Raw genomic sequence first — 72,089 nt, forward strand, 5'->3', positions numbered from 1 at the left:
TACTGGGAATTTTATATATCTGATAATAGATCCTGCTGTCCCCAGATCTGCTTCCACCAGAACACCAATTATCACATTAGTGGTGCAGCGGGACATAATTATTACTGATCTGTTGTGGATGTAGAGGGTTTATAAGACTGTGATAGCTGATGAGGATCCTAGTAAAAAGAGGAGGGAGTAACTGGCACTGTATTGTGAGTAAATGTGCAGCTCCTCAAGGTTTGGAATGCACACACTCTTATCCTGCATTTTCTGCTAATCCTTGGATGTAATGATTGCATCATTTTTCTTTTTTCAGACTTTTTTTTTCTTTATCTTTACCTGGTGAACTGGTGGTGACCTGCAGTGGCAATGCTCACATCTCCACTGTATCTATGGAGGAAGCTGTGGTTGTGGTCAGCCACGCTGGAATTTAACACGCCTTTCATTTTCATCTGCATTATATGAGGGCTGATGGGGTTTGTAGATTAGAGAGGAATGATAAGATTGCTTTTGCTTCCTGATCAGCTCAGTAAGTGACAAGGACATGGCATTGCAGTCAACGCCAACAGGGATTTCTGTACTTGCTGAAAGTGTTCTTGGCCAGAAAAAATAAATTTGAATCACATTTGGCAGCCCAGTTTGCTTGAAAACAAAATGAAAGTAGTTGCCCTTGCATGGGGTTTCAACTTCACAAAGCAAACAACTGAATAATGTTGAGCCAACTGTCTCCCTGGTCAGCAGACACCCCGTCTCACAGAACCCAGACTCTGCACTTCTCTTACTGCTTCCATGGTTCTGTGACTCAGAGTTCCATGCTGCACATGTCCACACTCTGACCTCCTAATAGGAGGCCACCTGATTCCTGTACTAGGGAATACCTGACTCCTAGCTGAGACCTCATGGCTGGAGCCCTGTCTCCAAAATGGGAGCCCTGAGCTATCCTCAGACCTTGCATATAATGACCCTACACACCCGTGTACTTACACAAACTTCAGGCATCCAGCAAAATCTGGACACAGGATTGAAGGTTTTCTTATATATATATATATATATATATTGTAATATTTGGGGGTGTTTAGCTTGAGTGCAGAGCCTACCAGTGAGCTTAGTCCACGCAGTTGTGCCGTTTAAGGGCTTGTTGGCCAACTTTTATTAAAGGAAAATATAAAGTAACACAAGTCCAATATCATAAGAGTTGCCCATGCAGGGGTTTCAGCTTTTCCACAGCGATAATGTGAATGAAAAATACAAAGCCACCTGGCTCTCTAGCAGCACCGCTGCTCAGGCTTTAAGCCTCAACCCTCTTGGCCATCTAACAGAGTTCCTGTACAAACACTGTACCTCAGTTAGCACACTTTCTCCAGGTCCTTGCTGTTCCAGCCTAAAGGCTAACCATGTACTCATACCGTGCAGACATGCACCCTTCTCCCTTGCACGCCAGGACTCCTCGGGAGGGTGGAGCCCAGAACCCTGGTCCTGTCTGTCTTAACAGGCCCAGATCCACCTGCACAATCAGTGTGCTGGTTGTTCCTAAGACCTGGTCCCAGGATTGGAGATTTCCTCCCACCCAGATGGCTTGGAAATCTCCAGACTCCAGGTCCCCAACTGGACTTTATCCACCATAGGGGAAACTGCAAACCCAGTCTTTTCCCAGTAAAACAGTCCTCCTGGAGCCTCTCAACCTGCCTGGTTGATAATCCTGTGAGAAATACCTGCTCACCACTAGTTGCACTGCCACAATATACATATATAAAATTTATTTTATTTTCAGCATACATTTTTTAAATATTTATTCATATATATCAAATGTACACTCAACCCATATCCCCTTTAATCCCCCCCCCCCCCTGCTTACATCCCTCTTCTTCCTTTACTTCTTCCCGACTCTCCACCTATCGGCCTACTCCCTTTACCTATTCTGCTTATCTTCGCATATCTATGGAATAAGCACTCCCGCGGGTCATCAGTTGTGTCCGTACCTGTAATCTCCTTTATCCTAATAATTCTTTATATATTGTTGTGCCCTCTGCCAATATTCCCTAATTTTTGGACATTCCCACCATATGTGGGTTATTGTGCCTCTCAAATACAACCCCTCCAACACAATAGGGATTTCTCTGGTTGGCATTTCTGTGCTTTTACAGGTGTTATATACCATCTTGCTAAACATTCATAGTTCATTTCATTTGTGTTTATATCTGTTGCAAAACCATGCCTTTGGCCACATCACCCTGAATGTGCCAGATTACCACTGTAAACAACCACAGCAGGTCACATGACAATTGTACACCATGGAAGGCTTCCTTTTAAGCCATACATTGTGTACAATTGTGTTGCTGTGATTGGTCAAAGAAAATCTGTGGTTAGTTCTCCAAGATGTTTGGAACAACCCAACCTTCCGAGTTCAGTCGAAACCTGTGTGCGTGTGTACCTAGAAGAATTAATGCTGCTTTGAAAGCAAAGGGTGATCACACCAAATATTGATTTGATTTGAATTTCTCTTCTGTTCATTGACTTTTTTCTGTCCTTAGGACAGAGAGCTAAACCTTCCTGCTCCATAAACTTCAGATACCATGTTTCTTTGATCTTAAATTTATTAGAACAAGCCAGGTGAAACTACAAATTGATAAATGAAACATCAATCAGTACAAAATTGCCTATTATAAAGAAACAACGCTCTATAATGCAGAATGGGGTAACAAGAACTCACTTTTTAAGCTCGCTCAGGGGTGAGGGCAATGGATTGAAGAAACATGACTTGCTGCCTTGCTGTAGATTCTTAAAATGGTTGCTGACTCACTTCCTCTAGAGAATTCTCCCAGAATGCACTTGTTTCTAACAACTCTATTAACACATTCTGACAGATTACAATATGTAACTGCTACAGAACAGCTAAAGCTATACCAGAAAAGGAACAGTAGGTGGCACCTACACGCTGCATCTAACTAGCCTGGTGTAAATCAAGAAAACCCAACATGGTATTTTAAGCAACATAAACACAAGTATACTGAATAGAAGTCCAGTGGGCAGAACAGATTTTCCATTGTCTTCATTGATAAAAAATAACCTATCAACACTATTTCTGAAAGAATTTTTCCTTAACAGCATTTTTTCACTCCTGCCTAAAACTATAGAGTATATATACAGTATTTATATCATTTTTTAGTGGAAGGCCACCATTCTACTTTAAAATAGAGTGTTATGGCACAATTCTATATATTATGTCGATATTTTCCCTTTTTCCCTCCAGGTGTTCACGCTACTATTCAGTGCAATATGACTAGTTTGCATGCAGTAGTCGGTGCCATCATTTTATTCCAGCTTATACCCGTTATATATGCCCTGGATGGAAGGTGCAGACTGGATATTACAGAGCTGGAAGGTTTATCACAGCCCGGGGATATCATGATTGGAGCTGTGTTACCTCTTCACTTAGATAAGGTCTACCACCATATCTCCTTCACCGAGAAACCCAACAGAGCCACGTGTACAATGTAATTTCCTGTTCTTGTGCGTGAAATATGAAGTACAATAAACATGAGAAGTAGTTCTGTATACAATAATATCATATCAATATCATATCATATTTAATTAAAAATAGTTGGGGCTCTTTCACACTTCTCCATTGCAAAAATGCGTCAAAAACCTATATGCATGATTGCCACATTTTAGCTGTGATGGCATAAATTTAATGTAACGCATATTGCATTTTTGATGCATTTTGATGCATTTCTATTCATTTCAATAGAGAGGTGTTTTTTGGTGTAGTTTTTTTTTACTGCACCAAACATGCACCAAAATTGCAGCAAGCGGGACTTTTAAAAATGCAACTGAAGCGCAATAGACTGGTGTGAAGAGGTCCATAGAATTTAAAGGGATGCATTTTTCATGCATAGTTTTTCTGCTTTTTTAACCACTTCAGCCCCGGAAGATTTACCCCCTTTAAGGACCAGGCCATTTTTTACGACACAGCACTGCGTTGATTTAACTGAGAATTGAGCAGACGATGCTGTAGCTTGAGCTTTCTTTCTTTTCTTTTTCTGTCCCAGTGACACTAGGGAAAGAAATGGAGGAGCAGTCTGATTTTGCTGCACACTGTAAGCTTCTTATAATGTACACTAAAAGATAGAAAAAGTCCAAATTGAGCTACTTAATTTCTTGACTGGAGGACATCCAGTAGCATCTAGTTCTTTCCTCCACGGCCTGACTGTCCCTTGCCCACCTTTTAAATTGATCACATTTCAGTTCCTTAACCACTTAAGCCCCGGAGGATTTTCCTGCTTAAAGACCAGGGCCTATTTCGCGATTCGGCACTGCGTGAATTTAACGGACAATTGCGCTGTCGTGCGACGCTGTACCCAAATAAAATTGAGGTCCTTTTTTTCCCACAAACAGAGCTTTATTTTGGTGGTATTTGATCACCTGTGCTATTTTTATTTTTTGCGCTATAAACAAAAAGAGAGCGTCAATTTTGAAAAAATAACAATATTTTTCACATTTTTTTATATGAAATTCCCCCCCCCAAAAAAAAGTAAAAATCAAAATGTTTTAACATTTTAGGCCAATTTGTTTTCTGCTACATATTTTTGGTAAAAAAAATTGCAAAAAGCGTATTTTGATTGGTTTGCACAAACGTTATTGGGTTTACTAACTAAGGGAAAGATTTATGTCATTTTTATTGTTTTTTTTTCTTAACTAGTAATGGCGGTGATCTGCGATTTTTTTTTTTTGCGGGACTGCGACAGATCGGACCCCAGACTAACATTTTTGACACTTTTGGGGGTACCAGTGACATTACTACAGTAATCAGTGCTATACATATGCACTGTTACTGTAAAAATTACACTGGCAGGGGAGGGGTTAACTTTATTAGAGATCAAGGGGTTTCCTAGGGAGGTGATTCTAACTGTAGAGGAGTGTGGCTTGTGATGTAACCACAGAGACATATGATCCTACATAGCAGGATCGTATGATCTCTGCAGTTACACCAGGGAGAATGACAGGCGGCTCTGTTTACATCAGCCGCCTGCCTTTCTCCCTCTCCAGCGGGAGATTGCGAGTGGCCGGCGGACATCGGAGCCGCTGGTCACTCGCTCAGGGAAGTCAGGGAACGAGCGGGGGTGGGAGCGCGCCTCCGGCGGGGTGCGCTCGCCCCCTGCAGGCTCCTGTGCGAGCGACGTAGTACTACGTCGCTTTGCCCAGGAGGGGCTGAATGCCGCAGTAAATATACTGTGGGCGGTCGACAAGTGGTTAAATCATGGAGGCTTAGCATCACATGTGGGTCTTACCTAAGTCACTCTGCATGCTAATGTGGCCTGCCAAGAAACACCCATTCCACCAGACTGACTTCTTCCATGAACATGAGAACATGACATAATAAAAGCTTTTGGAATTTGATTAGACCCAATAACATACAGTGGAGGCCCGTTTACTGTTCAGGGATCATGGGATTTTTTAAAAATTTGCTGTTGTAGCTACTAGTTTGTCCTACAACAATATTCTATCCTAAGCTGTAAGCAGCAACTTTCTTTAATGTGCCTTGGTGGGTACAGGAAGTTCTCCTGCCATGACTTTTTTTTTTTATCAAACATTTGAGCTAGAATTTATAATGAGAAAAGCTTCTCAGTATGAAGGGAATGTATAAAAAAAGAGGTTGGTATTCCCCAGTTTTTGTCAAAATTGTGTTCAGGCCACCGAAAATCAAAACGAAAAGTGAACAGTTGTTGTCCCTAGGAAAATACCACCATTAGCATAGTTATGGTTATACTTTTTAAATTCTTCTTAATCCTGTAGGTTTCATTTTGAAAGTTATCAGCATCTCCATGCTTTGATATTTGCAGTGGGGGAAATTAACAAGGATATCACCATTCTTCCCAATATCTCCATTGGTTTTCAAGCGTATGATTCTTGCACATTACTCCATCAGGACTTACAAGGAACTTTACAGATATTGACAGGATCTGGTGGGGTCATCCCAAATTACCGTTGTTTAAGTGATGTTCCGTTGAGTTCAGTCATTGGACATTCAATTTCCACACACTCAATTTCAATTGCTCATATTCTATGCCTCTACAGATACACCCAGGTAAGAAGTATCAAAATGTATATTTTCATGATGCTGGTCTCAGTTTTATATGCTCTAAGTTAAAACTCGAACTTTCATCATGGGAACTGTCCCAACAGATCAGCCACTTCTCCACCAGTGCCATTCTGAGTGACCGCACAGAATTCCCCTCATTCTTCAGAACTGTACCCAGTGATATCTATCAGTCACAAGGACTGGCTCAGCTTACTATACATTTTAATTGGACTTGGGTGGGACTGTTGGCTGTGGACAATGACTATGGTCAACAGGGAATACAGCTGGTTAAAAAAGAGCTTCTTAGGGCTGGAGCTTGTGTGGCCTTCTCTGAGACCATTCTTAGAAATCAGGCTGACCGCAATGCCCCATATATTGTAAATGTCATAAAAAAGTCAACAGCCAATGCCATTATAATCATCTCCAATGATATTGACCTTGTGCAAGTCCTGAATGAGATACTGAGGCAAAATTTTACAAGTAAAATATTTATAGCTAGTGAGGCTTGGTCCACGTCTACCCTTAGTCCTATGGCAAGATTTTCAAAGCTTCTGTTAGGAACTGTTGGCTTTGCCTTCTACAGTGGAACAATTCCTAAATTTCAAGCCTTTCTAAACAAGATACACCCTTCAATACCTTTAGAAGGCAAGTGGATGAAAATATTTTGGGAACAAACATTTGGCTGCAAATTTTCCTTTGGAATTAGCATCAACGGGTCTTCAGAGGTTGCTATTAAAGTATGTACTGGAGAAGAAAACCTAGAAAATGTTCAGAACAGCTTCAATGATGCTTCTAAATTGAGAGTCACATATAATGTATACACAGCTGTGCATGCAGTGGGCAAAGCTTTGGAAGATCTGAACAACTGTAGACAAGGAACCGGCCCTCAAGAGAGATGTGCTGACATCTGGAATTTCAAACCTTGGCAGGTAACGTGACAGAGAAGAACACTATGGGGGGGGGGGTCGGGAATTTGCTAACGCTGGTGCAAACAGAATCTGATGCAACTGTGCATATAGTAATGCCTCGTACACACATACCGATCGTCGGCCGAACGATCGGCCGTCTTTTGTCCAGGGCTGTCGTGTCTGTTGAAAACTGCAAAAGACTGCACACAAATTTTGTCGGCCAACAACAGCCGACTGCAGAAGTGATGTCATGTGATGGTTAACTTTCCGTGTCTTTTTTCTTTTCTGAGCATGCCCAGTCTTGCTAATCGGCTGTCTGTCGGCCAAAATCTTTACTGACTGGCGAACAATCGGCCGTTCTGGTGTTGGCCAACAAAAATTTTAATGCCTGCACGACAGATTCTGTTTGGCCGAAAATGCGCTGTCGGCTGTCGGAAGCATCATACTAACAAGCCTACAATCGGCCGATCGGTCGTTGGCCGAATATTTACGGCCGACAATCGGTACGTGTGTACGGGGCTTAACCAATAAGCTTCTAGGTTTTAGCCCCCGTTCACATCAGCACGATTTGACAGGTTAAATTGCATGTCAGATTGCAGCCTTTGCCGGCAATGGTAGAATCCCAATCGGTGCAAGGCTTGCCGTGCCGCAAAGTCGGCAGCGCACTGATTGGAATGGTGCCAACGCCGGCAATACGCTGCGACTTGTAATCTGATTTGACCTGTCAAATCGCATGACAAATTGCTCCAATGTATCGCTCCAATGTGAGTGAGGGCTTATTGTCAAAGCTTAATTGAACAAGCTGAGGTTAGAAGCTGGTTACTGTGCACGGCTGCACCAAATTCTAAATACATCCGTTTTAGTAAATCTCTCCCCATATGTTAGTATACTATAATCAATGAGAAATCAATGCAAAATATATTACTTTAAATAATTGGTAAAAATAAACCTTTAAAAACAATTTCTTTACCTTGAATGTTTTTAAAGCTAGAATTCAGCTAAGTGTGTTTTTAATGTTGGATAGAATGTGTAAGAGTTAAGCCTTTTGTCAAGTTTGTATTGCTGTCTGCGCCTCCACTGGAGACAATCACATCCTCTAATTGTCCTGATTAACATTGTCACATAGACAGAAAGTAATGGAAAATCCAAAATTTTTGAGTTTCCTCCAGAGCTAGAGCTGAAAAAAAATTGCCTGATGGGGATACCTGTTTCTGTAACAACTCTCTAAAATTTAAATTTTGTTCACTTCAGGCACTTCCATTTTCTAGCCTACTACTAACAGTGCTACCAGTAAGCTCTTATATAATGCAATATATGATGTCACAAGATGGTGTGAGCTCAGCACAGAACCTGATATGGATTATTCCTTTTTCTCCCAGCTTTTTCACTATATAAGGAAGGTCCGGCTAAAGCTAAGTAATGGGAGGGAACTTTACTTTGATGAGAATGGAGACTCACCTGCAATCTATGACATTGTGAATTGGCAGATGACTCCAGAGGGCATTCTAAAACAGGTCAAGGTTGGTAGTTATGATACCCAAGCACCTTCTGGTGAAGTCTTCGTCATCAATTCAAGTACCTTGTGGTGGCCTGGCAGAGACCAGCAGGTGAGACCATTATTCAAGTGGTAGTAAATAAAGATAAATTAGACTTACATGTTAAACTGCACATTATTCCAAACATCCTTCAGTGAGGATAACACTCAGATGACTGAGCTCTGCCTGTGACTAATTTTGACTCCACACCTCAACTTTGTTCCTGCGCTATGTTTTGGCTTTAACATATGGTTTAAGAATCATCTGGTACTGATCTCAGCTTGACCCTTAAGCCTCGTACACACGTACCGATTGTCGGCCGTAAATATTCGGCCAACGTCCGATCGGCCGATTGTCGGCTTGTTAGTATGATGCTTCCGACAACCGACTGCGACTTTTCGGCTGAACAAAATCTGGTCTGCATGCTATAAAATTTTTGTTGGCCAACACCAGAACGGCCGATTGTTCATCAGTCAGTACAGATTTCGGCCGACAAAAGCCAGATGAGCAAGACTGGGCATGCTCAGAGAAGAAAAAACACACGGAAAGTTAACCATCACATGACATCACTTCTGAAGTTGGTTGTTGTTGGCCGACAAAATTCGTGTGCAGTCTTGAGCACTTTTCAACCAACACGACAGCACTGGACAAAAGACGGCCGACAATCGATACGTGTGTACGGGGCTTTAATTAGGAATTTGTTTGTCTCTTCTACAGAATTTGTCTGTATCATCTACTCCTAGCTTGTTTGACCATTCACTTAGCTTTTGACTTAAGCTGCACACACTAGTTTCTCATCTGATCCCTTTTAAGATATGATAATCATGGTTGAGGAGCACACACATAAAGAAAAGGGAATGCCGAAAGCGAAGGAAGTGAAGGGAAGTAGAGGCTATCACTTGTGACTATATCAATTTCTTAACTAAAGCCTATTAACATTTTGATTCTAAGGGCAATTAGTATGCAATTAGTATGCAATGGGGACACCCAAGCAGGCTTGTTCATGAGTCGCGGCTCTGTGTATTTATTCATTCTCTCCTCATTGGCTCACTGACTGTGCTGTGCTGTCTAAACCAATGGGGAGGGAGAGTCCCCCAGATAGCCTAGGCTCTCATGCACATTGCTGCAGGAAGATTGGGCTCAGGTAAGTACTGGAGGGGGGGAGGGGGCTTGGGGTCTTCTGAACAAGAGGAGGTTTATTACCTTAATGCATATAATGTATAAAGGTAAAAAATCTTGCGCCTTTGCAACCACTTTAATTTCACGGAACTGAACTTTTTACTGTTTCTAATTCATATGGCACCTGCTCATAGTGGTGTGGCTATACATGCACTAGCTGCTAATTTTCAGAATTAACAAAAATGAAAATAAAGTCTCTAGTCCGTCTTTTGGGTGAGCCCAACTCCAGCCATATTTTTTAAATTATGGATAGAGTAGTGAGGGGTTAGAACCTCTGTCTAGTTTTTATTGCTGGAGGGAGTCACCCCTCTATTAGTCCCAGTGTCCCATGTTGCTGAGATAGAAGGGAATGGGAAATCCAAAAGGTAAAATCAGTTTCAGAGTAAGCAATTTCAGTACAGAAAAATGGATTGTACAACTGTGCAAGGCTGAAGCTCAGAGTACATCTTTAAGACTTTCAGAAGTAGAGGAACCTCATTAAAGAAAGTAAATCTTGAAAGGACATTCTTTTACTTAGCTACGTGCTGGGCAGATTGAAAATATACAGCTAGTGATGAGTATATCATTATCTGCTCTACCCAATAAGCCTCAATGCAGAAGTAGTGTGTATGCCTTATAACTATTACCATTATTATTATTACTATGAATAGTATTACTAATATTATTTCTACCTTTAGGTGCCTTCTTCTGTGTGTAGTGTGAGCTGCCTTCCAGGTTACAGGAAGGTGATAACAGAAAGAGAACCTGCATGTTGTTTTCATTGTGTACCATGTCCACATGGTGAGGTCTCAAATCATACAGGCAAGTAATATTTTGTTTTTCTTCATCCCTTTTAATAATACAGCACCATGAAGCTGTGTATTAAGGCAACATTGTTTTTGTGGAGGTCGTTTTAAGCTCTTCTTTTCTAAAAATCCATAGATAGCAGCTGTGAAAACTCTGTAAAAATATTCATTACCTTCGAGGTTTGACTTGCAATGACTATGTATAGGATGTCTGTCCATATACCATGAAACCATCCCTCCTTTTCCATCTGGTAGGAATTTTTTGAGGAGGAACGAGGTTAGAGCTAGAAAGGGAATGAAATAGGTTGCTTAAAGTCAGCTAAGAAATGGCAATATAAAAAATTGGAAATATAATGAACTCAGTTTTAAAAAGAATGAGTTTAAGTAACATTTATAGTAATATTTTTCATTAGGTATTTAACAGTTTGCCATTGTTGATTCTTTGTAATAGAAATTTTAGAAAATTCAAGCTAAATATGATTACCAAGTATTTTGGACAGAATTCCCAAAAACATTGCAATAAGCAAAGCTCATGCCTTCCATTGATACGAAAAGAGATTCCTATGGCCTAGTTCCTATGTTTGATTGTCAAATAAAAAGGTTAAATTATTCAGAAATATCTGTTTAAGTTGTACTGTAACCATACTGTTGAATGAATTATGTATATCATGAGACCTTGGCTGTAAAAATTTGCCAGATATGGATGGAATGTGATATACCCCATAGTTTGCTTTGTTTAACAGATGTATTGAACCTAAACCAAATAACAGAAAATTTTCTATCAGATACTTACCGTAATTTTCCTTTCCTGATGGACTCCATGGCAGCCTACGTATGGGTTAACCCCACCTCAACTCCTCACCTATAGAACTATAGGACCCCACTCCCATAAATCTTTGCTCTGAGCCAGAGGCCGCATTCCGTAACTAGCCTACTCATGACACTGGGAAGGAACTCCTACTGCCATGGAGTCCAGGAAAGAAAAATTATGGTAAGTATTTGATAGGAAATTTTCCATTTTCCTGACAGACTCCATGGCAGCCTATGTATGGGAAATAACTAGCATACACACCTGGGTGGGAAATTGCAGAACAAAAGAAAAGGGTTTACTTGACATTGTCAACTGACAGGATATGTAATGAACAGAAGATAAAGATGCCATTTCTACACAATAATGAGCCATAAAAGTATTGATGGGGGACCACAAGCCTACCCTACGGTTACATTGGGAACCACATGGTGCAAAGCCACTCAGGCTGTAAACACACTTCTAGTCGAGTGAGCGGTCACCATCCCCAAAGAAGCCAAGCCCTCAACTCTGTGACCCTGTTCGATAACCCGGACAATCCATGTCACAACCGTTCTAGATGAGGCACCTTTCCCTTTGTCTTTTTCCCTTTTGTCTCCGAATGAACAGGCGTTTTGAAGCTTGAAGGAAGCTGTAGCTTGTAGATATAACTCCAAAATATCTGAGAGATTCCCAGAAACAAAAGAAGGTACTGCTGAGAGTCAAACTCAAGATTCCCTGTTTACTAGCCATAGGCTTTTATTAACTAAGCCACAGGGCGACCTCTCCCACATATACTGTAAAGGACGCAAGTTAGTACTCCAAAGGTTGGCAGAACAAGTTATTGGTTCCCATGAAAGACTAATGTATCCTTGGGAATTGAGTCAATTATAGGTAAAAGCACCTCTCGAACTGGAAGAAGGTTAAGAAAAGTTATCCATGACAGGTGAATCAATCTCTGAGGCTTTTTATGCCGACGTAAAAGCCAGGAGAAAGGTGAACATGACAAAGAGGCCTTTAATGGAGACAGCCCTAGAACACTCCACTCCAATTCCCAAGAAGGAGTTGAGAACAAGAGGGAGACTCCATTTTGAAAATCTTCATTTACTCCGAGGTCTGAGCCTAGTTTCTCCCTTGAAGAATTGTTGGACAGGAAAAGATGCCCAGACCTGGAAACACCTGTGAAGGCAGATTAAGCTGACTCTTGAACACTGGGGGGAGCTGATTGATAGAGCCAGATCTAAATCTGACTGGAGGAAGCCCAGAATATTTAGAACATCTAGATCAGTACATGATCCTTCACCAGCAGACATGTATTGCACAGACTTTGACCAGATTCTCCCATAAACCTTGTTTTGTGTTCACTCTCTTAGCATTTAAGAGAGAGGAGATGACTCCGAAGGAGCAGCCGAGGACCTCCAATCTCAAGAACCAGACCGTCAGACGTAACCATGCTGGACATGGATGTAGAAATGAACCCAGTGACAGAAGATCTGGCTTGATGAGAAGGGGCACTGGGTTCCCGTAGTTGAACAGTGCTAGCAAGGGGAACCATGGCCTAATTGACCAAAAAGGCATCACTGCTGCTACCTCCACAACTTCTGTACAGGGTTTTCGTAGAAACCCGAGGATGACCAGGACTTGAAGAAATGCACAGGGCCGGCTGCATTTCCAATGATTCATCTGAACTCTGCAAAGAAAGTCTGTTAGAATATTCTGGACTCTGAGGATATAGGCCTCTATGATGTAGGCTCGATTCTTCGGAGCCCAAGACATAATTGGCTTTGCTTTCTATAAAAGAAAACAGGCTGTGAGTCCCCCTTTGTCTTTTAACGTAGGAGACTGCTGTAGTGTTGACTAGCCTAAGAGCACTGAGGCTCCCTTTGTTATATGGTGAAATGTCTGTAGGGTCCAGAAGACTGCCCATAGTTTCAGAATGTTCAACACAATCTTGTGAAATGGACAGCCCCACCTGCCTAAGACAGGGCCAGGGGTATTCTGTTCCAGAACATCGGGATCCAGAGACAAAGCAAGGGTCCTCTTGATTATATCGAACTGAGCCCCGAGGCACACAAGAGACTGAGTGGGCTCCAGGTGTCTCTTTCCCAGGATAAGCCACCAACTGAATTTTGAGGAGCAGTTCCCCCTGTCTTGGGGCAATAGGAGAAGGACATCCAAGTAACTATGCATGCCTATGCTCCTTGCTTTGATAAAGACTTTAACAACCAATAAGATCCTGAAAATACACAGTTTGATGTTGAAAGCCCAAATGGTAGACAAGCAAGCTGGAGATGGTCTTGACCTACGGCGAACTGAAGGAACTTGTGGAAGTCTTCTACAATGGGCACATAAAAATAAGCATCTTTAGGTCTATTTGAAATGAGCCAGTCACCTGCTTGGAATCCCTATGAATCAGGGACAATGTTTCCATCTTGAACTACTCCTTTTGATGAAAATTGAAGCAGGTGCGCAAAGGTCTAAAATCAGCCTCCGCAAGTCGCTCCTTTTTATGACCATAAAGAGGGGTGAGTACATGTCCTGAAATCTCTTGCATTCTGGAACTGGCACAGCAGCACTTGCGACACCAGTGACTATACGTATTGCAAGAGTATATGCCTCTTTTTTACCTCAGAGTGAGGCAAAATTAGTGGAAATGAATCCGAGATGAGAGGAACTTCTGATGGACCATGCGTGTCCTGAAAAGACCTCTTTTCCAATATTTCAATAGTCTAAAGCTCAAACTCAGTAGCTTCTTGGATACCCGAGGTCAAGCTTTTAGCATACTTCTGAGGGGATAACTGGCCTATTCCCCAGCTCTTCCTAAAATCCAGGACCTGGTCTGTAAAAACCTGTGACCCTGGCATGCTCTGAACTTTGTCCTCTAGACCATGTCATCTTCCAGCCTAGCAGGCGCCGATCCTGAGGCAAGACGCAACCTGCCAACTGCGGCCTGGGTTATGGTGTTATCCAGCTTGCCAAAAGATGAAGCTCCCTCAAAGGGATCTTACACTAGGCCTGTTAGAGGCGGGATCGGCAAGCCCAGGTCCCAGCCATAACACTCACTTTGCTATAACTAAGGGGAGCATAACCCACGCCACTATGATGTTAATTAGAGCCTCACCATGGGAAACCAACACCAGCTCCAGCTCCTTAACTACTGAGTTTCATAAAATGCTCTTGAATACTGCGTCCACATTCTCCTTCCACGTTTCCATCACTTTAAACATGGCCACAAGAGCCCAGACTGACTTTCAAGCCATTCACTGCATCTTCCAAGGAAGAGTGACATGCTTGCTTGCCTCATCCAGGCCTCAACAAGTAGAAAGGCAGCCATTAGGCACTTTGCATCCTTATCTCTGAATGGATAGAGCTTGGCCATCTTGCTCAGAAGGGAAGTATATCTCGCAACCTTGCTCCACTCATCCAAACTTATTTACCTTATTTCTGTTAGGAATGGGAAAATTAGAATGCTCTCTCTCTCTCTCTAAAAGTGCTTAAAGAACCCCCTATTGCTTTGCAGAAGACTCTACAGTTTCTATTCATGTAAATGCCCCCTTCATTGTCTTGACCAAAGGCGTCACAAGGGCAAAGGGACTCATCTCGCTTTGCCTCAGTGTCTGAAGTTTTCATAGATGGATGGCTTGGTTAGGGTTGTTCCAGTTCTTCCTGGCCAACCCTAATGGGAGAACACGCAGTAACGGCTGTTGGACTTTGCGTGTGGCTTGTACCCCACTCTTTAAGGCATTCTTGCGCTACGTGCCTCACCAGAGATTTCATTCGCTGTAAATATCCATCCTTTTTTTCCAACCACCTGGGCATAACATGGCTCACACAGAGACTTGCCCTCTAGGACCTAAGTCCTGCATCCCCAGCAGGATCCTTCCTTGGGCTGACATGGCGGTGGATGTGGTGCCTGAAGGAGGATTCAGAGCTTCTTTTATGAAGACTGGACCTTGAGGGTGACCAATGACAACTAAATCTGGAAGAAGAATGTTGATGTAGTGACCTAATGAGGTCTTTATCCTCACATGCTGTATATTGTCAATCTAACCTACTGTAGCAGGACTAAGAAAAACCTAAAAAGAAAACAAAATAGGTTAGAAAGGAACCCAAAAGGAGTGCCCAGGCAAGCGAGGAAAGGAAGGGGTTAAACACACCCTCTCATCCCCACAATATAAGGGCTAGCCACAAGGGAGGGGGGGGAGGTCAGTGATACATCCAAAGTGTGGAACTGCACAGACAGCCAACCTGCACAAGGGCGTTATTGCAGAGCATATAGCTGTGATGATTGCACACAGACTTAAGAAAAACTGTTGCAAGCTGCCCACAGAGAAATCCCAATATTAACATTACTGACTGCTGATTGAATTTCTTCACTGTTATGATGCCACCGCCGGGCTGTAATCTGTGCAGGATTCACCAGGGATGCCAGGCCAGAAGAGAAAGCGCTCCTGCCGCCATAGACTGGAAGATACTAGAGCCGCATGGGCCCAGGGCATTTATTACCACCTGCTAAAAGCTTAGGCCTTAGGCCGTACTGTCGCTTTGCCTGCCAATGGCCAGGCTTTAAGCTCTTCATGGCACTGCATCCATTGCCCTTCTCCACCTCGCTAATAGCTGGGGACTGCTGGAGACCCACATGGCACCGCATCCATCGCCCTTCTCCATCCAGAAGACACTGCTGCATGGGCCCTGGGTGTTTATGGCCAACTGCTCATAGCTAGGCTTTTAGGCTGTACTGCCGATCTGCCTGCCAATGGCCAGGCTTAAGCTCGTCATGGCACTGCATTTATCGTTCTTCTCCACCCTGCTAATAGCTGGGGACTGCTGGAGACTCCACACGTCTTCCGGGGCACAACTTGCCGAACAACCAGGCCTCGATCGTGGACACTTAATCCAAGGTAAGACTTCAACCATTCTGGTTAATAGGAGCAGGAAAAAAAGGAATGCGGCCTCTGGCTCAGAGCAAAGATTTATGGGAGTGGGGTCCTATAGGTGAGGAGTGGAGGTGGGATTAACCCATACGTAGGCTGCCATGGAGTCTGTCAGGATTTTTTTTTAAAATAACTGATGAATACTGTGTTATCTTTCAGACTCACTTGACTGCTTCCGATGTCCATGGAACCAATGGCCAAACAAAGAAAATGCAAGATGTCTTCAAAAAACCATAGAGTATCTTTCTTACGAAGAACCACTAGGGTCAACCTTATCTTCTATCAGTGTTGCTTCTTCTTTGATCCCAGCTGCAATCTTAAAGCTTTTAATCAATCATAAGTCCACCCCAATAGTAAAAGCCAGCAATTACTCCTTAAGTTGCCTTCTTTTGGTTTGTTTATCCTTCTGCTTCCTTTGTCCTTTGGTTTTTATTGGTTATCCCCTACCACTGAAGTGTCTTCTGCGCCAGGCTACATTTGGGATTGTTTTTTCTCTTTGTATTTCTTGTGTGCTATCCAAAACGATAATGGTTGTTTTGGCTTTCTTGGCCACTAGGCCAGGCTGCACGCTTCAGAAATTCACCAGCCACCATTTTTCTTGCACAATCATTTGTGTAGTCCTCCTTATACAGTTTATGGTATGTGTAATCTGGTTGTCCCTTACACCTCCCTTTCCACAGTACAATATAACTACCTATCCTGGGGTCATAATAATGGAGTGCAATGAAGGATCAACCTTTGCTTTTTGGGTAATGTTGGCATATCTTGGCCTGTTAGCCTTCAGCAGTTTTATTGTTGCATTTCTATCTCGAAGTCTTCCCGACATCTTTAATGAGGCCTCCTACATCACGTTCAGCATGCTGACCTTCCTTAGTGTCTGGATCTCCTATATTCCAGCATCCCTCAGTGCTCAAGGCAAATACACTGTGGCCATGGAAATTTTTGCCATGTTAATTTCCAGTTGGGCTCTAGTCATCTTTATGTTCCTTCCTAAATGTTTCATCATGCTTTTCCAACCTTCCAATAACTCTAGAAACAATTTAAAGGTGAAGGGAATAAATCAAACACATATTGCAAAAAATTAAAAACTAGGAATGTAAATTACAAAAAATATTGTATATGGCTTGGCTGAAAAATAAATGTTTCTGTATATTAGTCCTGCCTTTTTCCCTATACTAGTCCTACCAGTCCCTATGTTGTTCTCTTTGCATCTCCTATGCACTTTCCACTGCACAGTTAGTTGCATTTTATTTATTTTTAATGTTTGACATTTTATTTTTCTTAATGGGACTTCAGTCATTTTGAGTATTTTTTTTTTTTTATTAATGTATAGTGGTCAGCACTAAAATTAAAAAAATAAAGTGACTCTTTCTCTTTTTCCATCCTTTACCTTTACAGATTTCAGGTCTTAATCTGGCAGTGAGCCTAGAGGCAGACTGCTTTTGCTGTGTTGTCTCTTTAGAACATCTCTCTCTAGGAATCCTTTGTTATGTGTTAAATATCCACTTTACGTCTGCCTGCAGTAATATTACTGCGGCAGAGTGGCTCGTTATCGTCTGACGACGTAGTACTACGTCGTCAGACACTCCCCTTTCCCGTCGGCGCACGCGCGCCGCCGGAGGCTCGCTCCCGCTGTATTCAGTCACAGCGGGAGTCGGGCCAGGGGAGGAGCAGCGGCGATCGCCGCCGCTCTTCCCCGATCGTCGGGGATCTAGTGTGGAGATCCGCCCGCTTGTGTAAACACAAGCGGGCGGATCTCCTAAGTGACAGGCAGGGTCAGATTGCAGGGTTCAGCATAGCTGAACCACCAAAAATGACAGAAATCTTTCCCTTAGTTAGTAAACGCAATAACTTTTGCGCAAACCAATCAAAATACGCTTATTGTGAATTTTTTTACCAAACATAGGTAGCAGAAAACAAATTGGCCAAAAATTTAAAAAAATTTTGATTTTTACATTTTTTTGGGGGGAATTTCATATAAAAAAATGTGAAAAATATTGTTGTTTTTTCAAAATTTACGCTCTTTTTTTGTTTATAGCGCAAAAAGTAAAAATCGCACAGGTGATCAAATACCACCAAAAGAAAGCTCTGTTTGTGGGAAAAAAAGGACATAAATTTCGTTTGGGTACGGCGTCGCACAACCGCGCAATTTTCAGTTAAATTTGCACAGCGCCGAATCGCAAAAAGTGGCCCAGACGTAAGACAGCAAAATCCTCCGGTGGTAAAGTGGATATAATATATATTTATTTATTCTGGATCAGAGGCTAAACAGGCATCCACGACACAGTTTATAAACTTAAGCTTAGTGCACACATGCCAAATGTCATGGGTACTGGAGTCAGTCCGATAGAAGCTGGCCATTCAGGCAGCTTCTGTCAAAGGGGCATGACCGAAAAAGGTCAGCCGATCGGCTCCAGATCAGCGCTCTCAGCCAATGGCTGACAGGAGTGTTCTGGCAGGGGGGACGTCCCCCTGTCAGAACACAATAGAACAGCGGGGGAGATTGCTGTACTAAGGTTGGATAGTTAGCACTGCGGCTCCTTCTGAGCAGTCAGTTTTTTTTTCCGTTCAGTCCTGCTGGGTTGAACGAAAATAACAAAACTACTAGTTTGTATGAGACTTTAAAGTGGAATTATACTCACCCTGGATCCAGCGATGCGACGTCATGGAGCCCCCTGACCTGCTGCTGACATCTTGGGGAGGCTGGCTTTAAGGTCTTAATCGCCGGCTGCTTTCATTGGCCAGGCAGGGATGACATTATTCCTGTGCATGGGCGGTCATCTTCAACATTGCCGAATTTGTACAGTGAGCTCAATGTATAAGGGCGAACAGGCAGGTAGGTAACTTTAATGCAGAAAATAAAAAGCGTGTCTCTTCTGCCTTAAAAAATCCTGTTCCCCCACTTTTATTTTGTGGCTTAAAGTTCCAATTTTAAAGTCTGCTTTACTGGCCAACAAACACAAAACAATAAAAGGTTTTCCTCTGGCCTGAATTCAAACAATAATGCAACAACTTCTTGTCAGCACAAAAACACAACAGGAGCATATAAGTGTGAAGAATCAAAGTAGAGCAGTGAAGGCTCGCCTTGGACAAAATGACGATAGACCCGTGAAAGGGTGGCCACATTCTGATGCAGTCTCCCATGTCTATGCATCACTGTAAATTTGAAATCTTGGGAAGTGAGAAACTACCTAGTGATCCTGTCGTTCCTTTCTTTTTTTTGTGCCATCCACATAAGGGGGGCATTATCTGAAACCAGCCTGAAGGGTTGGCCTGACAACTAGTACCAGAGGGTTTCTAGGGCCCACTTTATTGCAATTAAATAGTCTCAACAACTGAATAGTTTTTCTCAGCTTGGGTGAGCTTCTGGCCCCATACTAGCATCCTTCTGAAGCAGAAACTCTTTCTGAAAGTCTGAGGCTATGAATACTGGTTCCTGGAACAAAGCCTGCTTATATGGCAGAATGCTGCTTTTGCCTCAGGACTCCAGTTACAACTGTGGAGGCTTTTCCCTATTGTGAGGTCTGTCAAAAGTGTGGCTAAGCTGGCAAATATGAGGATAAACCAACCTGAATACCCCACAATGCTTAGAAAGAAGAATGCCTGCTTTTTCGGGAGAGACAGGGCCACTTTTGGGTGGCTTCCACCTTGCTCAGCTGAGGAGTGATCATGCCTCTGCCTAAAATGTACCCCAAATAGTGGGCCTCCTCTATATTAATCTTTTTTTTTTCTCAGAGTTTAACATGATTACCTCCCTCTGTAGGGCATCCAGGACTAACTGGACCTTTTTCAGATGACCCTCCCAGTCCCGACTAAAGATGGCAATATTTGCTAGATAAGCTTCTGATAATTCTTAATGGGGTTTCAATACTTTGTTCATGGCTATCTGAGTCCAGGGCCCTGTGCCACACAAATGGCATTCTGGCATCCTGCCACAACCCCTCTGGCATGACAAATGCTATTTTTTTCTATAGCCCCTATGGAGGGTGGGATCTACTAGTAGCCTTTTGTTAAATTGAGAGTGGTAATATACCAGGCTGGACCTAATATTGCAGTTATTCAGTTTCAGTTTAATTGTTTGGGTAATGGAATAGGCATTCAGTTTGTAGGCTTCACTTAAAGGCTAAGTTCACCTTTAGTAAAAGGTTACATATTACACCCGTATTTAGGGTGTAACATATATCATGTTACTATGCAGCACACCCTCCACCCCCAACTGTGACAGCCACAATTTCAAATTGCCATAGTTTTGTTGGGCTCTGCTCACACAGCCACACCATTAGTTCACTAGAATCTGTGAATGAGAATACTACAAGTCCCATCTGCCCCCATGGCAGACTTGTAATTTCAATGAACTTCAAGGTCGCTGATGAGCACCCACGAAGTTCATTTAGTCTTCCTACAGCTCTGAAATGGACAGTTCACACACAGGTATAGACACAGAGCTGTAGGAAGACTCTGGGCATCAGGTCTATAATTTTGCAACAGGCATCGTTACATTCATTCAAAATCTGATATCCTTAGAGCAGGCATGTCCAAAGTCCGGCCCGCGGGCCAATTGTGGCCCCCGGGCTGCTTTAATACGGCCCCACGGGTAATTTGGAAAAATACATTGGCATCATTCATTACTTTTTTTGCTGCCATCATTAATCATCATCGGTGGGTTCATATCAGTGCTGTATTTTGGCCTAGGCCAACAAGGCCCAGGCCTAGGGCGGCACTTTGCAGGGGGCAGCAAAAAATCCACCCCCCCCTCCAACTGAGACTCTATTAGCCATTGGTTGCTAGAGCCACCTCTCTCTCCCCCCTTTCTCTCAACCCCCCTCTCTCTCTCACTCACCCCCCCTCTCTCTCTCTCTTTCTCCCCCTCGCTCTCTCCCCTCCTCTCTCCCTCTCTCACTCACCTTCCTCTCTCTCACCCCCTCTCTCTTTCTTTATCATCCCCCTCTCTCTCTATCATCCCCCTCTCTCTTTCATACCGCTCTCTCACCCCCCCTCTCTCTCTCTCTCTCTCTCTCTCTCTCTCTCGCTCTCTCTTTCATCCCCTCTCTCTCTCTCTCGCCCTCTCTCTCATCCCCCTCTCTCTCGCTCTCTCTCTCATCCCCCCTCTCTCTCATCCCCCCTCTCTCCTTTTCTCACCCCCCCTCTCTCATCCCGCCCTCTCTCTCATCCCGCCCTCTCTCTCTCATCCCGCCCTCTCTCTCTCTCATCCCTCCCTCTCTCTCTCTCTCTCTCTCTCTCTCATCCCTCCCTCTCTCTCTCTCTCTCTCTCATCCCACCCTCTCTTTCATCCCCCCTCTCTCCCTCCCTCACCCACCCCCCTCTCTCTCTCCCTCCCTAACCCCCCCCCCTCTCTCTCTCACCCACCCCCTCAGGGGTTCATTGTGGGACTTGTAGTCATTCAATTTTGGAGGGAGTCACATCCGTTAAAAAAGGAGTGGGGAAAATTTACATGGGGGGGGCGCCCAATTTTAGTCTTGCCTAGGGCAGCACAAAATCCAAATACACCACTGGTTCATATAGCGCTTATATGTGGTTAACCCATGCTCCGGATTGAGATTGAGATGAATACATTGTAAAATCTCAGTTAACGTCAGTTGTCAATATATTTGAACACAACATGTATACTTGGTGTTATGTTCCTGTTCATATTTTTTTTAACTTAAAATTTGACAGACAACCTTTATTACCAATAATATGTAATGTACTTTACAATGTTCCTGACATATATTTCAGCTTCCTGGATTTTTTTCATCTGGCCTTCAGATATAAAAGGCAGAGTGATTTAACACCTGTTTAGATTTGTCATCCATGTGATGAAAAGAAAAGTATGCCGTTTGCAATAAACTTTGCATAAAATAGTTAGTTTGTATTTAAATTTAATGTCAGGTAAAATGGTCAGCCCTCACGCATGTTCACTTCATTAAATCTGGCCCTCTTTGAAAAAAGTTTGGACACCCCTGCCTTAGAGGGTTTCTGATATTCTTACTCTTGTGTCTGTGGGAATATAATGCTCAATCGTATTAGTTAAGCCCGACAAGTTTTGGAACATTTCTTGATTTCTCTGCAAGAATTCCCAGGACTTTTGAGAAGGGAAGAGGGCCTCTAATATCCTTACTTTTGTAATCTGGATGTTAAGATCTTCAAGGAACTTTACTGATCTATTGTCAGTGCTGCTCTTTATTTCCAGGGTTTAATATGAACTAACATGTTAGATTTGGTAGGGCTTTCTGTTTGTGACTTTGAAGTTAACATTTTCTTGTGAATGTGTGAAAACAACTCTCGTGCAAAAACCTTGGATGAGGTACATTATTTCTTAACCACTTGAAGACCAGGATGTTAAACCACCTTTCTATCTAGTCAATTTTTGAGTTTTCAGCTCTGTAATACTTTGACTGACTTGGTCATGTAATACTGCACCCAAATACATTTTATATAATTTTTTCGAGACAGATAGGGAGAAATATACTAAAACTGGGGCACTCAGAATCTGCTGCAGCTGAGCATGGTAGTTTATCAGCTTTTAACTTCAGCTTGTTCAATTAAGCTTCGACTATAAATTCTGGAAGCTTATTGGTTTCTCTGTAGAGCTGCACCATATTTTGCATGCTCCATATTTAGTGAATTCCCCCCCCCCCCCCAAATGAGCTTTCTTTTGGTTATATTTAATCACCACTGGTTTGTTTTAATTGTTACTATATGAAGGAAAAACAACTGATAATTTTGAAGAAAAAGTTTTCCTTGGTTTCTGTTATAAAACTGCTAATATAGAATATTTGTTCAGAAAGTTCAGCCAATTTCTGGTAAAAGAAAATAAAAACAATAAATTCATGTATATTTGTTAGTTTGTGTGAAACTTATAGAGTCTCTGTGCATGTCATGATGGTGCTATGAATTTTCTTTGTGGATGTTGGATGATTTTTTTATGGAATAAAGTGCTTTTCCTTGCATGTTGGAGTGTGGTCACCTTTTTCCCTTCTCAGGCCATACTCTGGGCTGCTGGGGGCAAACAATGGGATTGTATGTAAAAGAGGAAACAAAGAGGGCCCAGCCTCTGACTTATTAATTTACATACAAGCCCACTGCTTTCATCCAGAAACTCAGAGTGCCCAGCCTCTGACTTATTAATTTACATAGAAGCCCACTGCTTTCATCCAGAAACTCAGAGGGCATGGCCTCTGACTTATTAATTTACATACAAGCCCACTGCTTTCATCCAGGAACTCAGATGGCTCGGCCTCTGACTTATTAATTTACATACAAGCCCACTACTTTCATCCAGGAACTCAGATGGCTCGGCCTCTGACTTATTAATTTACATACAAGCCCACTGCTTTCATCCAGGAACTCAGACGGCTCGGCCTCTGACTTATTAATTTACATACAAGCCCACTGCTTTCATCCAGGAACTCAGACGGCTCGGCCTCTGACTTATTAATTTACATACAAGCCCACTGCTTTCATCCAGGAACTCAGACGGCTCGGCCTCTGACTTATTAATTTACATACAAGCCCACTGCTTTCATCCATCCATCTTGTGTGCATGTGCAAAGCTGAGCAAGGTGAGAAGGAACTGTTCTGGGCTGAGTGGGGGGCTGAGCAGAGAGTGCGTAGCCAGGGGGATAGGGGCATGCCACATCACCCTGTGTAGTTGAAACCGGAAACTCAGAGGGCCCGGGACTGGCCTGGGTTAAGGCCTGCCTGACCATCCCAAACCCTCTGAGTTTACTGAATTACCTATTCAGAATGATTTGACAAGCGCTTTTCCCCAGCAACACATTATAAAACCTAATGTGATAGGGAGGTCGCCACTGAGACCCCTGCGACCCCTCAATCTCTGACCATGCATAGTGTATAAGCAGTGGCAGTGTATTTTCGTCACAATAGGTGGTGCTCACCGCAGCGGCACAGTTATTTTAGAGGAATTCAGGAGGAACAAGGTTCCTCTATGGTTTTCTGGGCCATGGGGGAGCTATCCTATTGCTGCTTCGCATGAGACTCAAGTAGCCATCTTGGATCAGGCATAGCCTATTTAAGACACTGGTTTCTGGGCTTGGTGCGCATTTTGTGAGTGGACAGGGTAGGGACAGGTACCCCACCTGTTAGGGACAGTACTAGCCTATCGGAAAGGTTCCTGACAAGTAGAGAAAAAGTAGAGACTCTTCTTCATCTTCCCAATTGGGAGCTTGGCGGTCAGGCCGCATTCTTCCCCTCTCAACAGATGCCGTAATTCCAGGAGAATCTGCTCTTGTCACACGTTCAGATCTGTGAGTGTACCCAGCTGCATGGCCTTCCCACTGGGTTTGTTGTGAATGGTTACTGCATTACCGCCACCCATGCGGCACCCCACCTACAAGCATTCTATGCATGAAGGTAAAAAACCTTCTGTGTGCAGCAGCCCCCCCCCCCATTACTCACCCGAGCCCCCTCTCGATCCAGTGATATCCACGAGAGCCTTGCCTCTTTGGGGACTGGCACTCATGATTGACTTGTGGCAGCAATGGGAACCATTGGCATTGAGCTGATCAGGAGACAGAGGGGGAGAGGCTGTGCCACAGCTCCGTGTGTGAAAGGACACACAGAGCCGCCTCTTGGGAGTGGGCCTGCTCGGGTGCCCCCACAGCAGGGGACACCAAGCAGAAGGGAGGAGCCAGGAGCACTGGCGTGGGGCCCGAGAAGAGGAGGATCTGGGCTGCTCTGTGCAAAACCAACTGCACAGAGGAGGTAAGTTTAACATGATTGTTATTTAAAAAAAAAAAACAAGGCTTTAATATCACTTCAAAGCAAAAGTAAACCCATTGATTTATTGGTTTAAAAAAACAGTTAACATTCCTGGCATGCCGGAATTGCTAGCTGTCACACTAGTTGTGCTCTCAACCAAACTGCTATCCAATGGCTGGTGTCATAACAGATCACATGTGTACCATCATGGCAGTTACAGATTATACAGAGGCCAAGATGGCAGCTTCCTTGACTGAAAACTTTAGTAGGGTTTACGTCTACTTAAAATATGAAATGCAGACAGAAAAGCTTTCACTGAAATATATTCCTCAATAGCCACAAAGTATATAAATCCATCCAAATACCTTTGCAAAATCAGATATAAACTTGTAAATGTAGCAGTGATATAATCACGGTGCTGTACACAGCCTGTGCAGAGGGGAGAGCTGGCCCTGCACAGGGGACTGAGAGGCCCTGCAGGCTCCACCCACTACAGTCTGCATGCAGAAAACTACACGAGGGTGGCAGAGACAAGACCAGTCACCCTGTACAAGGAATGAGAGCAGTAGTGACCGGTCTTTATTACAAGAAGGTAAAGTCTTACACTGGTTTCTTGCACTCATCTGGAAGAAAAAACAAAGCACACCAAGATGCAAGAAAGAATTCACATGATCAATGGTTTTAGACAATATTTGCTTATATGGTAGTTTCAGGAATGAAAGCAGGAAAAGGAAGCCGTTATTTACTGTATAACAGGGAAATGGAAGAACATGTTGCAATTTATTTAACTTCAAATTTGTATTTGCACAAAGTAATATAACATGGTACAAACGAGAAACACATGCCAAGGTAGTAGATTTACAATGTCAATATGATGCTAAAAGTGCTATTTAATAGTAAAACAAAACATGGTGAACTATGCAAACTTGGTAGGTAGATAAATTCCACTCTCCTGGCAAATTGAAATATAGGGTTCCTTTTCGGGGAATGGAATGGACCCCCAATGGGATCAAACTGTGACCATCCCCTACCCTATATCAAGGACACCCCGGGGGGAAGCCGGGAGCAGTGTCCCTGCTTGCATACCGGAGATTGTATCTGAAATATACAAAACCAGAAACTTATCTATTGGTAAGTAGTTAGATGCACATTGTCCATCTCTGGGCTTCCTAGTACTCAATAAGTCTCAAACTTGGTTTAAGTTTTTAGATGTGTTTGAATTTTTAGATGTGTCCCTGGAAAGGCTTTCCATGAGTCCCATTTCCTATGGTATTCTACCATTTTATGGTCCTTGTAAGCTATTAGTTTCTCATAATGGGCCTGTGTGTTAACTCTGCCAATATCGAGTCTATCGTGGGGACGGATAAAGATTTCCAGAGTTGCGCAATAGCTATGCGGGCAGCCGCTAGTAGGTGAATTACCTCCATCCTTACTCGTGGAGGGTATTCCTCCACTAACATGTTGCAATTTAAAACACATTTTAGATTGTAAGCTCTAACGAGGAGGGCCATCTGATTCCTCCTGTATTAAATTGTATTGTAACTGTGCTGTCTGCCCTCTATGTTGTAAAGGGCTGCACAAACAGTTGGCGCTATATAAATCCTGTATAATAATAATAATAATAATAATGTACGTATAACAATGACATTTTTATAAAATCATCTGTGCTCTATTCTTTCAACAGAACTACTAGCAGCTGGTTTGTTAAATGCCATTGTGGGTTAATTATTTAGAATCACAAGGGCACAGAGATCAGTTTTATCACCTTGTAAATGCTCATCCCCAGGTCTATGAGGTCCCCTGTGAGAGTTCTTCAACTAACTAGACAGAGTTAAAATCCCCGATGTGTGTGAAACATTAATATTCTGCACTTCGATGAGGTTATAAAAACCCCTCTCTGTAACACTTTTCAACATGACAAATAAAAGGGTAGCAGCAATAAGTAAGTAGAAGACTCACCAACATTGAATGTTCTCCACATTTGAACATTAAAGGATACCTAAGCCAAGGAAAAAAAATTTAATATATTGCAGGTTACCAATTCTTAGATGTGCATTCGTTTTCCTTTTTTAGCCTAAGCACGTATTCAGCTAGTACAAAAAATAAAAATGGTTGATCCTGCTAGAAGTCCAGTGTCCTTGTGACCTTATGTGCACTGAACTGAAATCTCAGATAATGATAAAATATCTACTTTCCCAGCTATCTTCTGTGAACTTTAAAACCCTTCCTCAATATGTACTGGAGACAAGGAAAATAGAGAGGGGGTTGTAATCCAAAACTGGGAAGGAGCAGATTAGGGAGAAAATGCTGCTCCTCCATATATACAGTGTAGTGTGTAAGTACTATACAATTGGCTAAGATTAGCGACTTTTTAGGCACTTACACAAAATAGTGTAAAAGTACACATCTATTATTACAGTTTATATGATATTTTTAATGTAATTGTATTAATAAATTTGTACTATTACAGTATTCTGCTTGTAAGTACCTAAAAAATCCCACATCCTAGCCAATAGTTTACTATTTCATAAAAGGGATGTGGCACCCAGCAGGATCAGACTTGTACAATAATGATGTGTAAGTATTATCACTCTTGAACAAGAAGTGAGTTACTGACAGGATACACTAGGTGTAAATAAATGAATAAAAAAAATCATTAAAAAAGGAAACGAATGCAGCCACAATATTACACCAACTAGTCCTTTGTGAACTTAGCTCAGTTATAAATAGGCCGCTATTTCTAATTTTTAAAGACACCTTACTGACTGGAATGATACCAACTGATAGGTGTAGAGCAAATGTGGTACAGATTTACAAAAAATAAGATCAATATGTAATCAAGGAAACTATAAGAAAGTAAGTCTAACATCAATAGTATGTAAGATATTTGAGGAAATGGTAAGCGACTAAATATAGAAATTTTTTGGGATAAAGGTATCAAAATTGACAACCAACAGGGATTTATGAAAGACCTTTCTTGTCAGACCAATCTGTTATCATTTAATAAAAAATTGGATGGTGACAGTAAAGTCTAGTTTTTCTAGATTTTGCTAAGGCATTTGATACTGCGCTTGTATGGAATTGATTAATCTATAAATTAGGCCTTTGGAGTTGATGAAATTATATGTACATGGATAGGAAACTAGTAACATGAACTAGTACAGAGAGTAGTGATAAATGACCCTGAGCTAAATGGCTCGAAGTTGTGAGTGATATGCTCCTCAGGGTTTTATCTTGGGGCCAATGCTGTCCAATATGTTTAATGCAATATGGCAACCTGGAAGCGGTCTGTGTATCAACAGTGAAGGGAATGCCCCCATAAATATAATTTCCTGCTTGGGTGATTGGCTTGCTGATTTTCACAGCAGTCTACAAGATACAAGTCAGATTTTAAAACTCTGCTTCAATAGGAATTTCATTTTTGGTGAGATAATCCTTAAGTCCGGTCTATTAAAGGGATGCACTGTGACTGATATATCTAGCAATCAGGAGTACTGTTGCTGGCTGCACTAATATGGTAACACTGTGACTGGTGTGGTGGCATTCAGGAACACTCATTTCATTTTCTGGTAAAATAATCCCTAAATCTTGTCTACTAAAGGGATGTAGACATACAGCAGTTTTTCTAATTAGTAAACACTCAAGGGCTAAGGAAAGGGCTAAGGAAAAGGCTGAAACAGGTCAAATCTTATACAGTTAAATACAGGTTAAATTATCTACAGGCATTGATGTAGATATATATTAGATATAGGCATGGGTAGATCCATATCTTTATATATACAGACACACAGAAACATGAGAAGAATACATAGAAAAAAATGGATCAGATGCACCTAAGAGAAAAATAGAGACCTTCTCCGGAGAGGGCTTTCAAATGAGATGGTAAGAAATAGGCATCCACTAAAGAGCATTCCAAGGCACTATATATGAAGGCCCAGCGGGGGGGCCTAATAGGGGTATCCAGGGGGTAGTCTGAGGCTGATGTCCACAGCAGCATAGGAAGTGATTAGAGGTTATGGGGGTGATGTAAAGGCGGCTAAAGTTTATTAACCTCCCTGGCGGTATCATTCTTTTGGATTTTAGGTGCTGAAAGCGGTACCGTTATTTTGCATGCAATTCTCTTGTGAATCAGCAGCCCAAACCTACTGTATACATTTATTATATATATTATATACATATATATATATATATATATATATATATATATGTATACATATATTATATATATATATATATATATATATATATATATATATATATATATATATATACATATACATATACATATACGTATATATATATATATATATAGTTGGTTTGGGCTGCTCATTCACAAGAATTATGTATATATATATATATACAGTATATATATATACACATATATATATATATATATATATATATATATATATATATACATATATATATATGTGTGTATATATATATATATATATATATATATATATATATATATACTGTATATATATACATAAAAAGTACAGTAAAACTGCAGGAAAGGGCACTGGGGGGCAATGTAATGTGATTTTATTTTATTTTGAATGGTATCAGTGTGTTTGGTGTGTTTTACATTTGAATTTGCCGCCGGTTCCACCCCCCGGCGGACGTCACATCGCCGGAGACGGAAGCCGGGGCTCGCAGACGATCGGGAGGAAGCTCCGCCGCCGCATACCGCCCGTGTTCTTCGCTGGATCCCGGAGAAAAGGTAAGTAAAACCTCTACCAGGATCCAGCGATCTTCCTAGCGGTACCCCGAGTGTGGCTCGGGGTTACCGCTTTTGGCTCTAAAATCTAACCCCGAGTCACACTCGGGAATACCGCTAGGAAGGTTAAGAGGTGGCAGGGAGGTGAAGTCATCCTTCGCAGTGACTATGTTGGTTCGGGTGCGGAGTATCAGGACTATTGAAGTATTATGTGTTTTTAACATACTGTACACACACGTCACTTATATTGTTATCTTTTTTGCAACCCTTTTTAAAGTAGGCCAATTGTAAAAAAATAAGAAAAGTTGGAAGATCTCACCATGCTTGCTAGCAGCTGTACTTGAGGCAGAATTATTGATTGGCTTCCTCTTGTTAGACTACTTTGCTCTTCCACTTAGCTATTGTGCTTTTCCACTTCACCGTTGCTTCCCCCCCCCCCCCCCCCAAAAAAAAACCAACTTAAACATTTTCAAATTTTGTCAGCCTATAGATTTAAGCTTTGTAATCTGTGGAGCCTAATATTTATTTGTCATACCATTGCATCACCAGATGCATGGACTGTTGACACAGGACAGGATAGAATTATTAAATTCTTGATTTAAAAGACAAAATTCTGACCCTACTGTACCATGTGTAGGGAATAGCAAAATTGAGATTGATCCTATTTCCCTCAGATTGATTGGTTTTCATTCTTCTACTTTGGTGATCCAATTTCTCTGAGAATGATTGGTTTTATTTTGTCCACTTTGGTGATCCCATTTCCCTGAAATTGATTGTTTTTCTTTCATCTACTTTGGTGATCCTATTTCCCTGAAATGTATTGGTTTTTCTTCATCTACTTTGGTGATCCCATTTCCCTGATATTGATTGGTTTTCATTCATCTACTTTAGTGATCTCATTTCCCAGTAGCCTGGATACACACTATCTAACTTTTGTGGTTAGATTTCCTTCAGATTTACCTTTTCTATGTAGTGCAAGGGCCTGCCAGATTGCATACAAATTGAAAGTGTTTAGGTTTGACCACATATTATATGGTTTTGGCAAGTCTAAAGGAAAAAGTCTTCAGAAAATCTTATAGTGTGTATGGCCCATAAGTTTACAGCTCTTAGTTGTCAGTAGTAGAAATCACCATGCCTTTTTGTTGCTATAGCCTTATGCCCCGTACACACGTGCAGATTGTCGGCCGAAAAGATTCGGCCGCCGAACGATCGGCCGATTTTCGGCTTGTTAGTATGATGCTTCCGACAGCCGACAGCGCACTTTCGGCTGAACAGAATCTGTCGTGCAAGCATTAAAATTTTTGTTGGCCAACACCAGAATGGCCGATTGTTCGCCAGTCAGTACAGAATTCGGCCGACAGACAGCAGATTTGCAAGACTGGGCATGCTCAGAAAAGAAAAAAGACAAGGAAAGTGAACCATCACATGACATCCCTTCTGCAGTCGGCTGCTGTTGGCCGACAAAATTTGTGTGCAGTCTTTTGCAGTTTTCAACAGACACGACAGCCCTGGACAAAAGACGGCCGATCGTTCTGCCGACAATCTGCATGTGTGTACGAGGCATTACCTGCAAAAGATTCCATGTGCTGTGCATTAAGAGTTACCTGTCTGCATGTCACTATATAAATAGACAGTTAAACTGGCCATACACTGATTGAAATGTGGCTGGTCCAGCAGGGACTCGCCAAATTTAATTCAGTTTGTGACCAATCAGCACCCCCCTATGTCCGAATACAATGTTCACTCTCTAGTGAAGATAAAGGTACATGTTAGCTTCTTTTTGTTTTTTGTCAGCTCTCAGGCTACATGAAAAAATAATAAAAAAACAACCATGTATGTTGTTGTGGACTTTCCACTTTGTCAGTAAAAGTTATTTGTAAACCCGGCCATTTTTTAAGTTTGGAAGGCTATAGATGTTAACTTTGTGGTAGACAACCAGTCTGGCTCAAACATTCATTCTTCAATCCAAGCTTCCTAGATTAATATCTTCCTCTATTTGTTATTTGGTCATACAGCTATGAACCTCTTGTCTCCATGCTCAGTGTACTGATTTGCAGTTGTATGATTTACTGTTTGACAAGATGGTCACTATATACTAAAATACTTTACCTTTTACTTTACTTTCCCTTTATACCTGTAGAAAAGGTTTAGATATGTGAAAATACAATTGAAGTCATGAGTCTAATTTATTCACAGATGTTGTCAAACAGCATAAAGCAAGATGGACATTTTATATGCGGCTATCTGGAAACTGACTATATTCCACCTCATTCTGGCATTGTACTTCCATGACAACAGATGCAAACTGGATATCTCAGAGATGAAGGGGACAACAAAGATGGGAGACATAATGGTTGGCTTCATTATACCATTGTATCTGGACAAGGTCTATGAACAAGTCTCCTTTACAGAGAGGCCACCAAAAACCACCTGTGCTCTGTAGGTGCAGTATTAACACATACTAAACCTGAATTTCTTGAGTATAGTTTGTAAAGTCAAAGAAAAGGGGCATATAGGGGTCTTCTAGAGGGCACTTGCTCTACCACAGACATAATGGGAGAGATTTACTAAAACAGGAGAGTGCAAAATCTGGTGCAGTTCTGCTTGGAAACAAATGAGCTTCCAGGTTTTATTGTCCCAGCAATGGAACGTAGGATGGTCATATGTCTCATTGTCTATTGTTTTGGTGAGCTATATGTTCTTCTATGGCTAGCACAAGTGTGGCCACTGATTTTTTTATGGTTTCCGAATGGAGATAACAAAGATAAACATTTCCAGCACAATCACTGCACATGTCTAAACTCATCTTTTACCTGTCCAGAGCTATATGCAGCTAAAGGTTATAGATAACCATAGGATTTCTACCCCTTATTTAGAGAAAAATAAACTAACTGCAACAAGCACATTGACTTCAAGGTGCCAGCAGGATTGCTCTTAGAGGACATATCTGTTGTCATTGGTGCCTGTGTCAGTACCTTGGCATGTGTTTAAGTTCAAGTTCCTCTGCAATAGGGAAATGGTCTGGTGCTATCTGTAGACCACCTCAGTGGTCTCAAGTTCAAGTTCCTCTTGCAGGCTTTCATGGAAGCAATCAGTACACTATAATCATAGCAACTGCTTTAGGCCCCTTTCACGCAGATGGACCAATCCAGGTCAGTTTTTCAGGCAGGCCTGATCTGACCATCCAATGCTCTCTATGGAGTGGTGGATGTCAATGGATATGTGTCCATTGACTCCGGCTGACATCCAATTTGATCCTGTCCACTAAAAAAAGAATGGTGGATCAGATGACAATCTGATGGAAACAGGGAGGCAGTCTGTTTCCATCCGACAGCCTATAGAGGAAAGCGGGTTGTGTCTGTGTGTGCTCTGCATCAGTAAACGGACACAGACCTGTCATCTGCCTACTCCGTGAGGATCGGCGAAGAGATCGGACTCCACCAGTTTGAAAGGGACCTTAGATTCACACAGGTTTTAGAAATAGAGTTGATGGATAGTGGAGACTAGAGAGCATTGGGCCCATTAACCATTCCCCCCCCCCTCACCCCTGTATACTCAATATGGACCAGACCAGTTTCTTTATTTCTGCTATGGGCCCCTTTTTTAGGCAACAACCTTGTCATTACTTTAGATAAAAATATTATATGTTTTACTTTGTTAAGGACAAACAAGCTTTTCCTTTCATGATTTCTTGCAAAAAAAAAAAAAAATTAATGCAATCCTTAGACAAAAAAAAGTAACAAAAATAACAAAAAAATACTTTTGTTTCTTTGTTGACCAGTGTTTGTTTAAAAAAAAAAAAAAAAAAAAAAAAACGTTACTGTAGAATAAAAGTAGGCATTTATTCTATAATTTGTGCTTTTCAAAATTGCACTAAAATTACGATTCTGGTACAAAGCTTTGCAAAGTCATTTACAAATGAAGTAAACTTTTTTTTTCCAACTTAGCACTTTTTAAATGTGACAAAAAATGAACAAACAAAACAAATAAGAATGAAAAATAATTTTATATATTAATGATTAATAAAATAGAATTAAAAATAAGAAAAATAATAGTTGAAGGGAGAACGTAAAGAAGGAGCTATTTAGGGCTGATTAGGGTAAAGTAAGGGTTAATAAGGGGGTCAACAGAGGCACATATATAAAAATATACTTTCTTTTTTAGCTTGTTAGGTGCTTTTAGGCCCTATGCACACTGGGGCTCTTCTAAACACTCCTTCTGTTGTGAGAAAAGCAGCTTCAAAAACATGTCTACGCCACATTTTTGCAAACGTTTAGGCCCATTTAGGCCTGTCAAGCGCTTGGGCATTTCTTTGTTTCATTGGCCAGAATAATAATTTAATCTGGCCATTGAAATTAATTAAAGTTTAAGAGCTAAATGTGCCAAGTGCTTAGGAATGTTTAGATGCATTTAGAATAATTTAAAGTTCCAAGTAGTTGATGCAATTTCAACAGCTACAAAAAAAAAAAAACATAAAGAAACAAAGCCATGTTTCAAGATACTTTTAAAAGATTTACCAAAAAGCACCCTTGGTTCCTCAAATCATGCTTTAGTATGCAAATTTGAACCTCCTACATCCTACACTTCACTACTGACCCATCACCAATGGGCAATATCAAAGTGCAGATGATGTGAGGGGCAAGAGACAGGCTCTCCAACAGAAATTTGTATGACATTTGCATAGCTGGGCACCCTGAAATTTGGGGGACGCATCAGCCTGGGTGTCTAAAGGTCTGACACATCCCATTCCTCGTGCTCCAATTACTAGCATTCACACTCCACATTGATTGGAACACTGTACAGGTGGCCTGTTGGACCAATATAGATCTGAGCCACCTGTTGTGTGTCACAGCAGTTATCAATCTATCAAGCTTGTGGTCAACCAGGGTATTTTTGCCTTTGGTTCTGCACATAGTAAATTAAAGGAAAATAAAAATATGAGTATATTAATTACTGTATGTGCAGCATAACTGCATTACAGTGGTAAGTGCAGAAACTTCATTGGGGTTTTAGATAAATCTATGGGGGAATTAAATTCAGGAACAAAATTAATAGCCATTAAGCAACAATGCCACCTATATCTATGCATGGGCATAAGTAGACCCTTATTGGCTGGTACTTAGGGTTATAGGCTGGTACTTTCAGGTGATTGGACACTGGCAAAGCTTTTGAGGAATGACCCCTTGGGCATCCCTCTGTAATTATACCCAACTTTATGGGTCCTCATTTTAGGCAAACAATACTATGTCCTGCACTGTACACCAAGATATCGCATTTACTGTATAGGTAAAAAAAATATATATCCTGATCAAGTTTCATTGGTCCAATAAATATAGCTCATGACTAATAAGAGCTTTTCTTAATTTTGTCAACTTTTTTTTTTATTTCTCGTGAAGGTTTCACTTTGAAAATTATCAGCAGCTTCAGGCTTTAATATTTGCTGTAAATGAGATTAATGAGAATCCCAAAATCCTTCCAAATGTTACCTTGGGATTTCAGGCTTACGACTCCTGCAGTGATCTTCATCTGGATTTAAAGGGTAGTCTACAGTTGCTTACTGGACAGAGTCCGGCCATCCCAAACTATCGATGTAATGAGTCACCCCTAGGTTCTGTTATTGGTGCATCCATTTCCACGCATTCAATTGCCATGGCTCACATTTTGGGGCTCTATAGATACCCTCAGGTAAATATTTTGAAATTTTTACTGACATTTTTTAGGTGAAGTACCCTTATGAAGTTGACTTACTTTACAGGAAACGTAAATTATTACTGTTATACTCATTTTATGGCACAAGTAACAGCAAGCTCACAAGCTTAATTAATGCACTTTGGCCTTTGTAGAATTAAAGCAGACCTTGAATGAAAATGCAAGATCCACTTATTTTACAGCTCCCACCCCCTACATGTGAAAAAGTGAAACATTAGACGAAAAATTGAAAACAATATCTTACGCCTGGCTTTCACTTGCAAAATAATGGCGTCATTGGGTCTATAAATCCCCCTAAAAAAAAATAAATAAAAAAAAGACTGAAAACCAATGTATTGTTATTTTGGCTAAACACTTATTCTATGCAAGCAAAATAAAAATGCTATCTATGATATTTCCCCAGGTAAGCCATTTTTCTACCAGTCCACTTCTGAGTGACCGGACCAAGTTTCAATCGTTTTTCAGGACTGTGCCTAGTGACATGTTTCAGTCTAAAGGTTTGTCGGAGCTGGTGCTCCACTTTGGTTGGACATGGGTTGGCTTGTTGGCCTTGGATAATGACTATGGGCAGCAGGGAATTCAACTGGTTCGAAAGAGAATCCTTGAGGCAGGAGCATGCGTGGCCTTTATGAAAAACATTCAAATGGATAGACCGGATCGCAATGCTCCTAGCATTGTTGTGGATATGAAAAAGTCCACTGCCAACGTTATTATTGCCTTTTCTGATGCTATTAACTTACTTCCTATTGTGGATGAAATGCTAAAACAGAATGTCACTAACAAAATGTTTGTAGCCAGTGAAGCATGGGCCACCTCCAGCCTTTTCTCCACCTATCCATATTCAAATCTCCTTTCTGGGACAGTTGGGATAGCCCTTTACAGTGGTACGATTCCAGGATTTAGGGACTTCCTTAACAAGAACCATCCCTACTTGGATCTGCGGGATTATTGGGTGAATGACTTTTGGGAGAAAGTATTTAACTGTAAATTGATGACAGATTCTTTGCTCACTGTGAAAAATAAATGCACAGGAAATGAAAGTTTGGATGTGATTCATAACAGTTACAACGATGTCTCCAGCCTGCGGGTGACCTACAATGTCTACACTGCCATCCGTGTTATTGTCAGAGCCTTGGAAGATCTCAGAAGCTGCAATACAACAAAAGGAGCATTCTCTCATAACATATGTGAAGATGTTAGGAATTTCAAGCCATGGCAGGTATCTTTGAACTCTTCTGACCTGATTGACTTTCTAATTCATGGGGGATTAGCTTGTCATTAAAGCCCAACTCTGGGCTCTGCCCCACTCCGCCAGCCTCTACATCCCACCCCCTCCAAAAAGACCTCCCTAAGGGTGTTATGCTAGCTTATTTTTTACTTACCTCTTATGAAGTCATCAGGCAACTCGTTGCCTGTTCTCTGGCTGGGTGGTCCTTAATGATACAGATAACAGTGCAGACAAGATGACATCAGCACCGTTCTTGGCACTATTACACAGTGAATGAAAAGCCCCATGGTAACACCCCTTCAGGAGGCTGAACAATGATGTTCTCAGTAGGGATGAACTTCAGGTTTGAGTCTATGGAGATTTGATCCAAACTCTAACTGTCCAAAGTTTGCCAAAACAAAGAACTAAATGGCCGAATTTTGCCTACTCACATGCCCATACCGCTGGTTGCTACTGTAGCGGGAAATCACTTATTTAGTGGCAATATTACTACCATCATTAATTTAATAACTTCCCTGCCCACCCACCAGCTTTTTGCAAATATTAAACAAGCCAGTAGGTATCCCAGCTGATGACATTGACCCAAAAAGGTTTTGATTCCCATTGACTTCAATAAGATTTAGGTGTTATGTTTGGGATTTGTCGATTTTTTAATTTGTTCATAGAATATCCAGCAAACTGAACTGTGTTTGGTTTGCTTGTAGGTGAGGTGCAGCGTGGTGGGGCGGTAATAGCACACACAGTCTAAGTGCATATATAAAGAACTTGTATTGAAGTATTGCAAAGATTGTCTACAATAAACACAGTGGGAAGACAGCCCAACTGGGAATACTCATGGGTCCCAACAGGGTGGGCCAGGCTCTCTTTAATCCAAATGTTTAATTTAACTGTCTAGACATTTTGAAATGCAAATGAAAAAGGCTTCTGTAATACTCATGAACTTGTAATGCATAGATAGAAAATGAAGTGCACAGCAAATTAAATTAATATTCTTAACAAGTCCATAGATGACATTTCTTTCTGTCCCCTAACTTGCAGCTTCTGCACTATATGAAGAAACTGACGGTAAAGTTGAGTAACGGAAGAGAGCTTTACTTTGACCAAAATGGCGACCCACCAGCAGTTTATGACATTGTGAACTGGCAGCTGAGCCCAGATGGCACCATAAGCCACATGAAAATTGGCAGCTATGACTCCACCCAAGATAAGCCATTTACCATTGATTCAAAATCCAAGGTACAGACTGCTAGGAATCCATAGATTTAGGACCAGCGAAAAGGGACAATTGTGGGTCAAATGCACCTGCAGTGGTCAAAAACATTGTGCATTTACCCAACAATGCTCAGTGACACTGGCTCTTAAAGCAACTCTGTTGAAATAAAAAGTTACCTTCAAGAGAAGATTGCTTTCACCTGCCCCACCAACTATTTCTGGAATCTGAATAATCACCACTATCTCAATAGTCATCACATCCTACATACTTTCAGGTGCGTTGTATACCTGGTTCCCCATGGCCATTCTCCAGCCCCACATCGCTACAAGAAAAAGTCATGACATGAGGGCCAACCGGTGGTTGGGGAAGCAGATATTTAACACGCCCAGTAGTGTGGGATGTACAGATTTTGGCTAGCCATAGCCCTATAGTAGTGCGAAGATTCCAGGAAAGGGTGAAGGGACCAATTTCTCTCCTATTGCAAGTCGTTTTTTTTTTTTTTTTTTTTTTAAGGCAACAGAGTTGCTTTAACCACTTCAATACAGGGGACTTTTACCCCCTTCCTGCCCAGGCCAATGTTCAGCTTTTAGCGCTGTCGCACTTTGAACGACAATTCCGCGGTTATTCGACACTGTACCCAAATAAAACATTTTCATCTTTTTTTTCTCACAAATAAAGCTTTCTTTTGGTGGTGATCACCACTGGCTTGTTTATTTTTTCATGCTACAAATAAAAAAGCCAAAAAAAAAAAAAGTTCTTCTTTGTTTCTGTTATAAACGTTGTAAATAAGTATATTTTCTCCTTCACTGTTTGGCACTGATGAGACAGCACTGATGGGCACTGATGAGGTGGCACAGATTAGGTGGCACTGATGGGCACTGATGAGGGGGCACTAATATGCAGCACTGATGAGGCAGCACTGATGGGCACTGATGAGGCAGCACAGATTACGTGGCACTGATGAGGAGGCACCAATATGCAGCACTGAAGGCCACTTATAGGCAACCCTGATGGGCACTGATAGGCAGGACTAATGGGCACTGATATGTGGCACTAATGGGCACATATAGGTGGCCCTGATAGGCAGCACTGATGGGCACTGATAGGTGGCACTTATCGGCAATGATGGGTGGCCATGATGGCCATTGATGGTCATAAATGATGGGCAATGATGGGCAATGATAGACAGCATTAATGAGGAGGCACTGACAGGCATTATTGATGGGCACTGACTGGCGTTACTGATGGGTGCTGACTGGCATTTCCAATTGGCACTGATTGTCTTCCTTTATGGGCACTGATTGGCATTAAATGTGGGTAGAGTTAGGCACTGATTGGCATCACATGTGAGTACAGGTAGGCATCACTGGCGGGGCACTGATAGGCATTGCTGATGGATCTGCACTGATAATCGATGTGCTGATTATCAGCGCAGACCCCCCCGCCCCCCCTTCAGGAGAGCTGCTTATCGGTTCTCTTCTACCTGTGCCTTGTCAACGTGAATGGAGGAAAAACGATAAAAAAACTTCCTGGTTACCATGTGATCAGCTGTGATTGGACACAGCTGGTCATGTGGTAAAGAGTCTACCTCATAGACTCTTTACCTAGACTGGAGATGCAATGTGTCAGATCGACACACCTCACTACCGATCGTTGTGCTGCGGTCCCCCGGGGGCGCGTGCGTGAGCGGCTTATCCTGCTTGGCATCATATGGCGCCCAGTCTGGATAACACAACCACCCAGTGGCTGTCATTCTGCATACAGCGGGCGGGAAGTGGTTAACTGACATTTTTTTTCCCCTAAATGGGTGTTTATTGAATAGCGGAATAGAACAACAGTATCCAACGGGTGTATCTCACAGTAAAATATGCAGACTAGGCCGCAATTATTATTTTTTCCCTAAATGGGTGTTTATTGAATAGCGGAATAGAAGAACAGTATCCAAAGGGTGTATCTCACAGTAACGTATGAATGAAATTTTTTCATTTTTCCCTTTAATTGGTGATTTTTGAAGAGCAGATTATAACACAGCTGTGTCTAAAGGCTCTATCTCACAGTAACATATAAAAGAAAAAAATTAAAAAAAAATGTTTCCCTTTAAATTGGTGATTTTTGATTAGCAGATTAGAACAGCAGTGTCTAAACGCTGTATGTCACAGTAAAATATGACGGAAAAAACATTTTCTTTTTTTTAAATCCAGAGTAAGCAGACACATGTGCACTGAGCTTGCATTACATGGCCGCTGCACGCCGCACGCCGCCCACCTAACAGACTGATAAAAGTTTTTTTTTTCTCCCTCCTCCTCACTGGGCTCAGGTCAGGGCAAAAAACATTGTGCACTGCACCCCACACAATAAAATCAATGTAGATCGCTGTCTGATTAAAGAAGATTCCCCTATTCTTTCCCTGAAAGCAATCTCCAGCCTGACCCTACAATAATCTCCTATCTCTCCCTCAGCAGCATCAGGAACCTCTCCCTACAGTAATTAGAGCAGAGTGACGTGCGGCGCTATGTGACTCCAGCTTATATAGACTCTGGGTCACATGCTGCACTGGCCAGTCACAGCCATGCCATTAGTAGGCATGGCTGTGATGGCTTCTAAGGGCACATTAGTTAAATGCTTGTTGATTGGCTGCCCTGCAGCTGTTGAAACCGCGCCATTAAAACCGTGCCAAACCATGAAATAAATTACCGAACAACGGACTGTATCCCGAATATACAGTAAAATGTTTGGGTTCGTGTCCGGGTACCGAACAGCTAAAAGTCCGGTACCATCCCGAACAATACAGTTCGTGTTCGTGTTCGCTCAACCCTAATAGTAAACATTTGCTCCAGTTAAGAATGAACACAGGAGCGACCGGTACAGATCACTCACATACAGAAAAGGAAGGGGCTGTAAATGAAATATGTGCTGAACCCTTCCACCGGTTTTAAGCAGGCAGCAGGAGAGGAGAGGAGGGAAACTGGCAGCACTGCAGAAAGCAGGAGGAATTGGCACCACACGGGGTGATTAGGGTGTGCCCAGGCACATCTGGCACACCCTGTGTGTACGCCTATGAGCTAAAGGATACACATAACTAAACTCTGCTACAAATGAACTCCAGGCATACAGCTCGTTTGAGATGCACGTATGTTTTACCTGCTTAACAGTTCATTTCATAGGATCCAGACACCTCTGCCAGACAGCACAGCCAGATGTGGGTTTCTCTGCAGACGTCACTGCAGTTAAATAATTCAGCCTACTGAAGGGCCTACCCAATCCTATGATTGGACTATGAAGGAGCAGTAGGGTATTGATTGCCTCTCCTGTAAAAAAATGTTCAGTGTAAGATTGAAAGCTTGGTGGAAAGCCATAGGGGTTGATTTATTAAAACTGGAGAGTGCAAAATCTGATGCAGCTGTACACAGAAACCAATCAACTTCCAGGGTTTTTTTTTTGTCAAAGCTTAAAGCTGTGTTCCACCCCCTCCCCCTCCAAAAATTAAAAGTCAGCAGCTACACATACTGTAGCTGCTGACTTTTATTATTAGGACACTTACCTGTCCTGGAGTCCAGAAATGTCGGCACCGCAGCCAATGTTTCCATCGGCTGTTGGGTGCTGCCGCTGCCATTGCCGGTAAGGGAACCCGGCAATGAAGCCTTGCGGCTTTCATGAGCGGGTCCCTACTGCGCATGCGCGAAGTGCACTGCGCATTTGGATTGGCTCGGCGGTGGGGTAAGGAGAAGGGGGCCAAACTTCCAAGGGACAGCACTGCGGCACCGTCTCCCTGAAGTGGGGAAGGGTACCTGTCAAAAACAGGTAACCGTTCCCCCCTCCCTCCTGAAATGTGCCAAATTTGGCACCAGAGGGGGGGAGGAAGCAAATGAGCGGAAGTTCTACTTTTGGGTGGAAATCCGCTTTAATTGTACAAGCTGAAGTTAGAGGCTGATTGGCTACCATGCACAGCTGCACCAGATTGTGCACTCTCCAGTCTTAACTGCTTTCCGACCGCCCACAGTATATTTACTATGGCAGTCAGCCCCTCCTGGGCAAAGTGACGTAGTACTACGTTGCTTGCCCAGGAGCCTGTAGGGGGCTCCCGCGCGCCGCCAGCGGTGGCTCCCGCCCCCGCTCGTTCACGGCCACCCCCGCGCGTGTGACCGGCGGCTCCGATGTAAATGGAGAAAGGCAGGCGGCTGATGTAAACAAAGCCGCCTGTCATTTTCCCTGGTGTAACTGCAGAGACTATACAATCCTGCTATGTAGGATCGTATGTCTCAGTGTTTACATCACAAGCCACGCCCCTTGACAGTTAGAATCACGCCCCTAGGGACACACTTAACCCCTTGATCACTAATAAAGTTAACCCCTTCCCTGCCAGTGTCATTTTTACAGTAACAGTGAATATGTATAGTACTGATTACTGTAGTAATGTCACTGGTACCCCCAAAAGTCCTCTGTCCGCCGCAATGTCACAGTCCCGCAAAAAAAATCACAGATCGCCGCCATTACTAGTTAAAAAAAATGACATACAGTAAATCTTCCCCTTAGTTAGTAAATGCAATAACTTTTGCGCAAACCAATCAAAATACGCTTATTGCAATTTTTTTTTACCAAAAATATGTAGAAGAAAACAAATTGGCCTAAAATGTTAAAAAAAATTAGATTTTTACATTTTTTGGGGGGGAATTTAATTTAAAAAAATTAGAAAAATATTGTTATTTTTTTTAAATTGACGCTCTTTTTGTTTATAGCGCAAAAACTAAAAATCGCACAGGTGATGAAATACCACAAAAAGAAAGCTCTATTTGTTGGAAAAAAAGGACGTCAATTTCATTTTGGTACAGCGTCGCACGAATGCGCAATTGTCCATTGCAGTCACACAGTGCCAAATCGCAAAATAGGCCCTGGTCTTTGAGCAGCCAAATCCTCCGGGGCTTAAGTGGTTAAGGTTAGTACACACTAAAATAAAACCAGGCGAACGTTTTCGTCCAAAGAATTTTGGTACGATTTTTGTATAGTGAGCACAGATTTTTCTACAGATGATTCATAATTTTCGGACGAAAATTCTCGAAGGGACACACTCCAAAATGTTTTCTCGTATGGGAAAAAACAAACGATTTTCGTTTAATGTGTACTGTTTTCGTACAATTTTTGTACAAGAAAAATCAGAAAAGAAAGACTGCACATGATCAGAAACAATAAACAAAAAAAAAGCCTTTGTCGTACAAGAATTTTCGTACAAACTTTCATTCATTGGTTCCAAATTGCTGTGAAACAACTAGGAAAATCAGACAATCATTTGCCCGATTTTCTTACAGTGTGTACCCCACTTCCGTAAAGCAACCCCATAGTGTCACAATTGGCCCAGATTTTTTCCTTCCCCCTACCAGCTCTGCGTGGTGCAGGAGATAAAAGGAGACTACAACCAATATAGAGTCTTATGCCAGCTTTATGTAAAATATACTTCGTTATTTCTTTATAACATGGATAAATCTTCCATCAGTGTTTTATATCTATCTGGATATCAGCATTCTATCTATATAAAGGTGTGTACATTTGTTCTTTCTCCAGGTACCTACCTCAGCCTGCAGTGACAGCTGTCCACCAGGATTCAGAATGGTCGCTATACAAGAACAACCAATCTGCTGCTTCCAGTGTGTGCCCTGCCCACAGGGAGAGATCTCCAACCAGACTGGCAAGTAAAGACCTGAGATCATAGACAGGGATCCTCAAACTATGGCCCTCCAGCTGTTGCGGAACTACACATCACATGAGGCAATGTAAAACTCTGTCATTCACAGACATGACTAGACATGATGGGGATAGTAGTTCCTGAACACCTGGAGGGCCAGAGTTTGAAGACCCCTGTCATAGACCATCCAACCTTCCCATTTCCAACCTGGAAGCTGAAAGCTACACTTTCTGCTCTTGAGTGTGGACTTAAAGGAAACCTGTCAAAACCTAAATCAATCAATATGAGAGCAGCAAGTGTTGACTACTTTTTTAAAGCTGAACTTAACCCATAATAATTTAATTTAAAAAAAAATGTTCTTTAGCAAAGAACATACATTCCATGTTTATAATTATGCTACCAACATTAGTGTGTGCTGTAAATTGCCTCCATCATCGTTCCAGTTTCTTCTTGCTAGAGGCTGCTATTTTGCTGAAGCCCAGAGCCCCCGAGCAGCAGTAAATCTTTAGGCTGGCAACAGATCGGCCTCTACAAATCTGGCACAGTGCTTGAAAATAGAGAGCAACCGAGCATGTGCAGAACAGGGTGAGACAGTGTACTACTGGATTTTAAACAGTGATTTGCCTATGTTTAATTATGCATTAAAGGGTTTACAGTCTGCTCTTAGAGGCACCTCCCCCTTTGTTATTTTTTTTTTTTTGGACAATCATGCTTATCCTTGTTTCATCACATAGTGAGTAAATGACTTGGGATGAGCATGCAACCAATGAAATAGGAACTCCCAACTGCATACTGGTTATGCAACCTGCATGCTTAATGAGTCAGTAACTCATTAATGCAATCATATCTGTGGGAAAAAAAAAAAAAAAACTTGTGTAGCCCACCCTCATAGGGGTTGCAGATGTTTAGCTTCTCCAATCCTTCAGGGCCAGTCAATCAGTATTTTTCCCCTTTTTCCAGACACAAGGACAAGGGTGGCCCAAGACATTGTGCTGCCTGGGTCCAAGAATGAAATTTTGTGAAAGGGGTTTACATCCACTAGGAACACTTAGAAAGTAGCACTAGGTATTCTAGGCTGCATTCTGGAGTAACTCCAACTCCCCCGTAGACACTGATCTCAGCTCTACTGACTGTGGGAAGTACCAGCAAACCTGGCTGCTTCTTCACTAGCCTACCAGGCTGCTCTGAAGATCTCTCAAGGCAAGAGAAAGGAAAGATTAGGTACAATGTTGTCTTCGGAAAAGGCTTGCTACATGTGGTAGTCTCTCCCCTTGTAAGTCCCTGACTGTGCTGATGTACTCACACTTTCCTCCTTGCTCCTGATGCTACTACAATTCTGTCAGGATCATCCCAAGCCAGCCCAAGGTAGAGCCCCCCCGACCAGGGGTTCCCCTCAGGGGCCACCGGGAGTCTCCTCAGCACTCCCATCTTCCACTTGACTCTCCTGCTGGCATGACTCATCCTTTTTTAAGAACTGGCTCAGCCATCATGCCAGACCCACTGCCTGGGGCTTGGCTAAGCTCCCCTAAGTATGAAGATCAATCCTCCTGGCCTCCGCCCTCCAGCTACTAGAAATTTCTCCAAAATTCCAGAACCAGGGGGAGGCACCAGAGACCTGCCTGGATGAGTCATCCAACCTGACCTGCAGAAGCTCATGGCCCAATTAAGACTCACAAGCTAACTATGAGGCAAAACATACATTTGCCTACACTCACCTTAGTAGCAGAATAGGGGGTGCTACACTTGTAAATATGGACTGCCAGCAAAGAAAACATAGGAGGAGGTGTTCTGTAGTTCACTGAGAGAATATCTGTAGTTCTGTTCTAGGGTAACAATGCTGCTCCTTTACAGATACAGTGTGCGCTGAGTGAACATTGTCATACTAGGACAGGAAATGTGTTATTTGCAGAATCACCAACTAAAATGAAAAGAAAAGCCTAATAAAACAACCACCATAACTAAGGACTTGTAAACTGTAATATATTGTTCCTGGAATACACTTTAACCACTTGCTGACCGTAGACCGCCATATGACGTCCTGGACTTTAAGTGTATATATGTGAATAATCCCTGCATCTACAGGCATCATTCAGATATCTTTTTTTTTTCAGCCGGAGATTTCCTGCAATGTAAAAGCCATCATAGCGGCTGTTTAGCTGCCTAATTGCTTTTACAGGCGGCGGGAGGGGATGCCCCCCCCCCCCACACTGCTACCCTCCAGTGCTTCTCCGTTCTCTCCCGTATGGCGGTGAAAATGAAACCGACAGTGACGGTGGTTTACCATAGGGCTGCCTGCAGACCAGATGGTCCCCGGCCATCTCTATGACCTTCAGAGGCCGGTAACAACGTCATGACATCACTTCCGGCAGCGGCAGATGTAAACACTGCCTTTTATTTTCTGCTAGAAAGCCTAAGATTGATTTTTTTTTTTGTTCTCAGGCTTTCTAGCATAGAGGAGAGATGTGGGGATTTATAGACCCCCCAGATCTCTCTGTAAAGAGGACCTGTCATGCCCTATTCCTATTACAAGGGATGTTTATATTCCTTATAATAGGAATAAAAGTGTTTAAAAAAGAAAAAAAATTAAGGCAAAGTATAAAAATGTAAAAATAAAATAAACAATAAAATTTTTTTTTTAATGGACCCCCATCCCCTCGGTTTTGCACGCAGAAGTGAACGTATACCTATATACCTAGGTTGTGCCCGCATGTGTAAACAACGTTCAAACCACACATGTGAGGTATCACTGCAAACGTTAGAGCAAGAGCAAAAATAATAGGCCAAGACCTCTTCTGTAACTCTAAACTTGTAACCTGTAAACATTTTTAAAGTGTTGCCTATGGAAATTTTTTTACATTTTTTTTTGAGATTTTTAAGTATCTTAATTAGTCCCCGATTCACAAGTGTGCACAATTTTAACGTGTGACATGTTAGGTATCTATTTACTCGGCATAACATCATCTTTCACATTATACAAAAAATTGGGGTAAATATTGTTTTTTTTTTTTTTTTTTTTATTCATGATAGTGTTTTTTGTATCCACCAAAAAAAGTGTTTGAAAAATTGCTGCACAAATACTGTGTCACCAAGAATAACATTTACATGCAAGGAAAACAAAATGAAAACAGAATTTTTGCTTGCACATGGTTGGATGATGGAAGTCATCAGAGCTCCATTTTCTAAGCTCTGAGAAAAATTCCCTTGTAAAGTTCAACTTCCCTTGAACAATTTTATTTGCGCTCAGTAATATGTATGAAGAAAGTATGAAGAAGGTGACGGGGAGAAATGTATTCTTCTTTAAGTATAGTCTTCCTAGACAACTAATATTTTTTTCCTGCCTCATAGATTCTCTTGACTGTTTAAAATGTCCATGGGACCAATGGCCTAATTCTGATAGGTCAACATGTCTCTTGAAGAGCATAGAGTATCTTTCATATGAAGATCCATTGGGAGCTGCATTGGCATTAATCAGTGTTGGGTCCTTCCTGGTTCCTGTTGGTATTCTGCGGCTTTTCAGCCTACATAAGACCTCCCCTATTATTAAGGCCAACAACTACTTTCTAAGTTGTCTTCTTCTAGCATCTCTCTCCCTTTGCTTTCTCTGCTCTTTGGCCTTTATTGGTTATCCAAGAAATAATAGCTGTTTCATGAGACAAACTACCTTCGGCATGGTCTTTACTCTCTGTATTTCTTGTATCCTGGCAAAAACGATAACAGTTATTTTTGCTTTTACTGCAACCAAACCAGCCAGTAGACTGAGTAAGTGGACCAAGCCCCAAGTGATGTACATCATAGTTTTTCTCTGCTCACTATTACAGTTCATATTGTGTGTCTCTTGGTTGGCCCTTAGCCCACCATACTCTCAGTACAACCTTCGAGAAAAGCCTGGAGCAATTATTGTTGAATGTAATGAAAACTCTCCTATTGCCTTTTGGACCATGTTGGGTTACCTTTTTCTTTTGGCCACCAAGAGTTTTATTGTTGCCTTCTTGGCCAGAAGACTCCCGAATACCTTCAATGAAGCCAAGTTAATCACCTTCAGCATGTTGGCCTTCCTTAGTGTCTGGGTTTCCTTCATTCCAGCCTATATTAGTTCTTCAGGGAAATATACTGTTAGTTTAGAAATCTTTGCCATTCAGTCATCAACTTGGGCACTGATTATCTGTATTTTTTTTCCAAAATGTTATATCATATTGTGGAGACCAGCCTTGAATTCCAAAGAATGTGTTATTGGCAAAGGAAGAAAAAGAGATGTATAGGAAGGGAATATACAAACCGGCATTCATCTTACTATTTTCAAACTGATTTAAAAAATTCAAGGGGCAAATAAAACTCATTGTTAAGGTTTTATCTTTGTAATTGTTTCAATTGTTTATGCTCACCTGGAGTATAGTGATTTTGACTTGTGTTTTTGTATGCTTTTGACAGCCATCCTGGTGTGACAACACCACAAGAAGAAACTAAGAACATATAGGTCCACATCAATCACAATACCCATCACACTCCTAGCCCCCAAAGCAAAAATAACCATATGTTCACCGACAAGATCTTATCCTGCTCATCCACTTCTGATAGCTCCGGCATAGGACAGCTGATATAAAGATAGGGGCGAGGTCTCTCACGTGACGCCCTTGACCATATATGGACATAACCATGTTTGTTCGATGACATCATGAGATGTGTTGTTGAGTTTACTTAGTGGCACAAACGAGCAAATGTTTTGCTTGATTTTTACCAGGGGTCTTAAAACTATAGCCCTCCAGCTGTTGCAGAACTACACATCCCATGAGGCATTGTAAAACTCTGACATTCACAGGCATGACTTGGCATGAAGGGAATTGTAGTTCTTGAACAAATGGAGGGCCATAGTTTGAAGACTCCTGGTTTATACTATGGACTTGCTGTAAAAGCCCTACTGCATTGAAGCTGTGTTTGATGCCTTGCTGAATAAAAGTGCAGGGCAAACTTTTTCGGACTGTTGCTGGATGTCCTTCTTTACTTCTACCAGTTGAGCCTGCCATTCTTGCAATATATATATATATATATATATATATATATATCTTTCCATGTGTGTACAAAGAACTAATTTATATTCACTCTTTGCCATAAAGTTTTGGTACACCTGGCCATCACATCTACAGTATACACTGATCAGCTAAAACCTTATGACCACTGACAGATTGAGGGAATAGCATTCATTATCTCATTACAATGGCATATGAAAATCCATGGGATATATTAGGCAGCAATTGAACATGTTATACCTGAAGTTGAAGTAAAGAAAATATGGGCATCAGAGTTTGTTGTGTATGGGGTTGCATGGCAGCAGACCAGTCAGGGTGCCCAATCTGTCCACAGCCAAAAGCACCTACAATGGGCACGTAAGCATCAGAATTGGAGCACTGGGCAATGGAAGGAGGTGGCTTGGTCTGATAAATTATATCTTTTACATTATGTGGATTGGCAGGTGTGTGCATTACTTACCTGGGGAAGAGATGGCACCAAGAAGCAATATGGGAAGAAGGCAAGCTGGCGGAGGCAATATGGTGCTTTGGGCAATGTTCTGCAGGGAAATTCCTCCTGCAGAGTCCTGCCATTCATGTGGGCAATACTTGACATTTACCACCTTCCTAAACATTGTTAGTAACCAAGTACACCCCTTTGTGGAAATGGTATTCCCTAATGGCAATGACCTCTTTCAACAGGATAATGTGCCCTGCCACAGACTGGAGGATGTTACAGCTGTAAAAGAAGAAGGGGGGCAACTCTATTTGAATGCCCATGGTTATGAAATGGGGTGTCTAACAAGCTGTAATAGTTATGATGATTAGGTATCCCCAAACTTTTGCCCATATAGTGCACATATCTCTAGGACATAGGTATATAACAAGTGCAGCCCTCACAAACCCAAAAAAAACAATGATAAAATTAAATAGTAATGAAAAATAATCCTATGAATCAACAAGATCTTAACCCCAAAATCTTCTGTCCAAGTACTAACCAGGCCCAAGTCTGCTTAGCTTCTGAGATCAGAAATGATCAAGCACATTCAGAGTGGGGTGGCCATGGGCCTATTTCCCAATAACTTTTGTAAATAATAAAATAATCAAAATGCTTTACATAAACCATGATATTGTGGTAATATCAAAAAACAAAAATCCACAAAGTGCTTACAAGTGTTTGTATAGAGACATATACACTGGAGAATATACTAGGACAGAATAAGTCCCACAATCGGTTAGAGAGAAAATAGAATGAACTCCTCAGGTAATGGCTCCCAATTGTCCCTGATATTGAGGAACTGTCCCTGATTTGGAACAAAGTCCCTCTGTCTCTCTGTCCTCCTCATTTTTCCCTCATTTTGGTCTGATCTATATAGTTGTATAAAAAATGCACTATTTATCATTCAAAACGTGTTTCCCAGTGCTAAACATTTTATCCATTTATAAATGTCTGCATTGGTAAATTTCAAAAGTCAGTAGAAAGGAATAGTTGTGGTTAAAAAAAAGCACTTGTGGCTTTAACTATTATTTTTTTTTGTATAATTCTCCTTTAAGGGGGTATGGCAGGGGGTGTGTCCTAGGCATACATACTTTTGCTTATAGGTGTCCCTCGCTCCTATCGCAAAAAGTTGGGAGGTATGCCTTAGGCCATCACCATCAAACATTTGTAAAGTCTCCCAGGAGTCATTGGTCACAGACAAGGTTTACCAAATAATGCGACCATTCATATAACAGCGGTCACACGTGCATAGTAAATTCCCCCAGGGAAAGGGTGCTCTCTCCAGCCTCCACTTATTTACAGACATACTAGGAATTTTACTGTCAGTTGTCATCATTTGCATCCACAACTTGCAAGGAACTGCTGCGCCATTGGGAATTGGCTCAGCAGGACTGACGCACATATAATAAAAGAGACACTGCACACAGCTTAAAATTACCCATAAAAGGAATTTATTAAGTCTAAGCACTTACAAAAGTCCAGAAGTAACACAGCATATCACATGGTACAGCAACTTGGAATTCCAGCTGCTATTCCTTGGCACATGCTCAGTAGTGTATACAGTGGGTACGGAAAGTATTCAGACCCCCTTAAATTTTTCACTCTTTGTTATATTGCAGCCATTTGCTAAAATCATTTAAGTTCATTCTTCTTCCTCATGAATGTACACATAGCACCCCATAATGACAGAAAAACACAGAATTGTTGACATTGTTGCAGATTTATTAAAAAAGAAAAACTGAAATATCACATGGTCCTAAGTATTTAGACCCTTTGCTCAGTATTTAGTAGAAGCCCCCTTTTGATCTAATACAGCCAGGAGTCTTTTTGGGAAAGATGCAACAAGTCTTTCACACCTGGATTTGGGGATCCTCTGCCATTCCTCCTTGCAGATCCTCTCCAGTTCTGTCAGGTTGGATGGTAAACATTGGTGGACAGCCATATTTAGGTCTCTCCAGAGATGCTCAATTGGGTTTAAGTCAGGGCTCTGGCTGGGCCATTCAAGAACAGTCACGGAGTTGTTGTGAAGCCACTCCTTCGTTATTTTAGCTGTGTGCTTAGGGTCATTATCTTGTTGGAAGGTAAACCTTCGGCCCAGTCTGAGATCCAGAGCACTCTGGAGAAGGTTTTTGTCAAGGATATCCCTGTACTTGGCCGCATTCATCTTTCCCTCGATTGCAACCAGTCGTCCTGTCCCTGCAGCTGAAAAACACCCCCACAGCATGATGCTGCCACCACCATGCTTCACTGTTGGGACTGTATTGGACAGGTGATGAGCAGTGCCTAGTTTTCTCCACACATACCGCTTAGAATTAAGGCCAAAAAGTTCTATTTTGGTCTCATCAGACCAGAGAATCTTATTTCTCACCATCTTGGAGTCCTTCAGGTGTTTTTTAGCAAACTCCATGCGGGCTTTCATGTGTCTTACACTGAGGAGAGGCTTCCGTCGGGCCACTCTGCCATAAAGCCCCGACTGGTGGAGGGCTGCAGTGATGGTTGACTTTCTACAACTTTCTCCCATCTCCTGACTGCATCTCTGGAGCTCAGCCACAGTGATCTTTGGGTTCTTCTTTACCTCTCTCACCAAGGCTCTTCTCCCCCGATAGCTCAGTTCGGCCGGACGGCCAGCTCTAGGAAGGGTTCTGGTCATCTTCCATTTGAGGATTATGGAGGCCACTGTGCTCTTAGGAACCTTAAGTGCAGCAGAAATCTTTTTGTAACCTTGGCCAGATCTGTGCCTTGCCACAATTCTGTCTCTGAGCTCTTCAGGCAGTTCCTTTGACCTCATGATTCTCATTTGCTCTGACATGCATTGTGATCTGGAAGGTCTTATATAGACAGGTGTGTGGCTTTCCTAATCATGTCCAATCAGTATAATCAAACACAGCTGGACTCAAATGAAGGTGTAGAACCATCTCAAGGATGATCAGAAGAAATGGAAAGCACCTGAGTTAAATATATGAGTGTCACAGCAAAGGGTCTGAATACTTAGGACCATGTGATATTTCAGTTTTTCTTTTTTAATAAATCTGCAACAATGTCAACAATTCTGTGTTTTTCTGTCAGTATGGGGTGCTATGTGTACATTCATGAGGAAGAAGAATGAACTTAAATGATTTTAGCAAATGGCTGCAATATAACAAAGAGTGAAAAATTTAAGGGGGTCTGAATACTTTCCGTACCCACTGTATAAAGGCCTGCCCTACCGGTTTCGTCATAAATGACATCATCAGGGGCACCTATGATCTATTTTTATCTCTAGGACATACTAGGATTGATTTACTAAAACTGGAGAGTGCAAAATCTAGTGCAGCTCTGCATGGTAGCCAATCAGCTTCTAACTTCAGCTTGTTTAATTAAGCTTTGGAATGGAAGCTGATCGGTTTCTATACAGAGCTGCGCCAGATTTTGCACTCTCCAGTTTTAGTAAGTCAACCCCAATGTATGATAGGATCTCTAGGACAACTTTATTATCTTAACCACTTGCCGACCGCCGCACGACTATCTACGGCGGCGGTCAGCCCCTCACAGGCAAAGTGACGTAGGTCTACGTCGCTCGCCTGTGAGGGTTTAGGGAGCGAGCGCGCGCCGCCGGAGGCGCGCTCCCGCTCCCGCGTGGTCACGGACCCCCCCGCGCGTGTGACCGGCGGACCCGATCGCCGCCGGCCACTCTGCGATCGGCGGGGGAGAGGGAGAAAGTCAGGCAGCTTGTGTAAACAAGCTGCCTGTCATTCTCCTCTCTGTATGAGAGATGATCACATGGATCTACTATGTAGATCCATTGATCACTCTGCATACAGTTGAAGCCACAGCCAATCACAGTTAGAATCACGCCCCTAGGGACACACACAGCCCCTCCCTCTCAAATAAAGTTAACCCCTTCACTACCAGTGTATTTTTACAGTAACAGTGCATATATATAGCACTGATTACTGTAGAAATGTCACTGGTAACCCCAAAAGTGTCAAAAATGTCAGTCAAGGGTCCGATCTGTCCGCCGCAATGTCGCAGTACCGAAAAAAAAATCGCAGATCGCCGCCATTACGCGTTAAAAAAAAAAACAACAAAAATGACAAAAATCTTTCCCTTTGTTAGTAAACGCAATAACTTTTGCGCAAACCAATCAAAATACGCTTTTTGCGATTTTTTTTACCAAACATAGGTAGCATAAAACAAATTGGCCAAAAATATTAAAAAATTTTGATTTTTACATTTTTTTTTGGGGGAATTTCATATAAAAAAAAGGGAAAAATATTGCTATTTTTGCAAAATTTACGCTCTTTTTTTGTTTATAGCGCGTGATCAAAAAATCGCACAGGTGATCAAATACCGCCAAAAGAAAGCTCTGTTTGTGGGAAAAAAAGGACACCAAATTCGTTTAGGTACAGCGTCGCACGACCGCGCAATTGTCCGTTAAAGTCACGCAGTGCCGAATCGCAAAATACCCTCTGGTCGTTTAGCAGCCAAATCCTCCGGGGCTTAAGTGGTTAATATGTACAGTCTTGAGGTAAAAAGGGAAAATGAGGGACATTACTGAAACCTTTAAATTCATGATAGAGAATAATAATTGTCAGGGGCAGTATTTTTTTATATAAAATCAAGGTCAAGAACATGGAGATATGGCCTTAACCACTTCTGTACCGGAAGATTTTCCCCCTTAGTGACCAGGCCATTTTTTGTGATTCGGCACTGCGTTACTTTAACTGACAATTGCGCGGTCGTGTGATGTTGTACCTAAATAAAAGTGATATCCTTTTTTTTCCCACAAATAGAGCTTTATTTTGGTGGTATTTGATCACCTTTGCGGTTTCTATTTTTGCGCTATATACAAAGAAAGACAGATGTTTTTGAAAAAAAAAAACATATTTTTTACTTTCTGCTATAAAACATATCCAATAAAAAATGTAAAAAAAATCGAATTTCTTCATCAATTTAGGCCAATATGTATTTTGCGACATGTTTTTGGTAAAAAAAAAAAAAAAAAAACCCAATAAGTGTTTATTGATTGGTTTACGCAATCACACTGGCAGGGAAGGAGTTAACATCAGGGGCGATCAAAGGGTTAACTGTATGCCTAGGGAGTGTTTACTAACTGTGTGGGGGAGATGGTTGTACTGTGGGAAGGCAGAGATCCATGTTCCTGCTTAGCAGAAACACAAGATCACCACCTTCCCTACTGACAGAACTTTCTACTTTCTGCTATAAAACATATTCAATAAAAAAATGTAAAAAAATCTAATTTCTTCATCATTTTAGGCCAATATGTATTATGCTACATATTTTTGGTATAAAAAAACCCCAATAAGTGTTTATTGATTGGTTTGCGCTAAAGTTATAGCGTCTACAAACTATGGGATATTTTTATGAAATTTTTATTCATTTTTTTTTTTTACTAAAATAAAACTTATAGCAGGACTGCGACATGGCGGCAGACAAATTGGACACAAAGTGACACTTTTGAGACTTTTTTGGGGATCACTGTCACTGTACTAATGACACTGGCAGGGAAGGGGTAAACATCAGGGGCGATCAAAGGGATAAATGTGTTCCCTAGGGAGTGCTTGCTAACTGTGGGGGGGAGGTGCTTGTACTGTGGGAAGACAGAGATCCGTGTTCCTGTTTTGCAGAAACACAGGATCTCTGCCTTCCCTTGTCACAGAAAAGCCATCTACCTTGTTTACTGAATCGCCGTTCTGTCTCTGTCGGGAATGACAAGTGGGTCCTGGTGGACATTGGCTCCACCGGACTCGCTGATTGGCTCCCGCTGCGTCCAATCACAGAGGGAGAGGGTCACGGGCAGCAGACAGTGCACGGGGAGAGCTCGGACACGCCACAGACCCAGAAGTGCAAACTCACGTACCTGTATGTGATTTTGCACAGAGGAGCCACCGGCCCACAGTAAATGTACATGGAGCGGTAAGCAAGAGGTTAAAGTACCACAGTGTAAAATAGCAAAAAAATGGTCTGGTCATCAAGAGGGTAAAACCTTCCGGCATTTAGGTGGTTAAAGCCCATTGTGAAAAGCTCACAGTGTGCAATAAGTAATTTCAGTACAGGAGAGGAGCCTGAACAACTGTACAAGACTGAAATGAAGGTTGGAGGTTAGATTGAAGGTTGTGAAGACAATAGATCAGCCTTTCTCAAGGTTCTCAACACAGAGGAACCCTTAAAATAAATTTCTGGTCTCGGGGAACCCTCTGCTAAAAATGTAAAATCTACAACTCATGACTCATTAGTGTGACAGTCAGTGGGAAGAATGCTTATTACTCTTGTCATCATTGGGAAGAATTATCCCCTTACAGATAGCTAAAAGGAACAATGGTGGACCACCCCCCCTGCATATGCAACTAAATGGGAAAGGGACCTATACCTCTCATTGGAAGACTCTGACTGGATCCAAATTTGGCAAGCCACAAAATCAGCTTCCCCAAATATTGTAGCCCTGGAGACAAATTACAAAGTCTTTACCAGATGGTACTTGGTCCCAGCCAGAGTCTCCAAATATGTGCCTCAGTACTCACCTCGTTGCTTTCGTGGTTGCGAGTCTCCAGGTACCCATGCACACATTTGGTGGGAATGCCCCACGGTCCGTGCCTTTTGGTCCGAAGTGTATCAGGTTTTATTTACTATCTTCCACACATCCCTTACCCCTGATCCTGCTTCTGCGCTCCTGAACCACAAGCCACCTGATCTGATCTCACACGTCGCTAGTTTAAACTTTTTCTGTATATCACCACGGCTGCCAAACAGACCATAGCGAAGGCCTGGAAAACTTCCACCCTTTGTTTCCTGACTACGAAAAGTAGAGTCACTCAAGCTATGATACATGCTAAAACTGAAGCTATCCTGCTGGATAAACTTACACCTTACGAAAAGCTCTGGAAACCGTGGATTGACAACTGTCTACCGTTAGGCTTTGATGAATCCCTTGTACTAGCCTCTGTTCACCGATACCCTACCGGTATTGTCACTCTGAGCCTCCTTAATTGGCTCGAGACTCTCTCTGGGCACCCTTTCTCCCCCACACGTCCCCCCTCCACTGTTTTGTCCTTCTTTTCCCCCCCGCTTTCCTTCTTTTCCCCCTTCTACTCTTCTTTTTCTTCTCCCCCATATTGCCTCGAGTTTATTCAGTGGTGTATTTGATTTTGTGCTGCCCTAGGCCCACTCCTTTTTTAACGGATGTGACTCCCTCCAAAATTGAAGGACTACAAGTCCCAGCATGAGATCTCATGAGGGGGGTGAGAGGGGATAAGAGAGAGAGGGGGTGAGGGAGGGATGAAAGAGAGGGGGGATCAAAGAGAGAGAGAGGGGGGGATGAGAGAGAGAGGATGAGAGAGAGAGGGGGGGATGAGAGAGAGGGGGGAATGAGAGAGAGGATGAGAGAGAGGTGGTGGGATGAGAGAGAGAGGATGAGAGAGAGAGAGAGAGGGTGGAGAGAGAGAGAGAGAGAGGATGAGAGAGAGAGGGGGTGGAGAGAGAGAGAGGGTGGAGAGAGAGAGAGAGGGGGGTGGAGAGAGAGAGTGGAGAGAGAGAGAGAGAGAGAGAGAGGGTGGAGAGAGAGAGAGAGAGGGTGGAGAGAGAGAGGATGGAGAGAGAGAGAGGGTGGAGAGAGAGAGAGAGAGAGGGTGGAGAGAGAGAGAGAGGGTGGAGAGAGAGAGAGAGAGAGAGAGAGAGAGAGGAGGGAGAGGGGGATTAGAGAGAGAGGGGGGGATGAGAGAGAGAGAGAGAGAGGGGGATGAGAGAGAGAGGGGGGTGAGAGAGTGGGGGGATGAGATAGGGGGGGTGAGAGAGCGAGAGAGAGGGGGGATGAGAGAGAAAGGGGGGATAGAGAGAGAGAGGGGGGGACGAGAGAGTGGGAGGTGAGGGAGAGAGAGAGGGAGAGAGGGGGTGAGAGAGGCGGCTCTAGCAACCAGTGGCCAATAGAGTCTCAGGTGGAGGGGGGCGGCTTTTATGCTGCCCCCCTGCAAAGTGCCGCCCTAGGCCTGGGCCTTGTTGGCCTAGGCCAAAATACAGCACTGAGTTTATTACTACCTACTTTATTTACCTGTTGTGGCTGGACCACCGACTTTTGCTGTACTACTGCCTCACTTTTTACCTTACTCCCAGCCGCCCTTGTACAATGTGACTATCCTTTGTACTTGTACGCCGAGGCGCCCAGCTTGCCCCTTTTTTATTCCTGAATCTGTTTGTTATGCAACTGTTTGCTGTTAATTATGTCATTTTGACGTGTACACTTCTGTTATGTACATTTATTGTTTTTTGGTATTGTTTTGTACTGCCTTCCTTTTGCTTTAATAAAACCGTTTGAAAAGAAAAGGAACAATGGTGTCATTGGGAACTTATCTGAGAGGTGGAAATTGCCCATTGCTCAAGGAACCCCTAGCAACCTAAGGAGGAACCCCTCCCAACCTCAGGAAGAACCCCTAGCAACCTCAGGAAGAACCCTGGTTGAGAAACCCTACAATAGACAGTGCATGAAGAGACACAACTGGATAAGTCAGCACACAGAGGTTAAAGCAGCCAGTCGTTCCCTCCAGAGAGGGAGACCTTTGGGATCAATCCATATATAAATGTAGTAGAGGTGTGAAATCTCCTACAGACACTGACACAGGGAGGCATGATGAGGTAGGACCTTCATATTTTAAATCAGACAAATGTATAAGGAGGGATGAGATTTTTTATTGAATCTACCAGAATAAGATACAATACGGGAGCTCCTATAGCTAGTTTGTTTAAAAGGTCCAAATTCAAGACCTGTGATGTTTATCCTTGCTTTTCACTATTTAGAGCTGGTTTTCTGTTTAATAATAAACTCATGCTTTCTTTCCTACATTTTTAATGTTTTCTTCTTTTTTTTAATGCATTTATGATGTTTTTGGAAGAAAAGGGGACTTTCTGCATTAAAATGTATGCTGAATTTATGTTGTAAACCAGAACAGACATACTGAAAATGTCTAAGTGATGTGCACAATATAAATAAAAAATCACACAACGGTGGAATAAAAAAACTTAAAGTTATAAAGTTAAAGAATAAATAAAATAAAAGTTATTTTATTTATTACCTGTACCTGTGGTCTAAGAATATGTTTACCTAAACATTACACTCTTATAGAGGTTATATAATAAATTCATTTATTTAATATTATTTATTACATTTTTTATTATTTGTTTACTATTTAAATATTTTAAATTATTTAGAAGCTAAATAAGTTAATATTTTGTTATTTGTTTAATATTATAAAACTAGCAAATTTTATTAACCAGTTCAGCTCTCATCCCTTTGCACACTCCCTGTATAGCAGAGCCATTTTTACATTTCTGCTATTATTATTATCATTATACAGGATATATATATATATTGCCAACAGTTTGCACAGCGCTTTACAACATGAGGGCAGACAGTACATTTACCATACAATTCAACACAGGAGGAATCAGAGGGCCCTGCACGTTAGAGCTTACAATCTAAGATTGTGCTGATTTTTTTTTTTTTTTTTAGCGGGAGTCGGGCCAGGGGAGGAGAGGCGGTGATCACCGTCACTCATCCCCGATCGTCGGGGATCGAGTGAGGAAATCTGCCCGCTTGTATAAACAAAGCAGGCGGATCTCCTATGTGACAGGCAGGGACAGTCTTTGATTGTCTTTAAAAAAAAAAAAAAAAATTGTTTCAATTTTACTGAAATTCATAGACAAAAAACAAACATAAAAATTTTTAGAGCCCTTTCACACAGCCATTCCGTTTGTTTCATCAGTTCAGTCACATTTTTTCAAAGAAAAAACAGATTCAGCTAGCATCAGTTTTTTTTTTTAAATTCACTACCAATGCAAAAACGGACCGTTTGTCTGTTTACATTAGTTTTTCGTCTTGTCCATGTTTTTTTTTTTTTTTTAATGGAAGAAAAATAGGGCTTTGATCCATACCACTGGGACCTCCACCCAGTGGCGTAGCGTGGGGGGTGCAGGGGGGGCCGGCCGCACCGGGCGCAACAGTGTCACTCTAGCAAACTTTAAAAATTCTTCCTAGCGTGTCACTTCAGCCGCCGCCATCTTCAGGCTAAACGATGGCCGGTCGGCGCCCTGTGATTGGGCCAACATTGTCATGTGCGGCAGCGGGGCTGGCCAGTGGCAGAGCCCCGCCTCGCTTCTGGAGCCCGCCTCGCCGCCTTCTAAGTCAGCCCTGCATGTGCCTCCGTCCCTCCTCCTCTAAGCTCTCTCAATCCTCCCCGACCCGCCCCCTGTAAGGGCTCGATGACGCAGTGGTGTCCTCTGTGTAGTGGGCAGTGTAGTGTAGTGGGCAGTGTAGTGGTCAGGTAGGAATCAGGTAGGTCATTGTAAGGGTCAGTGTCGTGGACAGGTAGGTCAGTGTAGTGGCCAGTACAGGAATCAGGTATGTTAGCGTAGTGGACTGGTAGGTCAGTATAGGAATCAGGCTGGTCAGTACTATTGTAGGAAGGGACTCGGGGAGTACTAAAAGTCCGCATGTTAGGGGGCGCAAATTACTTGCCTTGCCCCGGGCGCTGACAACCCACGCTACGCCACTGCCTCCACCACATGGTAGCGCTCCTTCTACTAGTCTAATCTAACCCCATGCAAGTATGGCTGTCCCCACTTGCACTTATACACTTGTTTGACAATCCATTCTTGCTGGCTATTTTACAATATAAACTAGATCTGACATTATGTATATTTATTCATCCTTGACAGGCTTACACTCTCTCATATACATACTCCTGATGAGTGGGCTGACAGACCCACGAAACACGTCGAGTTTAAATACAAGATATTCTGTTGAGTTCCATACAAGATATTCTACCCACATGCTATACTGCTATACTGCTAATATAGATGTTTTGTACCATTGGCCTCTGCATCAATATTTATACTTTTATTGTACGTTTTTACTCAATTGAGTTTTATTACAAATTAACTGTTCTATATGCATATTGCTGCTGTAACCCTGTCATGCTCTTTATATTTTGCATTGATACTTGTTGGAACATGATTATATTAATTGTATGGTTTATTTATTAAATCTATTATCCATCATCAGTTGACTATTGCGTCCACCTCATTTAAAGTCCCATCAGGGCTAAGGTTTTTCCAATTTTGTATTGAAATAGGGATGGAGGTGCACACAATTGCTAGTGTCAGACCATTTTATTTTTTTTATTATTTTTTCCAAAAAACGGATGTTGACAGAAGCGGATATCAACGGATGATCATCCATTTTCTTCCATTTTTCCATAGAGATGCATTGATGTCCGTTTTTCATTCGTCAATGGATGGATGAAAAAACTAACAAATGGAATGCCAGTGTGAAAGGGGGCCTAGTTTCACTGTGATAAGTTTTATTTAAAAAATAGTGCCCCTGTTGATAAAAGTTATTTTAAAATAATTAGTAGATTGATAAAAAATTATTTAGTCTATCATTTATTTTAACCACTTGCCGACCGCTCACATTGAGCGTACTGCGGCAAAGTGGCTCGTTATTGTCCAGCGACGTAGACCTACATTGCTGGACTCCTCCCTCTGTGGGCAGCGCGCGCTCCCGCTGTATTCAGACACAGTGGGAGTCGGGCCAGGGGAGGAGAGGCAGTGATCACCGCCGCTCTTCCCCGATCGTCAGGGATCGAGTGAGGAAATCTGCCCGCTTGTATAAACAAAGCGGGCGGATCTCCTATGTGACAGGCAGGGACAGATTACAGGATTCAGCATAGCTGAACCTGCGATCTGTGCCTGTGTCACACAGTCCCCTCCCCCCACACACGTCAGTAAGCACCAGGCATACATTTAACCCCTTGATCACCAATAAAGTTAACCCCTTCTCTGCCAGTGTCATTATTACAGTAACAGTGCATATTTATAGCACTGATTACTGTAGTAATGTCACTGGTCCCCCCAAAAGTGTCAAAAATGTCAGTCAAGGGTCCGATCTGCCTGCCGCAATGTCGCAGTCCCGCAAAAAAAAATCGCAGATCGCCGCCATTACTCGTTAAAAAAAAAAAACAATGAAAATGACATAAATGACATAAATCTTTCCCGTAGTTAGTAGCTGCGATAATTTTTGCGCAAACCAATCAAAATACGCTTATTGCGATTTTTTTTACCAAACGTAGCAGAAAACAAATTGGCCTAAAATGTTAAAAGAATTTGATTTTTAGATTTTTTGGGGGGGGGAATTTCATATAAAAAAATGTGAAAAATATTGTTATTTTTTCAAAATTGTCGCTCTTTTTTTGTTTATAGCGCAAAAAGTAAAAATCGCACAGGTGATCAAATACCACCAAAAGAAAGCTCTATTTGTGGGGGAAAAAAGGACATAAATTTAATTTGGGTACAGCGTTGCACGACTGCGCAATTGTCCATTAAAATAACACAGTGCCGAATCGCAAAATATGGTCTGGTCAGGAATGGGGTAAAATCTTCCGGTCTTAAAGCGGTTAAAAACACGCTCATTGAGAATTTATTTGTCAGAGACATGTAGCTAAATACATTTTGGCCTAAATATATGACAAAAATTGAATATATTGGATATTTTTTAACTGTCAAAGTAGAAAAATATTGTTTTTTTTTTCAAAATTGTCGCTCTTTTTTTATTAATATCACAAAAAATGAAAAGCGCAGAGGTGATCAAATACCACCAAAAGAAAGCTCTGTTTGTGGGAAAAAAATGCCGTACATTTCGTTTGGGTGCAGCATTTTATGACCGCGCAATTGTCAGTTAAAGTCGCACAGTGCCAAGTTGCAAAAAGTGGCCTGGACGTAAAGCAGGAAAATCCTCCGGTCCTAAAGTGGTTAATACTAAAATTAATATTCTAGTGCAAAGCATTGCATGATGTATTACAAATGAAAATACTTTTTCCTGTAATGTTGTCCTTTTTTTAATGTGGCGCTAATAATTAAAATGAATAAAGTAAGGTGATCATTTCCCGTAAACCGACGTACCTGTTTGAGGAAGTGGTTGTACCGGGGTGATGCCTGCAGCTAGAGAAAGCACTCTGGTACCGTTTTTTTAGAGCCGGCGGTCGCATTTTTAGTGATAACAACTGATGTGGCTAAGCAAACGCTCGGCCGTTATCACAAGGAGCGGGAGGGGACATCCCCCACCCGCCACCTTCCGCCACTCCACCCGGGTCTCCCGTCCCAACGCCTCCAATGTACAGTATCTCACAAAAGTGAGTACACCCAGGGCCGGGACAAGGGGTGGGCAGGAGGGGAGGCTGCCCTGGGTGCAATGGTTTATTGCAGGGATGGGGGGTGCCCTGACCCTAACCCTAAAGGGAAGGGGGGGCAAAGTTTGGCATCTTTGCCCTGGGCGCTGGATGACCTTGTCCCGGCACTGAGTACACCCCTCACATATTTGTAAATATTTTATTATATCTTTTCATGTGACAACACTGAAGAAATGACACTTTGCTACAATGTAAAGTAGTGAGTGTACAGCTTGTATAACAGTGTAAATTTGCTATCCCCTCCAAATAATTTAACAGACAGCCATTATTGTCTAAACCACTGGCAAAAAAAGTGAGTACAACCCTAAGTGAAAATGTCCAAACTGGGCCCAAAGTGTCAATATTTTTTGTGGCCACCATTATTTTCCAGCACTGTCTTAACCCTCTTGGGCATGGAGTTCACCACAGCTTCACAGGTTGCCACTGAAGTCCTCTTCCACTCCTCCATGATGACATCACGGAGCTGGTGGATGTTAGAAACCTTGCACTCCTCCACCTTCCATTTGAGGATGCCCCACAGATGCTTAATAGGGTTTAGGTCTGGAGACATGCTTGGCTAGTCCATTACCTTTACCCTCAGCTTCTTTAGCAAAGCAGTGGTCATTTTGGAGGTGTTTATGGGGTCATTATCATGTTGGAATATTGCCCTGCAGCCCAGTCTCAGAATAGAGGCTCTGCTTCCGTATGTAACAGTACATGTTGGCATTGATGGTTCCCTCAATGATCTGTAGCTCCAGACCATGACACTCCCACCACCATGCTTGACTGTAGACAAGGCAGACTTGTCTTTGTACTCCTCACCTGGTTGCCGCCACAGAGGCTTGACAACACCTGAGCCAAATAAGTTTACCTTGGTCTCATCAGACCACGGGACATGGTTCCAGTAATCCATGTCCTTAGTCTGCTTGTCTTCAGCAAATTGTTTGCAGGCTTTCTTGTGCATCATCATTAGAAGAGGCTTCCTTTTGAGACGACAGCCATGCAAACCAGTTTGATGCAGTGTGTTTTGCGTATGGTCTGAGCACTGACAGGCTGACCTTCCACCCCTTCAACCTCTGCAGCAATGCTCATACGTCTATTTCCCAAGGACAACCTCTGGATATGACACTGAGCATGTGCACTCAACTTCTTTGGTCGACCGTGGCGAGGCCTGTTCTGAGTGGAACCTGTCCTGTTAAACCGCTGTATGGTATTGACCACCATGCTGCAGCTCAGTTTTAGGGTCTTGGCAATCTTCTCATAGCCTAGGCCATCTTTTTGTAGAGCAACAATTCTATTTTCAGATCCTCAGAGAGTTCTTTGTCATGATGTGCCATGTTGAACTTCCAGTGACCAGTATGAGAGAGTGAGAGTGATAACACCAAATTTAACACACCTGCTCCCCATGCACACCTGAGACCTTGTAACACTAACGAGCCACATGACACCGGGAGGAAAAATCGTTTATTTTGAGGGACAGCAAATTTACATTGTTATACAAGCTGTACACTCACTACTCTTCCTTGTAGTGTCATTTCTTCAGTGTTGTCTCAAGAAAAGATATAATAAAATATTTACAAAAATGTGAGGGGTGTACTCACTTTTGTGGGATACTGTAGAAACCCGTCACTTCCGGTTTACCTGGGGGACTAGGAGAGATTTGTTTTTTCTGATGAGATATTTATGCCCTACCTCTCATTTGTTACATTTTGGTATAGGTATATAGACGACCTGTTCCTGGCGTGGACTGGCCCTGCCGATATGTTGCATATGTTTTTGGATTTGTTAAATACCAATGATTGGAATTTACAATTGACGTATTCTTATCATTTGTCTCAGATTTAGTTTTTGGATTTGACAATCTTTAAGCTCCCCAATTGGACGATCATTACAGATTTGTATCATAAACCATTGGCGGGCAATACATTGCTTCATGCGACCAGTGCGCATACCCAAAATCGCTTATTCAGAGCATCCCGTACGCCCAATATTTGCACCTACGCAGAAATTATTCAAGAGACGATGACTTCCATGCTCAGGCCAACCTTTTACGGGATCGCCTCCTCCTGAGAGGGTACTCCCGTATGACCTTGAGGAGGGCCTTTAACAAGGCCCACGCCAGGAACAGTCCCTCTTTATTATACCCTCTGCCAAAATCCCCTCAACCTCACACGGTCAAACTGGTCACTAAATTCTCAGCACATCACCAACAACTTTGATCAGTTATTTCTCGCCATTGGCACCTGTTAACGGACCACCATATTCTCAAAAACTATGTTAGGGATACCCCAGAACTAGTCTTCCGCAGGGCTACTTCCCTGCGGGATCGCCTAGTTCACAGCCACTATAGTGGAGATGGCCATTGACCCACGGGCACCAAGGGCACTTTCCCTTGTGGTGACTGCCCCCGTTGTCCCTGGATCTTGGAAGGTTCCACTTATCGCCTCCCCAATGGAGAATTATTTAAACCCCGTTCCCACACTGATTGTGGGACCAAAGGGGTTATTTACCTTATGATTTGTAAGTGTAATTCCTTCTACGTGGGCAAGACTAGACGTGAATTGCGTAAACGTATAGGGGATCATCTTTATTACTCAACTGGGGCAAAACTAACAGCTGTGGGACGACATATAGGTATATGTCATAGATACCAGTCTGAGGTGGTAAAGTTTTTTGTTCTGGATGCCATAGCGGAGGACTCTCGAGTAGTGTTGAGCGAACACGGACTGTATTATTCGTGTTCGTACCGAATAATTGGATTTTTTTTACCCGGACACGGACACTTTACTGTATGTTCGGGTAAAAATCCGTGTTCGGTCGTTTTATTTCCGGGTTTTGCATGCTTTGGCGCTCTTTTCATGGCGGGCTTTAAACAGCCAATCAACAATCGTTTAACTGGTGTGCCTTAAGCCATCCCAGCCATGCCTGCAAATGTCTTAGTAGCTGTGATTGGCCGTCTGAAGCATGTGACCAAGTCTTTATAAGTTCGAGGCAGCCGCCGCAGCAGCGTCATTCTGCTGCTTAGCTAAGGGACAGAGCACACATCAATGTGCTGGCTGCTGATTAGGGACAGATAGGCAGGAAAAAACCATTTGTGTCCGGATAGAATTGAGGGACAGGTCGGAGTGTTTAGGCAGGGCGAGTTGTAGGCATTTTAGGGATAGAGTCTGCTGAATTATAGGGTCAGTGTCTTCTACAAACTACAATCGATATTGCTGTGTGGGGGGTGGGGTGAATCTGCACTCAATCCTGATCTACGATCTCTTCTCAATCCTGTTAGGGACAGAGTCTGCTGAATTTTAGGGAAACTGTGTTCTACAAACTACAATCGATATTGCTGTGTGGTGTGGGATTGGAGATAGGCAGGTGTCAGTGATCCACATCCATTTTTCTGTGTGTGAGCTGCAGTGAACACAATCTTTTTGGGCTGCAGTGAACACAATCTTTTTGGGCTGCAGTGAACACAATCTTTTTGGGCTGCAGTGAACACAATCTTTTTGGGCTGCAGTGAACACAATCTTTTTGGGGTGCAGTGAACAAAATCTTTTTGGGGTGCAGTGAACACAATCCTTTTTGGTGTGCAGTGAACACAATCTTTGTGGGGTGCAGTGAACAAAATCCTTTGTGGGGTGCAGTGAACACAATCTTTTTGGGGTGCAGTGAACAAAATCCTTTTTGGGGTGCAGTGAACAACATCCTTTTTGGGGTGCAGTGAACACAATCTTTTTGGGGTGCAGTGAACAAAATCCTTTGTGGGGTGCAGTAAACACAATCTTTTTGGGGTGCAGTGAACACAATCTTTTTGGGGTGGAGTGAACAACATCCTTTTTGGGGTGCAGTGAACAAAATCCTTTTTGGGGTGCAGTGAACAAAATCATTTTTGGGGTGCAGTGAACACAATCTTTTTGGGGTGCAGTGAACACAATCTTTGTGGGGTGCAGTGAACACAATCTTTTTGGGGTGGAGTGAACAACATCCTTTTTGGGGTGCAGTGAACAACATCCTTTTTGGGGTGCAGTGAACACAATCTTTTTTGGGGTGCAGTGAACACAATCTTTGTGGGGTACAGTGAACAGAATCTTTGTGGGGTGCAGTGAACACAATCTTTGGGGGGTACAGTGAACACAATCTTTTTGGGGTGCAGTGAACACAATCTTTGTGGGGTGCAGTGAACACAATCTTTTTGGGGTGGAGTGAACAAAATCATTTTTGGGGTGCAGTGAACAACATCCTTTTTGGGGTGCAGTGATCAAAATCCTTTTTGGGGTGCAGTGAACACAATCTTTTTGGGGTGCAGTGAACAAAATCCTTTGTGGGGTGCAGTGAACAGAATCTTTGTGGGGTGCAGTGAACACAATCTTTGGGGGGGTACAGTGAACACAATCTTTTTGGGGTGCAGTGAACACAATCTTTGTGGGGTACAGTGAACAGAATCTTTGTGGGGTGCAGTGAACACAATCTTTGGGGGGTACAGTGAACACAATCTTTTTGGGGTGCAGTGAACACAATCTTTGGGGGGTACAGTGAACACAATATTTTTGGGGTGCAGTGAACACAATCTTTGTGGGGTGCAGTGAACACAATCTTTGGGGGGGTACAGTGAACACAATCTTTTTGGGGTGCAGTGAACAACATCCTTTTAGGGTGCAGTGAACACAATCTTTGTGGGGTGCAGTGAACAACATCCTTTTAGGGTGCAGTGAACACAATCTTTGTGGGGTACAGTGAACAGAATCTTTGTGGGGTGCAGTGAACACAATCTTTGGGGGGTACAGTGAACACAATCTTTGTGAGGTGCAGTGAACACAATCTTTGTGGGGTGCAGTGAACACAATCATTGTGGGGTGCAGTGAACTCAATCTTTGTGGGGTACAGTGAACACAATCTCATACTTCTGAAGATTTGAGGGTGCTGCCTGTTCCATACTCCCCCTACTCCTCATCTAGCCTTTTAGGGGTACAAACAATAGTAATTGGGGCCTAGTGTGGTTGTGTACGTGTGATATACATACACTTTTTTTGGATCATATTTTCTATTCCGCTATTTAATCAAAAACCTTTGGGGATCAGTTAAATTGGGGGATAGTCTGTGTTGGTACGTGTGAGAGAGATCCACCTTTCCAAGTTGTTGGGGTTCATCTCATACTTCTGAAGGTTTGAGGGTGCTGCCTGTTCCATACCCCCCCTACTCCTCATCTAGCCTTTTAGGGGTACAAACAATAGTAATTGGGGCCTAGTGTGGTTGTGTACGTGTGATATACATACACTTTTTTTGGATCATATTTTCTATTCCGCTATTTAATCAAAAACCTTTGGGGATCAGTTAAATTGGGGGATAGTCTGTGTTGGTACGTGTGAGAGAGATCCACCTTTCCAAGTTTTTGGGGTTCATCTCATACTTCTGAAGATTTGAGGGTGCTGCCTGTTCCATACCCCCCCTACTCCTCATCTAGCCTTTTAGGGGTACAAACAATAGTAATTGGGGCCTAGTGTGGTTGTGTACGTGTGATATACATACACTTTTTTTGGATCATATTTTCTATTCCGCTATTTAATCAAAAACCTTTGGGGATCAGTTAAATTGGGGGATAGTCTGTGTTGGTACGTGTGAGAGAGATCCACCTTTCCAAGTTGTTGGGGTTCATCTCATACTTCTGAAGGTTTGAGGGTGCTGCCTGTTCCATACCCCCCCTACTCCTCATCTAGCCTTTTAGGGGTACAAACAATAGTAATTGGGGCCTAGTGTGGTTGTGTACGTGTGATATACATACACTTTTTTGGGATCATATTTTCTATTCCGCTATTTAATCAAAAACCTTTGGGGATCAGTTAAATTGGGGGATAGTCTGTGTTGGTACGTGTGAGAGAGATCCACCTTTCCAAGTTGTTGGGGTTCATCTCATACTTCTGAAGGTTTGAGGGTGCTGCCTGTTCCATACTCCCCCTACTCCTCATCTAGCCTTTTAGGGGTACAAACAATAGTAATTGGGGCCTAGTGTGGTTGTGTACGTGTGATATACATACACTTTTTTTGGATCATATTTTCTATTCCGCTATTTAATCAAAAACCTTTGGGGATCAGTTAAATTGGGGGATAGTCTGTGTTGGTACGTGTGAGAGAGATCCACCTTTCCAAGTTGTTGGGGTTCATCTCATACTTCTGAAGGTTTGAGGGTGCTGCCTGTTCCATACTCCCCCTACTCCTCATCTAGCCTTTTAGGGGTACAAACAATAGTAATTGGGGCCTAGTGTGGTTGTGTACGTGTGATATACATACACTTTTTTTGGATCATATTTTCTATTCCGCTATTTAATCAAAAACCTTTGGGGATCAGTTAAATTGGGGGATAGTCTGTGTTGGTACGTGTGAGAGAGATCCACCTTTCCAAGTTGTTGGGGTTCATCTCATACTTCTGAAGGTTTGAGGGTGCTGCCTGTTCCATACTCCCCCTACTCCTAGCCTTTTAGGGGTACAAACAATAGTAATTGGGGCCCAGTGTGGTTGTGTACGTGTGATATACATACACTTTTTTTGGATCATATTTTCTATTCCGCTATTTAATCAAAAACCTTTGGGGATCAGTTAAATTGGGGGATAGTCTGTGTTGGTACGTGTGAGAGAGATCCACCTTTCCAAGTTGTTGGGGTTCATCTCATACTTCTGAAGGTTTGAGGGTGCTGCCTGTTCCATACCCCCCCTACTCCTCATCTAGCCTTTTAGGGGTACAAACAATAGTAATTGGGGCCTAGTGTGGTTGTGTACGTGTGATATACATACACTTTTTTTGGATCATATTTTCTATTCCGCTATTTAATCAAAAACCTTTGGGGATCAGTTAAATTGGGGGATAGTCTGTGTTGGTACGTGTGAGAGAGATCCACCTTTCCAAGTTGTTGGGGTTCATCTCATACTTCTGAAGGTTTGAGGGTGCTGCCTGTTCCATACCCCCCCTACTCCTCATCTAGCCTTTTAGGGGTACAAACAATAGTAATTGGGGCCTAGTGTGGTTGTGTACGTGTGATATACATACACTTTTTTTGGATCATATTTTCTATTCCGCTATTTAATCAAAAACCTTTGGGGATCAGTTAAATTGGGGGATAGTCTGTGTTGGTACGTGTGAGAGAGATCCACCTTTCCAAGTTGTTGGGGTTCATCTCATACTTCTGAAGGTTTGAGGGTGCTGCCTGTTCCATACCCCCCCTACTCCTCATCTAGCCTTTTAGGGGTACAAACAATAGTAATTGGGGCCTAGTGTGGTTGTGTACGTGTGATATACATACACTTTTTTTGGATCATATTTTCTATTCCGCTATTTAATCAAAAACCTTTGGGGATCAGTTAAATTGGGGGATAGTCTGTGTTGGTACGTGTGAGAGAGATCCACCTTTCCAAGTTGTTGGGGTTCATCTCATACTTCTGAAGGTTTGAGGGTGCTGCCTGTTCCATACTCCCCCTACTCCTCATCTAGCCTTTTAGGGGTACAAACAATAGTAATTGGGGCCCAGTGTGGTTGTGTACGTGTGATATACATACACTTTTTTTGGATCATATTTTCTATTCCGCTATTTAATCAAAAACCTTTGGGGATCAGTTAAATTGGGGGATAGTCTGTGTTGGTACGTGTGAGAGAGATCCACCTTTCCAAGTTGTTGGGGTTCATCTCATACTTCTGAAGGTTTGAGGGTGCTGCCTGTTCCATACTCCCCCTACTCCTCATCTAGCCTTTTAGGGGTACAAACAATAGTAATTGGGGCCTAGTGTGGTTGTGTACGTGTGATATACATACACTTTTTTTGGATCATATTTTCTATTCCGCTATTTAATCAAAAACCTTTGGGGATCAGTTAAATTGGGGGATAGTCTGTGTTGGTACGTGTGAGAGAGATCCACCTTTCCAAGTTGTTGGGGTTCATCTCATACTTCTGAAGGTTTGAGGGTGCTGCCTGTTCCATACTCCCCCTACTCCTCTTCTAGCCTTTTAGGGGTACAAACAATAGTAATTGGCGCCTAGTGTGGTTGTGTACGTGTGATATACATACACTTTTTTTGGATCATATTTTCTATTCCGCTATTTAATCAAAAACCTTTGGGGATCAGTTAAATTGGGGGATAGTCTGTGTTGGTACGTGTGAGAGAGATCCACCTTTCCAAGTTGTTGGGGTTCATCTCATACTTCTGAAGGTTTGAGGGTGCTGCCTGTTCCATACTCCCCCTACTCCTAGCCTTTTAGGGGTACAAACAATAGTAATTGGGGCCCAGTGTGGTTGTGTACGTGTGATATACATACACTTTTTTTGGATCATATTTTCTATTCCGCTATTTAATCAAAAACCTTTGGGGATCAGTTAAATTGGGGGATAGTCTGTGTTGGTACGTGTGAGAGAGATCCACCTTTCCAAGTTGTTGGGGTTCATCTCATACTTCTGAAGGTTTGAGGGTGCTGCCTGTTCCATACCCCCCCTACTCCTCATCTAGCCTTTTAGGGGTACAAACAATAGTAATTGGGGCCTAGTGTGGTTGTGTACGTGTGATATACATACACTTTTTTTGGATCATATTTTCTATTCCGCTATTTAATCAAAAACCTTTGGGGATCAGTTAAATTGGGGGATAGTCTGTGTTGGTACGTGTGAGAGAGATCCACCTTTCCAAGTTGTGGGGGTTCATCTCATACTTCTGAAGGTTTGAGGGTGCTGCCTGTTCCATACCCCCCCTACTCCTCATCTAGCCTTTTAGGGGTACAAACAATAGTAATTGGGGCCTAGTGTGGTTGTGTACGTGTGATATACATACACTTTTTTTGGATCATATTTTCTATTCCGCTATTTAATCAAAAACCTTTGGGGATCAGTTAAATTGGGGGATAGTCTGTGTTGGTACGTGTGAGAGAGATCCACCTTTCCAAGTTTTTGGGGTTCATCTCATACTTCTGAAGATTTGAGGGTGCTGCCTGTTCCATACTCCTCCTCCTACTGCTCAACCATCCTTTTAGGGGTACAAACAATAGTAGTTGGGGCCTAGTGTGGTGGTGTACGTGCGAGATACATACACTTTCTTTTTGATCATATTTTCTATTCCGCTATTCAATTAAAACCTTTGGGGATCAATTCAATTGCGAGATAGTCTGTGTCGGTACGTGTGAGATCCACCTTTCCAAGTTGTTGGGGTTCATCTCATACTTCTGAAGATTTGAGGGTGCTGCCTGTTCCATACTCCTGCTCCTACTGCTCAACCATCCTTTTAGGGGTACAAACAATAGTAATTGGGGCCTAGTGTGGTTGTGTACGTGCGAGATACATACACTTTTTTTGATCATATTTCCTATTCCGCTATTCAATAAAAACCTTTGAGGATCAATTGAATTGCGGGATAGTCTGTGTCGGTACGTGTGAGATCCACCTTTCCAAGTTTTTGGGGTTCATCTCATACTTCTGAAGATTTGAGGGTGCTGCCTGTTCCATACTCCTCCTCCTACTCCTCATCCATCCTTTTAGGGGTACAAACAATAGTAATTGGGGCCTAGTGTGGTTGTGTACGTGCGAGATACATACACTTTTTTTGATCATATTTCCTATTCCGCTATTCAATAAAAACCTTTGAGGATCAATTGAATTGCGGGATAGTCTGTGTCGGTACGTGTGAGATCCACCTTTCCAAGTTTTTGGGGTTCATCTCATACTTCTGAAGATTTGAGGGTGCTGTCTGTTCCATACTCCTCCTACTCCTCATCCATCCTTTTAGGGGTAGAAACAATAGTAATTGGGGCCTAGTGTGGTTTTGTACGTGCGAGATACATACACTTTTTTGGATCATATTTCCTATTCCGCTATTCAATAAAAACCTTTCTAGGGCAAGATCTTAAATTACAGAAATATGAGGAGACCGTCAAATAAGGGCCGTGGCCTGGGTCGTGGTG

General features: G+C 42.3%; 2 protein-coding genes across 2 annotated transcripts; both read left to right on the forward strand.

Annotated features, from left to right (window-relative positions):
* Window positions 1-2,766: 2,766 nt before the first annotated feature.
* Window positions 2,767-17,274, forward strand: LOC309552875 (extracellular calcium-sensing receptor-like; the record flags this gene model as incomplete). The annotated part of the gene is made up of 7 exons (XM_082253786.1): window positions 2,767-2,899; window positions 3,233-3,476; window positions 5,776-6,067; window positions 6,127-6,990; window positions 8,349-8,544; window positions 12,629-12,700; window positions 16,349-17,274. The coding sequence occupies 7 exons, from the start codon at window positions 2,767-2,769 to the stop codon at window positions 17,272-17,274; spliced, it is 2,727 nt and encodes a 908-aa protein (XP_082109912.1).
* Window positions 17,275-31,851: 14,577 nt separating this feature from the next.
* Window positions 31,852-47,716, forward strand: LOC309552876 (extracellular calcium-sensing receptor-like; the record flags this gene model as incomplete). Its single annotated transcript, XM_082253787.1, has 6 exons — window positions 31,852-32,069; window positions 35,027-35,315; window positions 35,743-36,558; window positions 37,606-37,803; window positions 43,337-43,460; window positions 46,803-47,716. 6 exons carry the CDS (start codon window positions 31,852-31,854, stop codon window positions 47,714-47,716), a joined length of 2,559 nt encoding a protein of 852 aa, XP_082109913.1.
* Between the last annotated feature and the right edge of the window lie 24,373 nt (window positions 47,717-72,089).

Source organism: Pelophylax lessonae (assembly GCF_965119305.1).
Source record: "Pelophylax lessonae genome assembly, chromosome: 4".
NCBI lineage: Eukaryota > Metazoa > Chordata > Amphibia > Anura > Ranidae > Pelophylax > Pelophylax lessonae.